A 72089-nucleotide genomic window follows, 5' to 3' on the forward strand; every position below is an offset into this window, starting at 1 on the left:
ATCCTAAACTCATACCTAAGACCCAGAAAATAAAAAAAAGTGATAATATATCTTAGGGGTTTTAAGTCTGGGGCACCTGCAGTACCTACATGAAGGCAACAAGTAAGCCTAGAAATCCACTGAAATTGTTAAAGAAATTATTTAATTGCCATTTACAGGTCAGTCAGTCACCTGTGGGGAACCCCCCCCCCCAAAAAAAAAAAAAACCACACCAGAAAAAGAAAAAGATAAAGAAGCAGTGAAGCAGTACATAGCAAAAGGCAAGAAAATGCAAAATCACAGAATTAAAGTGTCACTCTCCCATGCTACAGGGACCAGGCAATTCTTTTTACTTTTAGAAAAAGAGGAGTTCAAAGGTCAGCTGGTATTAAATCAGAACACTAATGATCTTACTGCTTATTCCAAGGGGTCCGATGACTGGGCAAGAGGCCAGGGCATCTAAGCCAGTAAAACATCTCAATTAGCTGCAAACTCATTGCCAAGTTACTCAGACACATAATATGGCACCCCCTAATTTCTTCTTGATCTCATTCAGTCAAATACCTTTTGGAATTCAATAAATGGGACTAGACGGAGGCAACTAGAGGCAAGAAATGATGGTAGACAATTTTTCTTTTCTAAGGAGGAAGAGGGCTTTCCTCTACATAGATGTATAGACTTCCTTTCCAAAGGATGTACACTCAGTATCATGAAGCCTACCTTCTGACTGCTATGTCCCTGGAAAAGATGGTGCAGCATAACACTTTCACACCACTGCATTTACTGTCAAGGAAGCTAAAGACTAAGCAGGGATACAAGATTGGAGAAGAGGATCTCAAGATGACATCAGATTCATGCTTTCACTTAAAGGCAGAATGACACAGAGAGACCATCCACATTCACTGTTTTCTAATTGATCTGTCCAAAAACACCAATTACATTTTTAGCTGTCTTGTTCCAGTGCTTTGCTCTCTGTATCATTGCAAAGGCCTGTTTGCTATTTAATCTAACACTTGCTCACTAAAAGTTAAGCTGATTATTTCTTCTATTTTTCTTGAGGTTATGGAACCAATTGATCTCCAATCAATCCTTTCCAATTTATTTATGTTTAAAACTATTAGGGAAAATATTTTTTTGGATGACAGAAATGCAACATGCCTTGATTTGTTTTGTTTTAGATTCTTTAAAGGTTGATAATCTTGTAAAACATATTTACAGTAATTTTTCAATTGTTAAAATGATTTTAGAAAATTATAATGGAACTATTTCATCATTTCCTAAGCAGAATATGTAAAATAGAAATTGATGAAATGAAATGCTTCAGCATTTTCCCCATTGTCAAAATTTTTTTTTGAATTATAACAAAAGTTTCATATCACATTGGCCTCCACAAAACTATGTACTGCTCATTCTCCTGGGTATCTTCCTAGCTTGTATTGAATATCTGATGATTATCTTTAAGTACTTTCTTAGATCAGTTTTACATATATCTTATAGTAACTTATTATAAGCCATATGTTTCAAATTTTCTCATAGGAAATCAAAAGGGAATGTCAAAAGCCTTACTAAAGTCAAGATATCTCGTGTCTCTAATTTATTTATCTGGTGAGGCACTCCCTTTCGAAGAAGGAAATTAAACTAATTAACATGATATGGTCTTGACAAATTTAAGTCTGCTGTTTCCCTCATCTTCAAGCATTTGCAAACTGATTGTTTAATTACATGTTTCAGTATCTTGCTAGTTACTAACATTAGGCTGACTGCTATAATTCTCAGGTCTTTATTCTTCCTTTTTACATATAAGACCTAAACTTGCTTTCTTAAGTCTTCTTGAATGTTACCTGCATTGTAATTCAGTCCTCATTCACAGACCTTGCTGAAGGATTTCAGATCATTTAAAATGAGTCTTTGTAATCAGATTTGTTATATGGAAAACTGTACTGGATAGTCATAGTCTTGTGTATTGAGGAAGTGGCTTGACTCGCCTTTGGATAGATGATACAAAAAAGGTGTTTTTGATGTAGGTTTACTTATTTATTTGAAGGGAACCCTTGGACCAATTATATTTGCTCTTTTTGAAACAGAAAGCAAAGTATCATAGAGGCCATCTGTATATTAGCCTTAATCTCAGCCCCAGCCTCTTTGTATGAATGACCTCACAGGTGCTTTTTTTGTTCTTTTTGTTTATGGGCAAAGAGTTTTTGAAATTGATTTTTTGGTTCTATATAACAATTAATTCTTTTTGCTGTTGCATTTCCTCTGTGCCAAGTTTTCTCTTTTCCCCAGATGATAATTTCATTTTTTTATTCAGTTTTGAGGATGTGGAGCCTTCTCTTAAAAATTTTTCTCTATTTGGAGGCAAGTTACAAATTTTTTTCTGCATCTGTGTCTATCTCATTTAAAGGAATCTCTACTGAATTTGTCTTCTGCATTTGTCCTTAAATTCTCCTGTCTCTTTAATTATTCCTGTAACTTTTCCATTTGAAGTAAGGATGTACTGTTCAAGGTAATAAAAAGATTTTTTTATTGTAGGCCTACTTTTGTTTATATATTCATTTAATTTAAATGCACTAATCTTTACATCTGAGGATATTTCTCATTAGTTCCTTTTTTATAAAGGTCTTGCTGCTTGATTAAAATTAACTTTAAGACAGTACCTTCTTGTCACCGATCCTTGACTACTGAGAAAAGAAGCAGTATTTTTTCCTTACCTTAAAAGCATGTTCATTTAAAAGTTTTCATCTATAATCAGCAGTCATATAGACTCTTCCTGACATCTAGGTTCTTATTCTTTCCTTTCTTACTAATTACAAGCTGTACATTACCTAGAAATCAACCAACATCTTGCCAGTCACCCGTCCTCTCTTTTCTTTCCCAAACCCTCAATTCTTGCATTTCTCTGTGCATGTGTGGCCAGCAATGGGTCTGTCTGGGAGCCATCTGGCATTGGCTCTGTTGGACATAGTAGAAGCTTCTAGAAGCTTCCTACAGAAACACACGCATGTGCATGTGAAATGCATACAGACATATACATGCTCACACACATCTTTCTTTCCAAATACACACCTAAGTGTGTGAGGTGATCACTTATAGTGGGATTGTTCCCTTTCCAGTAGGAAAGCTTCTCCTCGTAATCGCTGGAGTACACTGAAGTTGAACATGCAGTGGGAGAATAGAGCCAAGAACTTTTTGGGTCATTTGGTTTTGCAGGAGTACTCCTTCCATGTGGGCTAGTACCCAATGACTGGCTACATAAATGCAGGGAAAATTTTTTGAAGTAGAGATAAATGAAAACTATTACATTGATAACAAGACCATAATTCCATTTTTATCCAGACCCTCACCTCCATTTGCTAAAGAAATGCAGGGCTATTTAAGCTGTAGAGTTTGGGTTTGGTGGCGCTGGTATTTACAATAAGGTGGAGGTTTGAGTGGAACTGCAATTCCCTTTGAAAACTCATTTCTACTCAGAGCTCATATACAGTGCTGAAAAACATTATTTCCTTTCAAGAAAGTTCATCTGTCAACCAAAAATGGTAAACAGTATTGCTTGTTACTAAGTAGAGTTAAGAAAACATGCAGTAACCAGTATTCATAAAGCAGTCCATACTAGGTAAATCTATAGGAGATGAGCAGTGTCTTGACTTGTTTCAGCTTCAGAGTGATTTTGTTCACTGTTTTAAGTGGGCTGTTATAAGTACATCTAATGGACTTATGAGTTTATTTAGTCCCAAAATGTATAGAGAGATGAAAAAAGGCAGACTGCTTTGTAATACAAAATGCACATTACTGTTTCTAGCTAGCATGCATTATAAGACCTTTTCAAATATTTTGCAATTGTTTTATGTCTTTCTATTCCCAGTCTATGCCATCAATTAAGTCTGTGTAAGTAAATGAAATCATGTTAGTGTGAAGTAGTAAGAACTGTATCTGAAGCCAAGACTTTTCTTGGCCTTTGAAGCTGTGTATGTACAAAACTGTTCCTTCATGTGCATATGGCTATAGATTTGACTGACTCCAACACCTGAGCAAACATATGGTATTGTGTGTGTGTGTATTACCTTGGCAAATGTTTGAATGCCAGCTCTCCCACTTGAGTACTGGTGGTGTTGAATAGCAGGTCAAGTGTGGGTGCAAGTGTTTGCACTGCTGGATATGGGGTGTATTTGTTAGTGCAACTTTGCAAGAACAGAAAGGAACTGCCAGGCTGAAAATGGGGTCCACGGGGCTAAATGACAATGGTTACATTGCTGTGGACATTTGAATTCACTGTGGAACTCTCCAACGTACCTTGAGTCATTGTGTATCTGCACCTAAATTTATCTTGTTGACACCAAATTTGAGTTCCAGGAAGTCATAGCCTAGGTCCCTGGAAGGCTAGGCAGTGAGCAAGGAGAAGTTTCCTACATTTAGCTCTCAGACACTTTCTGCATGAACAAGATTCATGCTGAAAATTCCATGTAGAAAAAAAAAAAACACCACAAAACCAGCAAACCAACCAACAAAAAAAATCACCACCACATGTCTTTTCTCAGCTCTTCACCTGCCTCACACACCATCATGAATTCCCAAAGTTGCTTCCAGAAAGTTTCCAGAGCTTATCTTTGTCTTTTCCTCTCTATTCAGTGTTTTGTGATTTTCTCTCCTCATTTAGCTGCTCAGAACCATTTTTAACAGTGTACAGAGCAATTGTAAAAAAAGGAAAAGTTTTTCCAAAGGAAAAAAAAACAGATTAGAGTTGGCTACTGGGCAGAGTTTTATGTAAAAACTGTATTTAATAATAAGGCTTGAGCTAGCAATAATTTGTGATTTCACTGGAGGAACCTTTAAAATGGATGCGTTGATGAGATGTGTAAGTCAGGACACACTGAAGGGCATTGCCAGACTCAGTATGTGGTGCCTGGAGAAAGTTAACAAAAGAAACTCAATTACTGTAAGTCTAAGTGAATAATACACCATGATTTCCTTACAAATAAGGGAACTGAGGAAAGAGAGAATATTACAGAAACTTACCCTGCGTGACAACGGTGACCTTAGGAGGTGTAGATGACATCCTTGTAGACACAGGCAGTGACAGTACTAAGAAAAGTTTCTGTGTTTGGAAAGCAATCTAGAAACAAATTTACTGAATGGAAAACACTGTACTCTAAGACAAAATTATACATTTGTGTCAGACCTACTCAGGCTTCTGAAAATACCTAACACATTAGGACCCTGCTTGGAAAAACATCATCTACCATAATTCTGTGAGTCTGCACTGCTGCCTTATCTCACTTGCACTGACAGCTTTTTGCTGTCCTGTCCTGACTGGGGTCACTGTGATCCCATCATTTTATGTGGGAGGAGGTGTCTCTGCCCAGTGTTGATGGGGTAGTTTTTGTCTTTTTAGGTCTGCCATGTTGTCGTCGATAAAACCTCTTTTTCTAAACCCACTTAGTCCTTTCTCTGCCTCCCGCCTCTTTGTGTGTGTGCCCTCTGCACTTTCTGTATGAATTCCTATCTTCCCTGTTGAAGGGCTAATATGCCATGAAGTACAATATCAAATGCTAGGTAAGCCCAGCCTACAGCATTTCTTCACCTGTGGAAAGGAAAGTAGATATCTAAAAAGATCCAAAAATGGAGCAGCGTGTATAGGAGTAAACAGCTCTTTGACAGGATGAGAAAGGTCATTGTGCAGTGACAGGGGGCATCTACGTATATTGTGACTCCCAGCAAGTGTGTTTTAGCTTTTATTAAAGTATTTTGTATTTTAAAATATTTTGTAAGCTTATAGACTAAAGTTATTTACTGTGTGATTCTCACTTGCAAGTAATTCATAGGTTTCCAAATAATTCACTGAAATACAAACACATCCCAACTCTTACTTCTCCATGTTGTTTAAGAAAAATGCTTTAACAAAAACTCTTATCAGTATCATAATTACATTTTATGCAGCTTAAAATACACGTAAACTAGAACACTGTAATAACTTCTTCCAGACAGAAAACTAAAGGTCTGTAAATAATTAACTCAAAAGTGATCTAACATACTTAGTATTAAGCCAGTAGGAAAGAGAATATATTTATACACATTTATTAAAAAAAAAAAAATCAAGCACTTTTTTGACTGAATAATAGTCAAACACATACAATTTGGACATAAGTTTTCTAAACTTGTATCTAAATGAATTTTCACCAACTGCATTTTAAACTCCTAATGCTGAAGAAAATCTATCACATCTACCTGAAAAGTGTTGATTTTGTAAGATTTACATCTTCCTGTTGAATTAACTTTAAATCTGGTACTTATTGAACACAAACGGCTTTCTGCCAAACCTCAGCCAATTTGGTGACATCAGCAGACGTGACAAATCCCATAACTATATCATCTCTATCCCTCTTCTATATTTTTATAAGAATCTGTTATAAGTAATGGCAATATGCTTTTTGTTTGAGCCAATTTTAACACTTGAACTTTAAATAACTAAGATAGCAGGAATTTTTGTTTGGTTTCAAATTCATGATCTCTTTACTATTCTTTTGCCTACTAACTGGTAAAGAATGAAGCAGATGTGTATTTATGAGACTATTTCTTCTCAGAACAAGTTAAGGACTGGCTTCCAAAAGTTACAATCTGCTTTGGTTTCTTGTCTAGACGCATTTTTAAATTGGAAAAGAGAAAAGGAATGTTTGTTTTTTATATTATGTCAATGTTTTGATTAGTGCTGTATTAAATTAAAAAAAGCCCAAACAACCAAACAAACCACCAACAGAAACCCACCTGCTTGAGGCAAGCAAAGCTGTGTTCTGCAATACAAGAATTTTATCTCTCATTGCAACAATCTGATCTTCATGTGAGGTTCACACGCTGCTGACTGACTCTGATCCTGTCAGATCTGTCCTGATGAAACTAATCAGAAGGGAGTGGCTGATGTTTTTGTCAAAGTATATACAAAAAGGCAACAATCTCCCTTCCATGGAAGAAGAATTTTACTGGAGAAAATTTGATATCCAGATTTCTCCTGAAAATTTTTTCCATATGCAGTGCTTCTCAAATAATTTCCATTGTCTTTCTTCACATTTAGAAAGGAGTTCAGTTCAGGCTGTTTTCCTGGACGTGGTGTTTTGCTTCAACTGATACTTGAAAAAACAAACAAGAAAAATGCAGTGAAGCATGATGAGAAAATCTCCAAAGACTTAGAACATAGGTTCCAAAAGTATGGTCCAGATGTGAATTGTCACAGACATATAGACCTTAACGGAACTACACTGATACATGCCAGCTTAAGGTCTAACCCAGAGTGTTCATGGGAATACTTGAATGTGTGAAACTGGGCGTCCAGTCGAGTATAAATTAACTTTCTTGGACAAACCAGATCACATTCATTTGGAAAGGAGCCCCCACCAGTTGGCATTGATTTTAAAAGCATTTTTAAAGCACCTTTTATAGGGCCTGATTCAAACCCAATGAAGTCAGTGGAACAGCTTCCCTTAATGGGTTTGGAATCAGGCGCATCATGAAAACTATTTCACCATATGTTTCAATGTTGTTTAAGCTCACTTACCCCGTTTGAAGAATTTTTTACTCAGCTACCCACAGCTTGAGATTCTCAGTTCCTTGGACATTTTTGGTTAATTCCATTCGTGTTTAGAAGAAGCCGGAATGGGAAGAATTCAGAGAACTTTTTAGGCTAGGAAAACCAGTAAGCATTGTGGGGTTGGCTTGAGTTATGAAGGAATGGCCTTTTTTGCAATGCTAATCTAATTATGATTGCCCAGACTTTAATACAAAGTACAGTATTATGGATGTGCCAGAAAAAAGGAAAACTTTGAAAATATTTTTTTCCAAATGTATTTAATTTTGAAAGAGGAAATAAAAAAGAACCCAGAACCTACATTCTGCAAGATCATACGAAATCATCTAAGATCATTATTGGTCTTCGTGGTAGCTGATAAGCCGCATTTATCACAGGATTATTATCCTTCAAAATCATAATAATGCACACTAGAAATATGGTTGTCATTATTCTTAATGCTCTTACTGTAATAGTGACAGCCATTTGAGGGGACTATTCCAACAAGATCAGTATGATCCTGTGGGGAAGCAGACATCCTTGTATATAAACTTCTAAGCATCATTCTGTCTTTAACAGTTTAAAATCTGTGAACTGATGAACCTCTAAAAAGAAAAACTGGTTATTACTAGAAAGAGCAAATATGAATAAATAAGAAAAATGTGTGTACAAAATTCATGTCTGGAATTTGTTTTTCTGTGTTACAAGGCATTAGTTAGTCTAAAGCTAAAAATAAAGACAAGCTGAAAAGAATCCTAATAGTGTGGTTTCTTTTGAACTGCAAATTGACGCAGACATTTTATGGGGGGGAAAAAATGAGGCTAGCCATCTACCAGCATGAAACAGTGAATGTATGCTGCAAGTGGTATATGAAGCCCTTTACATTGGCAATAACTTCCATATTCAGTAGAGGCAGATTTAAAATGCAGTTGATTCATGTTAGGTTTTGCTGTCAGGTCATTGCAATTGTAGAGGCATGTCCATGGAGTTATGCACAAGGAACATCTTATTGTGAAATGGGGAACAAGGTCTGTGGTAATAAAAATATTTATACACACACACACAAACAGTTTCCTAAAAATCCCAGACAAGCTTCCCCCATCCTCTACTGCAACAGACAGTTGAATAATAACAAAAAAAAGAAAAAACAAGTGGTTAAAGGAAGTATTGTACCTATTGGCTAGTCTCCTAGGGTTTAGAGGGTTTTATCTTCCTTTATTTAAAAAAAAAAAGTTTAAAGACAATTTTTAAACCAAATAATGTTTGTACTATGTTGCCACATATGCTGGACTGTTGAAAACAGCATGGACTTCTAGAAAATGGTACTTTCTTCAATTTATTTTGTCTGTCAAGGAAGCTTCGTGGTTCTTCACAAAAATATTTCAACATCTAACCATATTCCTCTTGAAGAAAGTATTTGCATCACATTGTGCATCATTGCACACATGTTTAATTGTGTTAATTTGTGCAAACATGCACGTGGTAAGATTTCTGAAGCACTTCTGTACCTAATGGGCATTTACAATCTCTTAGATACCTTCATCCTTTGTAGCCTACAGCTGCGTTATCACACTACCTTCCCAAGGCAACTGTGTCCCTGTTTCCCTTTAGGAAATCATCGTTCTCAACTGCACCACATTTTTGAAAGCCCTATAAGGTGTTTCAGGAAAATTAAACTAATTAGTTTAAGCAACAGGTCTTTGCTAATCCAACTCATTTGGTTAAAACGGCTTAGGAAGCAACCTGCATGTGGAAATGAGGGGGTGGTAACTTCCAACAGAGTATGCTCATGGGCACTGGAGGTAGTTACCTGTCTCAGCCCTTACGGTAAAGCCAACAGAAGCTGTCTGAGCATAGCCTATCTTAACAAATTCACCCAAAGGTGTCCTCCCAACACAGATGAAACTGAATTAATGCTTACATCTACTGGGAAAACACATAACTATAGGGACAACTTGGTAGACATTAGCCTATTGTCTTGCTCTGGTTTATGTTGTAGCTAGAAGTCAACTTGATATGATACAGCCCAGCAAAAGCACATATGGAATGAAATGTGACATGTAATAAACAAAGTATTTTAAATGAGACTTTTTATATCCCTAAAGAAATAGAAGAAACAGTCACACACTGCTAGTTAGCTTGTAAAAGTAGACACAATGGCTTGTTTTGTAGGAAATTTCAATTCATGCTCATAAATCAAATAACAACGTAAGCTGTTCTGATTCTAGTTTGTGGAAAATGTTTAATTGCTTATTTATTTGATTTGTTATACTAAAATGTATTTTTATAACTTGTATTCTTACATCTCATGTCCACAGAGAACTGATAGATGTTTCCCAAAGACATTTTTTAGAATGACTTGGGATCAGTCCAGTGCTCTGATGTCACTGGAACAAAAACAGGACTCTCTGTCTGGATTTATTAGAAGGGGAGAAGGCTCTCTTTAGTTTTCTCTGTTTTATTGCATCTTTCTTGACATTAAAATCCAGTACTGAGTACAGACTATGCCAGATGTAAAGTCTTTCTTTAAAATAGCATGCCAATTACTGACACATAATGTCATATAAATTGTTGTAAACTATTAGATAAAATGCTCTGATAAAAACAGGCTCATTAAGTACTTACTCCTCAATTTCATTTCTCCTTTTAAACCACCACATTAAAATTATGAAAGGTAATATATTTATTATATATAACATATGTTTGCATAGTAAAATAGCAAGTTATAAACTTAACTCTCCTTATTACTGGTTGTCAAATAAATTTTCTGATAAAGACAGACTTTTAGCAGCTCCTGTAGGATTCATTGCAAGATTGCACACTTGCTTTTTAGTATGCTTGCAAGATATAGTCGGACAGATGTCACAGATCTCTTCCCAAAACAACAATTTTTTTCTTTCCCTAAACATCTTATTTTTATCTTTAAGCTGTAAATCTCCAACACAAACTTGTAAACTACATCTCTGGCTACAGCACTTCACATCTCATCTCATATGTCTCATTCTGTTAGGTAACATTAACTTGCTTTGTATTATCCCCCACCATAGTGCTGCTAGAGATTGCTTTTGCACATACTGGAGAACATAGCCTTATTTACTCTCCTCAGTACTTAAGGCTAAAATGTCCGTATTATTTAGCTTAGTAAAATTTAGACTCAATGCTCAAATATGGTATGAGAATAATTATGCTTATTGATCTGCAGTAGCAATCATAAAACCTTATACTCAAGTAAACTCTTATATCTTATTTAATTCTTCCGTTCAAGGTCAAAATACTTTTATGCTTGTTAAGTACACAGAACAAAACAAAAATTATTTGAAGTAGGCCTCTCCAAAACATAGTTTGTTTCTGTTTGTAAATCCATTATTTCAAGAATCCTCAGTATAAGCAACAGATATCTTCATATAGTTGACATCAGGCAAAAGATTGGTTGAATCTCAGATGTTAGAGAGAGAAATATACTTTAGGCAGTCAAATTAGGTATAGAAACTTTTGGCGTAATTACAGAAGGATTTGGGGGCTTTTTTGAGATTTCTGAAACAGTATTTATGAATGAGAATGCACAAAATATGGATATACCTTTTAGTTAATAGCTGTTATACGTTCTTTTAACTTCTAAACGCTTCTGCACAAACAGGAATCAGATCAAGGTGAATGTCCGGTAATTTAAAAAAAAAAAAAAAAGCAAGCAAATCATCACAACAAAAACCATCCTGATAATAAATCATCTATTTTTTTAGCTTTTTGGAACTTTTAGAATTTTTTTGGAAATGTTGGCAAGCCATATGACACAGTTTCTCCACCACGTGTGATTGCATTGGCAGATCTAATTTTGTGCAACATGTCATACTCAGGGCACTGTAATCTCTGTATTCTCTCAAGCCAACAGTTAAGAGCATGAATTTTTAGTTTACCTGTGCTCAGACAGTTTGCTTTAGAACTCTCTGAAAAGTGTGGAGAGAATTAGTAGCTCTGGTGAATTGTTTGCTACTGTTTAGACAGTAAATATGATCACAGATCATAGGTAATGTTCCTACAGCTACAGGAGTGAAAGACATTTCATGTAAATGGAGGACAACGAAATCTGGGAAGAAATGCGATAACCTTTAGTTTAATCAGATTAGAAATACCTGGGAGCAGCTGTATGAATCACAGTTCTACATTAGTTTCCTGAATTCTTACACAACAAATACAACATTAGCATATAAGAACATTTAGGAGGAAAAAATTACTCCATTCCTAGTGTACTGTAAGCTTGAAAAAACTATAAATCCCAGGGTTTATTAGATAATATTTTTACAATACATATAATGAAGAAATTTGCATCTTAGGTTAAATAAGGAAAGAGTAAAACTATGGTATGAGAAAGAAGTTGCTTATTTAATATAGTAAAACAAAGGCTAAAAAGGGACGTGACTCTTCTTCATAAAATATGAACAGCTCAATAGTAGAGAGGGAAAAACAATGCTGGCACAGGAATAAATACAAGAAAACTGACCATTTAGTAATTAAAGTTGAAAATTGGAAGTCTGTTTCTAGCTTTCTCTGTAAAAACCCAAAAAAATGTACAATAGGGGTAATTGTAACTGATTTTGAGGGAAAGAAAAGGATAAATTTAAGTTCAATTTAAGATTTACATTATTGTGCTGGGGAATACTGACTCAAGATACTGAATATTGTGGAGAAAAATATAGAGGATTTCAATCAGGAAAGCATATTTTGATCCCCTTTCCATTTGAAATGAAAGTACTCCATATAAAAGTCATTGTTTCATGTTCAAGTGTTTCATAGACATACTAGATAATTGCATTTAGTTTTGCAGTAGATAGTTTGCTTCCTACGGTTAGAATAAAATTATGTTATTACAAAAATTTCCTGCCTAAAATGGTCATAAAACTCCACTCCACCATTGGGCTTACTAAGGCTGAGCAATTTTAACCAAAAGAGAAGAAGGTTTGGGGCTGGATTTTTTATTTAAGTTCTTGTATTTGCCTGGAGCTAAGTAAGCATATTTGACTCATCCTTTCAGAAGCACACACACCCCCAAAAAAAGTGGAGACATTATTTCAGCTATCACTACTTAATGAATAGTAGCTTGTTACTACTGTGAACTACAGAATTACTGTGAACCAGTAATTCTGACATTAAGCATTTGGATTTTGAAGTAACCAGAGACCTTCCTTCCACAGAATTCAATAGAAACCTTTTAGTTAGGCGTATACTAACAAGTCAAAAGTATGCTAACAAGTTTTAAAAGCAAGCAATAAAGAGAATAGTATAGTTTATTTATATCCATTCCCCCTTTTCTCTCTCTCTCAACTAGGAGACAGGCAAATGTGTATTTGTTTCCCAGTGCTGCAACACAAATTTTTTCCTTTAAAAAAACCCAAGTGGGACTGGAGGTCCACATTGGTTAGGGCAGAGGACTCAGTATCAGATTTCCCTTTTTACCATTTCATGTTTAATTACACCCTCTACTTCTTTTAGCTCTCTTTGGGATAGAAACGAAAAAAGTTTGCAGCATCTTAATAATTGAAATTGAGGAATCACACTACCCTGTCTCCCTGCCAAGATGTGGTTGTCCCACAGGGACTAGTCAGAGTTTTCTGAGGATAAGATGAAAGCCTCCAAGGAGTGGGGTGCAGTGTGCATTCACCCAGGAACATTATTGCAGGACTGAATTGTTCTTTTCCTATACTCTGTACGACTTCTCACGTTTGAGAGTGCACTATGTCTTCAGACTTGTCATTTAAATTTGACTGCAGTATCCTTTAGAAAGGGCTATGTTTTATGTTTTACAGACTGCTATGAGGCTTGATTAACAAATAGTCTAGGAGGTTCCTGGAGTGTGTGGAAGATAACTTATTCCTGACACAGCTGGTGAGTGAGCCAGCTAGGGAAGGCACCCTGCTGAATGTGTTGTTTGTGAAAAGAACTCGTGGGTTATGTGATGGCTGGAGGCCATCTTGGGCACAGTGATCATGAAAGGATAGTTTTTGATTCTCGGGGAAGTAAGGAGAGGGGTCAGCAGAGCTGCTGGTTTGGATTCCTGAAGGGCGGGCTTTGGCCTGTTTAGAAGCCTGTTTGACAGTCCCTTGGGAGTTGGTCCTGAAGGGCAAAGGGGGGCAGGAAGCTTGGACACTCTTCAAGAAGGAAATCTTAAAGGAGCAGGCTGTCCCCATGTGCCAAAAGACAAACCAACAGAGAAGACTGGCCGGCTGAACAGAGAGGTTCGGCTTTAACTGAGCTAAAAAAGGATAGTTTATGACCTTTGGAAGACGGGGCAGGCAACTCAGGAGGACTACAAGGATGTCTTGAGGTTATGCAGGAAAAAAATTAGAATGTCCAAAGCCCAACTAGAACTCAGTCTGGCTTTTGCTGTAAAAGGTAACTAAAAATGTTTCTAGAAATACATTAGCAACAAAAAGAGGGCTAAGGAGAATCTCCATCCTTTATTGGATGCAGGGAGGGAACACAGCGACAAAGGCTGAGGAAAAGGCTGAGGTGCTTAATGCCTTCTTTGCCTCGGCCTTTAATAGTAAGACTGGTTGTTTTCCAGGTAGTCAGCCCCCTGAGCTGGAAGACGGGGACAAGGAGCAGAATGAAGCCCCATAATCACAGGGGAAATGGTCAGTGATCTGCTACCCAATTTAGACACACAGAAGTTTATAGGGCTGGATGGGATCCACCCAAGGGTACTGAGGGAGATCGTGGAAGTGCTCAGTGAGCCACTTCTCATCATTTACCAGCAGTCCCGACTAACCTGGGGCATTCCAGTTAACTGGTAGTTAGCAAGTGTGATGCCCATCTACAAGGAGGACCAGGAGGAGGATCTGGGGAACTACAGGCCTGCCAGCCGGACCTTGGTGCTGGGAAAGGTTATGGAGCAGATCACCTTGAGTGCCATCATGTGGCACATGCAGGAGAACCAGGGGATCAGGCCCAGCCAGCATGGGTTTATGAAAGGCAGGTCCTGCTTGACAAACCTGATCTTCTATGACAAGGTGACCCACTTAGTGGGTGAAGGAAAGGCTGTACATGTTGTTCATGTAGACTTTAGTAAAGCCTTTGACACCGTTTCCCACAGCATTCTCCTGGAGAAACTGGCTGCTCATGGTTTGGACGGGTGTACTCCATACTGTGTAAAAAAGCTGGCTGGATGGCTGAGCCCAAAGAGTGGTGGTGAATGGATTTCAATCCAGTTGGTGACCCGTCACAAGTGGTGTTCCCCAGGGCTCAGTACTGGAGTCAGCCCTGTTTAAACAGGATCCTGTTTAAATTTATTTAAACTGTTTAATCTATCTTTGCTAATGACCTGGATGAGGGGATTGAGTGCACCCTCACTAAGTCTGCAGATGATGTCAAGTTGTGGGCAGAGTGAGGATCTGCTTGAGGGCAGGAAGGCTCTGCAGAGGGATCTGGACAGGCTGGACCAATGGGCCAAGGCCAGTTGTATGAGGTTCAACAGGGCTGAGTGCTGGGCCCTGCACCTGGGTCACAACAACCACACACAGCGCTACAGGCTTGGGGAAGGGTGGCTGGAAAGCTGCCCAGAAGAAAAGGACCTGGGCATGCTGGTTGATTCAGCCGGCTGATTGTGAGCCCACAGTTTGCCCAGGTGGCCAAGAAGGCCAATAGCATCCTGGATTGTATACAAAACAGTGTGGCCAGCAGGACTAGGGCAGTGATCATTCCCCTGTACTTGGCACTGGTGAGGCCGCACCTCAGATACTGTGTTCAGTTTCAGGCCTCTCACTGCAAGACAGACATTGAGGTGCTGAAGCGTGTCCAGAGAAGGGCAATGAAGCTGGTGAAGGGTCTAGAGAACAAGTCTGATGAGGAGCAGCTGAGGGAACTGGGACTGTTTAGTCTGGAGAAAAAGAGGCTGAGGGGAGACCTTGTTGATTTCTATAACTACCTGAAAGGAGGTTGTAGACAGGTGAGTGTTGGTCTCTTTTCCCAAGTAATAAGTGATAGGACAGGAGGAGATGGCCTCAGGTTGCACCAGGGGAGATTTAGATTGAATATTAGGAAAAAATTCTTCACTGAAATGGTTGTCAAGCATTGGAACAGGGTGTCCGGAGAAGTGCTGGAGTCACCATTCCTGAAGGTATTTGAAAAATATGCAGATGTGGCACTTAGGGACATGGTTTAGTGGTGGACAAGATAGTGTTAGGTTAACAGTTGGACTTGACAATCTTAAAGATCTTTTCCAACCTAAACGAATCTATGATTGTATGATCTTCGTCTGTTCCCAATATTGTATGAAAATGATTTACACATTGGTTCTAGAGTGGCATATTGCCTGAGTTATTCATGTCAGCTAGGCAAGTATTAGACCCCATGGATTTTCATAGCTTCTGCTGCATATTATTGGTCTTACAAAAAACAGTGTGCTTAAGGCCTCACACTTCTTAATGCATGTGAAAAGATTAACTTGATAAGAAGCTGAATAGAAAACAAAAAATCTGAAGATGATAAAAGGAAACTGTACTCTCTTCATCTGAATAGAAGACACATTAAAAGCATGTGGTCTGCTTAACATTACAAAACACTAAACAAACTTTCAGGTGATAGGATTTAATTAAAACAGGCAGTCAATTCCCACGTAATTTGGATTTGTATGTCATGATTTCTCTTTATTTTCTAAGTTTTGAACTGAGTATGTATCCAGGGTAATGAGACTAATAGTTAAATCCTTTTCACTTTCTTGTTTTTGTTTAGGGGGGTTTTTTTTGGAGTTCACCACAAGAATAGTTGAAAATTGCCAGTTAGAAAAAACAGAACAAACAGACAGCAGAAGGGGAGGGAACTTCTACTGATTCTCCAAAGTTTCTGTTGCGTCCTTGAGAAAGACATGGGAAGCAGCTTGGTAAAACGAGGCAGCAAGTCTCATCCTAACTACCCATCTTTTTCTTTGATCCAGCTGCATAGATCCATAGCACTGATACTCCAGGATATTACATTTGCTTAGCTGGGATTCCTGAAAAATATTTTTTGGAATTTCAGGCTTACAGAATGCAGTACAATTTTTGCTCTGCCCTCCTTTTTCCTTCACCTTTCAGAAGTAAAAAAGCTCCACTTGGGAAAATGTATTCACTCTTGTCTTCTTTTTGGGAACTACTTAGAAGAGAAAAGAAAAATCAATTAGTCAGTAAAGTAAGAAAAGCATTTTTGGTGTACTGGTCCTTTAAGAAGTTTGGGAATCTGAACTTTTCAAAAGGAGTATACCTTCAGGAAACAGAAATAAACTTTCTTTAAAATTCATTCTCTTAGAGCATTATTTGTCACCCTCTTAAATGTAGATAGAACATTTTCCAAAACTGTTTAATAGCAAGCATTGATTTTTCTTAAGCATCAAGAGTATGTACTCTCAGCATATTCTCTGAAGCCAATAAATACCAGCTGATCAGCCTCGAATTCTTTCAGGAAGTTTAAAACAGCTGCACTGCAAAACGAAGTGAGAAAAGCAGAAACAGGCTTTGGCAAGCCCGGATTTGTTCATAATGAAACAAAGTAAAGGTTCTAAATTATTTCAGTGCTGGTAACCTGCAAACTGTAACTCCAGCTATTCACCCCTGTGAGTGAATAGCACACAAGAATGACCCAGCAGACTAATTCAGCTGCAATTGGGACACAAAAAAATGATGCCTTCATCAAAGTTATTTGCAAAATAAGAGTTCAGATACCTTGCAGACTTAAAATATGTCAGATCCTCTTGAACCATTTTCAAACTCAGAAAACTAGAAGAAAATTAATCCCCAACAGAAATTAAAGTGTGCTTATTTAATTAGGCTAATATGAGAGAGAAAAGGTATTAATAGCACTTGGAGACATTGTACTAGCAAGAAACATTTCATCCTAGGTATTGTTTTTTGAATCAACAATACTCGTGGTGTGATCTTTCAGTGAGCAGCTTGTAAACACCTGATGTGCTGTTGGGTTTGCCTTTGTAGGCAGCCAGCCATTATCTTCAGTGTCCTCATTCCATTTCTAGGCATATTCAGTTAGCCAACCTTATTTGATGGTTTATTTCTTTTGACAGTGACAATTGATAATTATTTGTCATTTAAGAACAGCTTACAGATTTAGTAAAATGTTGTACTGTTGACTTGAATATTAGCTGTGGCTTTGGCACCTTCATTTTGCCTCGATTGATTTCTGTCAGCATACACAGACAGCCTTATTTCAGAAACGTAATGGAGAGAGAATGGCTTTTATTTTGTTAAATTTCAGTTTCAGATCCAACTTCTGCAATAGCTCTTTGAGAGAAAAAGAGGACATAACCTTATTTGATGTTCAGAGGAATAAAAGCCTACCAGATTCTTACAATTGTGGAAATAGACAAGTATTTGTCATAACTCCAGCTCATTTCTTTGATCTTATTGAATAAAGTTCAAGATTCATTTCTCACACAGCTAGTGTGTACAAGAAATTTAGTACCAAGCATTGGCCAAAATGGCAAATAACCAAATTAAGTTTTTTTTAATCTCCTGAGTTAACTAACTGATTTTCTTATAGACTAGATTCCAAATGTGGATTGCATAGCCTTTCCACCAAAGAAAATTGTGATTAGCCCATTCATGATTTCATGCCAGTCTGAAAGTGGTATGTCATGTCAAAATGCCAATAACATCTCATGGTTTATTTCAAGAAAGAAGTAGATGAAAAATGCTACTGACCAGCACTTAACACTACTATTCCGATATACACTGCGTCCAGTTTCTTCAGGTCATGTATTACAACACCTATCTCCCCAGTGCAAATGTACTCTTCTGTTTAGGTTGTTTGCACATGAAAGAACTTTGAAAAATTTTTTATTCTCTTTTTTTACAAAACTAATGCTCCAGAACGTATCAAGTGAAATGGTCCCAAGTGAATATTATCATTCAAGCAAACCTGGGCAGACTCTCATAGGTATGTTTCTTGGCACTTTCTGATCTCCTCCCAAAAATATTCCTGCTCCGATTGAGGCTCTTGGTGAAATGCCCTTAGAAAATTATGGGATGCAGGATAATACCTCAACCTTTGCCCAGAACTCTCCCTAGAAACATCATCATAAGAATCAAGAAGCTTGGCTTCTCAGATCTTAAACTCTGTTCGCCCTTCTCTGTTCACACTTGCTGTTATCAACTACTTTAGGCAGGATGAGATTTCTGGAGACCAGAAGTTCTTAAGTACTGTTTCCTTGTGCTCCCTTACGTACACCCTCTAAGAATTAGAGACTTCTATCCCCAGTAGGGATTGGTTCCCCATAGACCAGTTCAGGGGGGCACATGGTTAGAAGCCACTTGGAGAAGAATCAGTGGAGGCAGGTCACAACATGTGAGGGTAGAAGTGATCCCAGAGATGGAGCAGGGTGAGAAATATTCACAAGACAATGCTGAAGTTAAGAAAAGAGAAAGCTTGTGATTACTGGGAGCCTTTTAAGATCTCAGTGTTTCAGGACTTGTTCACAACAGCATATTTGAACAGGATAGTTTCCTCATATGAAGGAGCTTCTTATTTGCTCCACAGCTAGAGCCATCTAGCCGTAACTTTGTGCTTTGCCTCTGACTCAGACACCTCTTTCTAGTTATAACTCTTCATTTCATACCCAGGACCCCTACATCAACACTTTTTCCTAAGCTTTGTATCTCACTCTTCTATTCCACAGGGGGAGACTCCCCCATGTAATTCCCCCTATGTAAGAATGGTTGACATGCATTTGGTTTCTTGACAAAACAAGAGAATTTGAAAATTTCCTATTAGGTATAAGAAATTGGCCTTAGCACAGTTACTGACTTCTATTTGGATGAAAAGAAATGAATAAAAATCCTAGCTGCTTGAAGACAATATGGCCTGCCAACACTTCTACTAAATCAACTATATATACAGCTGATTTTTATTGATAACAAGGTGAGTTCTATATGATACCAGATGGATATTAATCTGTTTTGGGGTTGTTTTTGGTTTTGGGGGTTTTTTTTGTTTGTTTGTTGTTTTTTTTTTAATTAAAAAATAGTCAGCACCTATAGGCATTTAGCTGGATGAGAATATCTCTTAAAAAGGTTATACCTCGGTATGCAGGAGATACAGATTTTGACCCTGTATTTCTAGTGCACAGCCCAGGGAGCCCAGACAGTTAGCTACAGACATAATGACTTGTAGCTAGCAGATCTAGGTTATACTAAACTCCTCACAATCTTTGATCTAGGAAGCATGGTGGGGTAGGTAGAAGCAGAGATAAGAGTTTGCCAATATGCATCGTTTGCATTTCCAAACTGGTGCCTGTTGCCTGGGAGACATTCTCATGTATTCTTAAGGTTATGCAGAGATTTTGACAGCTGTAAAGGACTGTAGAACTAATCTTTGTGGCAAAAATCTTCAGGAAGAAAGCCACTCAAGCCACTGAGTCCTTAAATCAATATCATTGACAGTAGAAATCAAAAGTAATAGAAATATGCAAGGAGATTAGAAAAAAATCTCCAAATTAAACTTTTAAAAATCATCTCTGGGTAGGACAGTAATGTCATTGCCAACTTTAGCCCAATGAAAATAAAAGTTAATAAAGTTAAGAGCTTTCTGGTTCTTTTTTTTTTTTTTCCAAAAAATTTAGTTAGTATATAGTAGTTTGGTTAGTACATATGGCCAGTCATTTCCAATGATGAAACTGCCAGGACAATTTGATAATTTCTGAAGGACCCATCACATTTCTTTGTGATCTGCCTTTGCAAATCACTAGCAGAGTAGCTACTGTAGATGACAACAACCTGACTTACAATAGGCCTTCACAGAAAACAATCAGTGAAGTGCATGCTCAGTTACCTATATTTCTGCCTCTTAAGGAGTTCTTTTCAGTATACAAGTTATCTAATATGACTGATTCAAGCTTTAAAAAATTCAGAACATATATTTCTTTCTGCCAGATGGTTTACTGCAGCAAAATTCCCAGCCATCAGTCTTCAAGTGATCACCATCAACTTCTCGGGGGGAAAAACAAACAAACAAACAAACAAACAAAAAACCACTAAAAAAAATCAGAATTGTTAATCATTTCATAGTATCATCTTGAAAAGAAAGGAAGTCAAACCTTACAGTCTTAATAACTCTGAGACATAGATAGCTTATCAGTAACATATCCAGAAACTTGTAGCATCAAGTATTAGATACAAGAATATTTTACAGCATTTTAAGTTGTATCACATCTTACCTTGGTTACATGTTTGGGTTGTCTTTCTCTATTTTCTTTGCCCTTTCACAGAATTTAATATGTTCACTATAATTTATAATAGATGATTACTAGTGTCTAAATGTTAACAGTTAGTAAACTTGCACCTTTGTGATACCTATATTGCACACAATATAAGGTTGATACTAGGGGCACTTATAACACAAAAAAAAATCAAGAAAAAGAAGAATGTACTGTACAGTCTCCCTCTCCTCCCAACATACTTCTGCTTTAAATAAAAAAGAAACATTTACACAGGGATATTTTGTAAATATAGGAAAGACCTCTTGTCTGGTAGAACTGATATTGCCAATAGTTAAAAGCTTCTGAATGCATAGGACTGAGACATCTGAATACTGTGATGTTTACCGGACTAGTTTTCCTTTGCAAAGTCATTATGGAATGCAGTGTGGTAAAGCTTCATTCTGGGGAATGTAAAATTCATGAACATTGTCCACACAAGTAGAGCCATGGTGGGCTCTAGTGCACAGAGGACAAGAGGTCAGCTTGGGCCTGGTTAAGCTCAGGAATAAGACCCAGGAGAACCATCTTCCCTTCTCCTCCTTTACTCTGTACATAAGGTCCTCCCCTTTTCTAGGCAAGGAGATCAGCAGGAGTTCTCTCAGCAGCAGTAGCAGGAGGAGCCAGGACATGACACAGTATTGCCTTGTTGCTATTTGTTTGCATCATGTTCAGACTAGAGCCAGATGGTACACAGCCAGACCATGATGTTGCCATCAGTGCTTTCTGACAGCTGGGTCTCCAGGCCCCATCCCAGTGGTGCTCTGGGTGGGTCCTTTCCTGCACCCTTGTCACAGGGCTGAGTTAGACCTTGGAATTACTGAAAGAAGTGGAAAAAACCCAGTCAGCTTCAGATGAGGTGCCCCAGTTTTACTGTGAATGTGAAACTGAGTACACCTCAGGTTAGCCCCCTAAGAACCAGGTGTCTTCTGAGCTAGCTGTCAGCATAAAAGAAAGCACCAGAAGGTGATTTACTGCACGTGAAGAACATTTCTAAAATGTGTGGAATGGGTCACCCTCTGAAGATGCTCTTTTCTCTCTTTGTCTCTCTCCTTGGACTACAGAAAAAGGTTAGCCAATAGAGTAAGCATTTAACACATACAGGGTCATTGATAGGTACAATATAACCCACCCTAACAACATCCTTGCATTCACAAGATGACTGATGGAAACAGGGTTCATCCATTAACCAAAGCTACCTCTGAGGAGGCAGTTTTCTATTGAGCTGCTCCTTTTGTGCTCCATTTTATTTTATTTTATAGGAAGTAGCAGTTCGAGTGAATATCTTGTACTATTTCTGCTCTCATTCCCTATAGCAAGACATGTCTAAATTGTAAAGAATTGAGTATGCGATTAACTTATTACAATTTCCCTGAGAATAAGAAAGAAATTACTTTGATAGGAATCAAATGTATTTTCAGTAGGCTCATGTATTTTGGCCATTCACTATGTGTGCACATCGTTTTTTGCTGCCTCGTGACCTTTCTGACATCAAAGACTCTTTTGTTGTTCAGCCACATTAGCAATTCCGAAACTTATGTCTTGAGCGCAGGTTCCTATTGTTCATCAGGGCTCTGTATTATACATTCCTCTGTAGAAAAAAGCCCGCAGTCAAATCTCTTGTGGGAACAAAATGTGTGTCTTAATTTTTACTGAGACAATGCATAGGCAACTGTTCTTAAAACTGTAATTATTAGCCCTGAACAAGCATCCATTGAAGACATCTACATTGTTGGTACCCTGGTGAGATCACTTGGAAAGCCAGTGGTTAGTGGTGTACAACAATATGCTAAAATGCCCAGAGGAATTAGGACGCTTCCTTAGCGTTGCCTGTAAACTTTTCTTATTGGCTTGCCTTTTCTTGTATATGCCACTCATAATTAACTACAGCAAAAGAGAGCTCAGCAAGAAAAGGCAATCTGAAAGCCTCTATTCTTTTCTCGAAGTGTATGAAGGCTTATTTTGTACTTCCAGTTGGCCAGCATTTCCTTTTTGTTTGCAGAATAATGATATGATTGTCTCAAATAATAGAAGAGCTTCTAGGGAAGCCCAAAGATGGTACAAATTTGCACTCATCATTGCTGTAGCAGCTTCCAGACTGGTAAGGATTCACTGCCCTTTCTGCCTAAAAGTGAGAACCATGTATGATCACAGCATTAATTATTGGATATTTCAGTGGCTGTCCGCTGTGATGAAAAAAACTTTATTAGGAGCTTTGTATCTTTTTGGCAACAAAATAGCCAGTAAGTGGTATCATCCATATAATGCCATCTATGTTAGTATCCTGCATTCCTTTGTCTATAGGAAAGTAATTTCTTCCTTCACCTGTTGGAGACAATTTGTTGCTTCCAGTTTTCTTAAGAACTGTATTGGGGAAGTTTCTGTCCAGCTTCTGCACCAGGTAGAGTGTTTGTCATGGTAGATATTGTCTAGAAGAATCACGTATGCAACAAGTAAAATATATTAAAAGAAGCAAAAGACTATGCAAGTGACAAGTATGCAGATCAAAAGCTCTTCCACAGAATTTATGAGCCCTAAGAGTAAGGCTGAGTAAAAGGCCTGCACATGGTTGATCTTCCATGTGAGCCTTCAGAAACTGGTTAAACTCAAATGTCTTGCACTGGCCTGAGAAGGAATCCACTGTCCGTAAACAAATGTTAGACTTATGACTGAGACTTGGACTTGCAGGAAAGTGTATTTTCCCAGCTGTGATTTGCTTTTTAAATGTTGATGTCAAGTTGCCTTTAAAAAAAGGACAAGCACTCCCATAGGCACAAGCATAAAGACTACATCGCTTTCCTCTTAACCACATCTTCACTGGATTGTCTACTTGTTTGGTCTGGACTGTTACATCAGTGCCTTGTCCTCAATGCCAAATGCATCAAGGTTGAACAAAAGTCCACTGAAGTCAGTAGAAATCAGTCCAGTAACTTTAGTGAGTGCTGGATGAGGCTGTTAACTTACAGGTCATTGCCAAGATGAACTGAAGAGGTGCCTGCTGCCAGTAATATACTGACTTCCTAAAGGCTTGTACATTTGTTAAAAAAAATAAATAATATGAATCGTTCTGTTTCTGAAGTGGTACACAAAGAAACAGAGAGAATCTTTCTGACCGAAAGGAAAACCCCTAAATACCAATTATTGTAAATGAGAAGTTATTGTTTGAAGGATAGCATTTCTGTGATTAGACTGACGCCTTGCCTTCCTGTCCTCCTAGAATGTATATGCTTGCCAAATGTGTAAAATGCTCATTCAAAGCTATTTTTGAAGTTAAACAAACCAAAGGTGTTTGTAAATCTGCAAGCAGTTCCACCTCTTGTACCCCAAAGTCAGCCTAACCAAGGTTATTCAAACTGACTTTCAAATGACTGTTTCTGGGTTAAGACCTCTTTCTGCTAATTTTTAGCAGTTCAGGATAATTATTTTGGCAGAAGTTATAAACCAGTGGAAACAGACTTTTTGTAGTGGCAAAATGACAAACATCTCACAAGACTGACAGTAAGCAATGCTTAAATGCTGTCTGTTCCAGGGATGAAAAAGCTTCTTCTTATCTTTGGGTTTACAAAATGAGCTTGCATTATCTTGATTTTCTCCTCAATGAATCAGTCATATGTTTTACAACAGGTCATTAAAGGTAAAGGGAAACTGTTTAGTGAATTGTTAACATGTACAAAATCTTTGTTTTGCTTAAATAAGGTTCCCACATAAAGGATGTTTGGAGTCACTGTTTAGCAAAAGGAAAACAACATTAGACTTAAAAGCCACCAGGACACCCACAGCACAAGAGAAGACTGCACTGATTAAATGTATATTGTATGCAGTAGCTCTATTTGGCAAAGACAGAGCTCCCAGAACCTAAATAATGTTCAAGAGCAATAAGGCTTTTTTCCAGGTCAAAGGTTGAAAAGATTTTTCCTTGCACAACTTAAACAGCACTTGTTAAATTGTTTTTGCCATCTATTTCTCACCAGCTATCACCAACGAGCAATCATATCATCTTGGTTTATCTGCTGGCCTAGACTGCCAGGTAATTCCTTTCAATTAAACCTCTTGGAGAAATGAAGAGAATGGATGAATTATTTTAAACAAGTTCCCAAACATGTTTCTATCCTTTCTCCACATAGGCCAAAGGTGTTGTCTTCCTTGTCCTCTCAAATAAATCATGTAAGGAATGGTTATAAATCAGAATGTTAAATCTGAGGATGCAGCATTATGGACATCTGCCTTTCACCTCTTTCCTCTGCACTAGTGATGCTGTAGGAGAAAAGACACTGACAGAAGGAAGTTTCCTTCCTATCCATCACTGCAGGCGAATCTCATGCCTGCACATGCTGCCTAGCTGCCTGCTAGACTCTGCTATTGCCCTGAATTGTATTCTGTTCTTAAACTGCCAAACCTTCCTGTCTGCTTTAGTTGCACGTTTCCCCTCAAAGCATTTTGTTCGACTTGTTCTCTGCTGCCTGAGATGTCAAAGCTTTATTGACTAGTAGTTATTCAGTATTCATCAGTGTTTCTCACCTTCCCAGATGCACGCTGGGGTCAGGGCACTCCTTAGACATAATGACTTGGCACCAGAATTGCATATTCATCACTCAGAGAAACATTACAAAGCAGCATATCTACGGGCACTCCAAAGGTGTCAAAAGTTCCCTGGGTAGTCAGTGAAAATAAGGGCTGTCCCGCAGTGCAGGTGAGACCCTATGCATGTGTTTAAGATGAAGTTGCTTTTGTTTGGCAGTGCTCCAGTCTGAATGCAGACAGTGGACAGGGCACAACTGGAGAAAAGATCATCAGGGGCATCAGCGTACCAGCTTCCATGAAACTAGGGAGGTGGATGGGTGGATAATGAGCTTCAGCTTCCCACTTAGCCTTGCAGACACTCAAGCCATAACATAATCCCTCAGCCATAACATTTTGTGGTGCAGCACCATGGGAAATGCAGCTGTGAGTGTAGGTGCATGTGTTTCTGTACCTCTGTGAATGGTGTACATATTCCTTTCTGCCTTATTGTCAGTATCCCAGCTTAAAAACAGTGCAATACCCTCTTATGAAAGCCTTCAGTGTCTACTTCTGAATCTGAGATCATACAAACCTTCCATAATTGTGGACATAGTTGTATTGCAGCCATTTTTTCGGAATTCACCATGTCTGGACAAAGTTTCTCATAATTTCTTCTGCACTCAATTGTGATGTCAGGGGAAACCAGATCCTGTGTTGTGTCAATAACATTTGGGCCTACGCCAGTCCTTGAAAGACAGTTGTAATCTTCAGTCTGGGTATACAAGAAACTCTAACACTCAGGTGTTTCATTCTTCATTATTAGCTCCTTGCTTTTTATTAATTTAGCACTATAACCCCGACTGTGTTGGAATGAAGTCAGGGCTGGCTTAAATAATAAAAACTACAGAAAAAGAGTACATAGTTGTGCACTTTGGAAAAGGTATGAAAAGAGAGATTAGATATACTGAATTTTTAGCATTGTTCCTCAAATGAGAATAATTTAACAAATTAATTGGATCTTGAATGTGTTTAAGTACATCATGAAGAAATAGAGATCTGCTCACCAGTGAGGTTACCATTTACTGTTCATTCTTCCACACTGCTTCACCCTTCAATAACAGTGCTTGATCTGCACTTGTGTGAGGCTTTTGGTTTATATGCTCATCAGCATGAATGAAAGTCACAGAGTACCATGAGCACATCTTGATGGTCTTAACACTGGAAAGATATTTTTTGAAATATTAGTTGCTGATTAAGTCAGAGTAAGCTGAAACATACAAATCCTAAAAGCATGCATCCCAATCAAAACATCAAGTTGCTCAAAGCTGAGTTATCATAGGTATCTTCTAAAATCAGTCAAACCTGTGATCAGCTGCTGGTGCCTTCAGATGTCCTCTAATGCTCTGCTCAGGACTATGGGGAACATAAAATGAAGGGTCACCGCAGGAATCCTTTTTCTTTACCTTTGAATCTAACTTCAGTGTTCAGAAGCTGAAATGCACTTTCATCTTCTGTCTGGTACAGTCATGCCACCTTCCTTAAGATTTATAGGAAGGTGACCTTGTTCACAAACACCTGAACCCATTCCTCCTTACCTTTGTAGCTATGCATGTTCATAGTTCTAAAAAGTCAGGGGGACCATATGGTTGCTGTAGTCTAACCTCTTACATAATACAGGCCATAGAATAATTTACCTTGGCATTTTACATAGGTCCAGTAAACTGTGGCAGAACTACAGCATATATTTTAGACATCTGTCTCAATTTAAAGATGTCAAGCGGCTAAATGATCCTCTCTGTCTTTTGATAAGTAGTTCTGAAATTTAATTTTGTTCAGCTTTCAAAAACTGTGCCTTATTTCTAGCTTGAATTGCTTTAGTTGCAGCTCCTAGTCACAGACCTTCCTACATGCTTATCTGATAAGGAGCCCTTTATTATCATAGACATGTTTCCCAGCAGGTGTTTCTAGATCCCACTCAGCTGAAGTCGCTATACTCTGGTCTTCAAGCATCAGTTAACAGTTATTTGAAAATAAACTGATTAAGTCAGTTAGTGCGATTTTCACGCTTACACCGATTAAGACACAAACTAATAAATGTTTGTTAGCTCCACAGAGGACAATGAAAGAGCTCCAGAGCTAATTCAGAAATACCTTTTCTTGCTGTTTGCACTCTGGTCCTGAAATAATGCTGGAGCTGTTCTGCTAACTGCTGCCTCTAGAGGTTTCTGGTTATGTCCCGTTCAAGATCCACAGCCATGCATGGCTTCACTTTATTTTTTTTTTCATTGTCTTCTTAGAGATAATGCATTTGTACCCATTGTATTTGTGTTACTAGAATATTTAATTTATTAGTGATGAAACTGAGAGGGTCAAAAGATCAGGCTGGGTAAGAGAGCACATCTCCACTAATACCAGCTTGATTGAGCCAGCCCTAAATCTGGACCAAACAGGTTGTCAGCTTGACAACTCTTTAATGCCGTTGCTCCATGGAAGTACAGACTTCCTGATCTTCGGCTATTTGCCTGGGACAGAGAAAAGACAGCTGACAAGCTGAGCATGAGGATGTTGGCTGCAGGATACATAAACTGTGTCTGTCTCTATAAAGCTGTGGATCTGTTTCTCATTGCAAACCATTTCTAGACAAATACCATTACCAATAAGCACCAGTTTGCACCCAAAACACACACCTACTTTATTATATCTTGTCGCTTATCCTGAGATAGAGCATACAGTGCTGATCAAATACATCCACGGAGTAATACATTATCCCAACACTGCCCTATTAAACGGATTTTCTTTTCTACACTATCCATGGGTTTAGATGCAAATATGAATTTCATAAATAAAAGTACATTTCCTGCACAGAAAGGCAGTATTTCTACATGTCTGGAACACTTCTTCCTGTGAATAGGCACATCTTCATTATTTAAAAAAAATAATAATAAAATGCTTTCTGTATATCAGCTGTAGATAACGTCGTATTGTTAAGGAAAAGATAATAAGACATAACCCCCTCACTTTTTCAGGAAAACGCTGTACATTTTGAACATGGTTAGTCATGAACCAGCACAGAGCATTAATGTATATTTCCCTTCCCTGCCTGCTTTGAGGCAGTGCTTGGAAAAAATTACAATAAACCAGATTAGAACTGTGAAATTGCATTGCCACTTTTATATGCTGTCATTGCTTTGGTGGATGAATAGCTATGAAGATAAATGTAGCTATACCACGTACCTCTGTTCCCTCCTCCACCCTACCACCCACAATCAAGTTCTGATTCAGATGCAGCCTGACTGCTCCGGGGCTGTCCAGGAAATTGCCACCCAGAGATTTCCATAGCATTCACAGTCAACATCACCAAAGCAGGAGATAAAGGTTTCTTTAGAGGGAGTGCCTTGAACTGCTCTTTTTATTTAGTCAGTAATAGATTCCTTAAGCCTGTTCGCGATCTGTCATCTCATCATTATCAAAGTTTTTGGCATTATACCCATTCTTTCTTTACTTATGTATAGTCAATGTATGTGTACATATACACATAGCATTTCTTACAGTGAAAAAACGCTGCAAAAGTGAAGGTTCATTTTAAGACAAACTTGTAGAAGTAGTGCCATGTAACACCCTCATGAGGATTTCTGCAGCTGCCTCACAATATCTGCATCACGTGCTACAGGAACCCCTCTATACTGCCTGTTACTGTATGAGACACTGGACACTGAGGCCCTTCTTTGTAATTCACTTCTCAATAGATACGAAAAACTTGTTAGGAAATGACTGAAAGGCGAGTGGATGAGGGGTGACTCTAGAACTTAGTTTAGTAATTAGTTGTTATTCTTTCTATGCTTATGACAAGAAAAGTTTACTTTTCCAGAGACTGTACCGTGCTGTGTCCAAACATTGTAAACATTGTACAGTCATAACACTTCTAGATGATCTTCCTTTAGCAAGAGATAGCTATCAGGCTGCTCAGTCATTGGCTGTATTGTACAGCCAGGTAGAAAACTTGGCTAGAGACAGAAGTGATCACTTCCAAATGCAAAAAGAAAGAAGACAACAGAAGAACAAACCTGCAAAACCCAGAAATGCCAGCCTGAGGAGAAAGGGAGGAATCAGTGGGGTTAAAATAAGGATACCATGCAGGAGCCAAACTGAATCATACATGCTTTTGGGAGCTGACCTTATGTTACTGTATTCCTTAAGTTGGCTGAGAGGTGAAGTTTTAGGTAGAAGAGTTTGGAAAGTTGCTATGAAGCACACAAGCTCCATGCAGCAACTATGGAGATAACACTAGGTGATAAGGGTGGGGAAGAGGCATCAGGAAACTATAGCAATGCCATAGCTGTGACCTCTTTGCTGAGCAGCTTCCGAGCAGGTAGACTTATGCTCCTGCTTCCAGTGTTAAACGAGAAACTTGGTACCTCTTATGCTCCTCAGAGGAACAGAGACATGCTCATTGAGAAAGACATTTTGAATCTTTTCATTCTAGTCACAAACTGGTTCCCTAGTGCTCCCAGGGGAGTGGAAGGGGTAGGGAACAAGCAGCACCTTCCCTGTTCCCTGCCCTTGCAGGCCAGAGGTGGAAGCAATAAGGATGAAGACTGGAATATGTCTCATACAGTTAGCTAGTATTAAGCACTTTTATTTTACCGCTCAGATAATGATTTCCTGGTTTAGATAAAACAAGGTGGGATTTCCTTCATTTCACTCAGATTTGTTAAAGAAGACTCTTTGACAGTGCTAGGACTGGTTGTTTAGAGACATATGTAAAGCCACTCTTCTGGAATGCTGCTGAATATTAGGGTACCTCTGTTTCTAGAAGTGTCAGAAGGCACAAACAAGGGAACAAAAGTAGTTCAAGTCCTTGACATTACTGAGAACTTATGTGCTCCTTGCACTGGACTGCTAGGCAGCCAAGACAAGCTGCAGCAGAGAGATGAGCAGAGGCAAGAGCAGACAATGACATTGGCTCGTTCAAGAACATGTATACTTGCCATGAGGCTTTCCCAGGTCTCAGACATGGAGTGCTCTGTGCTCACACAAAAGTGAATTCTTTCCTGTCCTACACATGGCAGCAGAGGCAACAATCTGTGGAGCATCTGCTACTGGATTTGTGACCTCATGTTAAGAGGGATGTCTGGTACAAATGCAATGGTGGTGGCTGAGGAGCACTGAGAAAGCTAATGGCTTTTAAATTCCATCCCTAGCATTTGCCAAAACCCAGACTGTGGGCCTTCTGGTCCTGTGGGGAGCCCCCCAGCTTCAGTGCCAGAAGCAGGGAGGCAGGCAGCTTCTGACAGCTCTTCCCCCAGGAAGCTGTAGGATGACCCTGAGGAGCTGTCACTGTAATGATAAACAGTAATGATAAACTTAATCCCTGTTCTTCTAATATTAACATTTATAAATAACAGACATGCTCCTACTTAAATATTAATTTCCTGCATTATTAATTATTTCAAAATCCTTGTCATATATTGTTTCCTTTGCAATGTGGTGGGGGGTTGGTCTGGAGAGGTTGTGGCAATAGAAGTTTCTGGTGTTTATCTTTTATTCTGAATTCAACTAGACTTCCTTTTCTCCCATATTTCAATTAAAAAGAGAAAACCAACCAACCAAACACCTGGACCCTGCTACTACTGGAGAAAGGGATGTCATGCACTTCTAGTCTCTGACCCTATTAAGGCCAAGGCGTAAGGTGGCCCTGGATTTCTATCATGACAGTACTTACACTAGGTCTTTTGGTTTCAGTCACAGTTAGAAAGAAGAAAGAAGGAAAATTACATTTGTAATCTCAAAATCATTTTCAAATAAATTATTTGACAAGTCTTGAGTATGAATAATACAACTTCTCATCACTGTGAAATTATATAGTATAAATAGGCATTTTTAACTAATCCAGTACTCCTTAATGCATTCATTTTAATGTCTTTATTGCCTGCAATTATCTATAAAAAACATCACTTTCCCTTCTTTATGGTGTTCACATCATATATAAACTGTTTGACAGTTCATGGTTTATAGTTTTGCTAAAAACCCTAAACAGAATTTACGCAGAGATCCAATACACCAGCAAATGTACTCTGTTCTCCATGCTTAAATATATAAAACCCACAATTATGCTTCCTAAGTGCCTAAGTGCCTCAATCCAGAATAGCTGCTTTTCTATATTACTTCATACCACTCTTGAGTGGCAGGAAAATGAAAAACTGTCAGTGTATCTGCCCCAAACAACCAACAGGTGGCAGCACTCCGTGAAACCCAGGTTTGACTTGCCCTATAACCTGTATAACTACAGTACGGCAGGCAGCAAGTAGGAAATGCAAGGGAAACAGAGCGGTCAGCTGTAGAGTAAGCCAGGACATGCATCATTTCATCAGTCGTTCTCCCTGTTTGTCATGGGGGCCCGAGAAACACAGCAGTGGTGGAAAGTTCGTGACCAAACGGGGAGAACAAGGAGGTTCGTGACAATTGGGTTTCTTCCTGACCCGTTGTCTATCGGTGGCAGAAACATTTGCTGAGGTCCTAGCACTGTTCCCTTGCATTTGAAATCATTAAGAAAAATATTGTCACCATGAGGAAAGGTATTAAGATAAGGTGCATAGTGAACACATTCCAAACTTATTAATCATAATTTTTTTTTTAAAATTGCCACAGAAATTTTCGCACATGTTGTAGGAGATCAAATTGCCTACAGTATTCTTTCCTTCCTCTCTTAAATGTTGGAGTAGAAGTTAACTCCCCCTAATTCTCCTCAATCTTCATACACTACTGCCTGTCACTGCAAGCTACAAATTATTAGGTACTTTGTCTTGGTTTGCCAAGGTGTTAATGGCTATGCACAGAGACATTATTGGATGTCGAGTGCTTCGGGTTCTTTGGGAAGAGAGTTACTCTGTGGAGAACAGAGTGTTAATGCATTTGAAATCAATCTTGAAGAAGTCATGACCTGATATAATGGCACATTTTACGTATTTTGGTCTCCAGAAATCTTTGGCTTTTAAAGCTTCCTTATAAATGTCCAGGAATTCTCTGATACTGCTGATCACCGCTGGAGCTAGGCTGAAATATTTTTGCTTGCACGACTAGCATGGAGGCATTCACAAAAGCTAAATTTTCTTTCCACTTAAATGGCTATGCTTATCTTGCTTGTTCAGTAGGTTGCTTCCACTCTGTTTTTTGCAGTACATATTAGGGCAATTACTCTGCTTGGCTTTATATTTTTTTCCATATGTTCCTTCACTGCCAAAAGGTGGGTGGTTATAAATTAGCATGCAGTAAGTATCATGTTGCAAAATCCTAGCAGAGATAAAGCACCTGTCATTTGTACCAAGTCAGCTCTGTAAAATCGCTGTTATAGTCCTTGCTTATGTTTGACTCAGTCAGTCTCCATGACAGCAAAATTACAAAGGCGTATCTCCACTAGGATGCTAAAGCAGGGAAGGTTACTCTCCTGTAACAAGAACCATGGTGTGGAAATTAAATCTCGACTGTTAAACACGTGAAGGATCCCATGGATGAAAGTCCTCATCTTTCCTTTCCTCTCCCGCCTTTCCTAGCCACCCTGTCAGGAGCACACTTGACAGCTTTCTCTCCCCCAGCCCACTCTTTCTGCACCAGGGGTCTTTCCATCTTACTTAGACACGAGCATTAGTAGCTTTAGTGAACAATTTAGGGAACGCTAAAGGAGACAGATGGCTGTTTCAGACAAGGCCAAATTGAATTATTAGGCTTACCTGCATTGAAAAAGATGCAACTTCTGGGATGTTGCAAAAAAATTCCCTCATTTATGTGTATTTATCATAGATAGTTCTTTGCCATTACAGTAGGATCTGCCTTATACAATCCATTAGTTTTACCAGGAAAACGTTCCTTTCACCCCACTTGTGAGCAAAGATCTCATAGCAGAGACCACTCTTTAAGAGACCGTCCTTCCACTTAGAAATCGCTGTTTAAATAAAGCAGAATACAGCTGGAAACACTTTGTGGGGAACTGTTTTGTGTGATACTAGTAAGATCTTTGATTATCACAGGCTGCTGGGGGTCTGCTGTTAGGTGTCTTCTGCAAGGCAGACTCTGAGCAGCACTGCATCCTTAATTCCATGTCAGACACCTTCTGGACTTGCCTCAGACTTCACACGTACATAGGCTCAGGGAAGTCCAGGAAGACTTGCCAGCTTTACAACTCAGCATATAAGCCAAGGACAAGCCGATTTGCTATAAGAGGAAAGTGCCGACCCTCACATGCTGAGGAACAGGGAAAAAAGGAAAAAAAAAAGACATTTTAGACAGGATGGAGGAAGAGGCACCTTCAGAGGAATGAAGTTAAGCTTCAGAGCATAGCTGCTTGGAGAACAGCAGAGCCATTCCCTGGCAGGCTGCAGCACTTGTTCTCCCAAGGCAGCAGCGGACGCCAATACGAGCTGGCTCTCCCGTGCAGTCTCTCCTGATGTTACCACTGGATCTTTTATAGACTGCTCTGGAGTGATGGCTACCCCCACACATTCCTCCTCCCCAGCTTTCTCTATAGTCTCCACCTTCAACCCGTAGACCTGCTGAATTTAAATTGCACGTGACACTGTGACCTGAGGTGAAATAATACATTTGATGTGCATTATCTAAAGTCCTGATTTATTTACTTTGGAGTAGGTGGGGGAAGGAGAGGTATTTGAGGGAACCTGAAAAGTTCAAGAAAGTGCTTGAGGATTAATATGCTGCTGGACAGGATAAAAGGAATTTTGCCAATGAAAACACAATCAGGCCAAGTGCAAATGAATGCTGAGATTGGGTTGGGAGGAGCTGCATGGGCAGAGAAAGGATTTGGGGAGTTGGATTAGCTCAGGGGGTCAGGAAAAAATATAGGAATGACTGGAAGCAGAGCAACGGGAAAGGAGGAACGTGTTGACCCACGTGTCAATGAATCGGCTGTTGGCAGCACATAAATGTTAAGGAGCAGCTTGCAGCCTATGACTATTTGTAGCCTGATTCCTAAACCAAAGAAATCCAGAGGAGCACTGGATACCAGACTACACCTCTGAGCCATAAAAGCCTTTCACTTGCACTAAGGAAAATAGATTATTGATGCTGGCAAGGACATGTACTCTAAAAACAGACAGGAAGATTGCAGCCTAATCCAAATCCAAACAGAAGCAAGTTGTCCAAAGCCAGATTCCTTTTATAGTCCCTTAATTTCACTACAAAACTGCTTTCCTTTAAGTTTTAAATTGTGTAGTATCTGAGCCAATCTAGCTAACCCTTTATTACAAGAGAAGTCTGTGCAGGGGTGGACCCATTAAAAACTCAAAAGACTAATGGCTTGCAGGACTCATGGTAAAATCTTGGCCCCACTGAAGGCAGTAGGAGGTTTGCCAAGGACTTCAGTGAGACCAGGATTTTACTTCAGGTCTTTACAAGCAGCAGCGCTGCTCATTTAGAAGCACAAAACCATGACTGTGAATTTCCTGAGGTCCAATCACCAACTCTTGCTGGTGCTTCCGACATCAGATGGCTTCACTTTGAAACCCAAAAGGAAGAAGCTGAGAAGTGAAGCCATATACTCACACTAAAAGCCGATTTCTTTTACGTGATCTATTTGTGATGTTTAATTCCAGTGAGAAGAAGAAAATCAAAACTTGGATGTTTTTCTTTTTCCCCTTCCTTTCATTCCCGGAAACCAACCTCCTTCCCCATGAGGACAGTATAAAAAGCCTTCACTAGAAATGACGCGGCAGAGGGCTGCCAGCCCAGCTGGGGGTGCGCATGATGTGATGTGGCTGGAGGGCCAGCCAGGAAGCACACTCACCTCGGGCTGCTCAGGGGCCACCACCGAGCAGATGACCAGCCGCTAACACAGCCCCATCGGCCGGACGTGTCACCAGGGTGGCACGATAATTGAGAACAGCGGGCCTCCTGCCTGCAGCCTGCTGGTGTTAGTGCTTGGGAGTGTGTGATCATGATCAATAATGCTTCATGGGAATCTTTTAAAGCGCTCCCAGCCACCTCACTGCAGTAAAGGATTTGTCAGCCTTTCCATAAACCCCAGTTTTGAAGAGTTTATAGCTCAGCTTGTTTTCATTACCTTGAGGTGAAAGTTGCCATATAAAATTTCAGACTAGAAACGCTTTTTTTCCCTTGCTAATACAAAATATCGTTTAAAACAAATTTTTGTCTCCAAATTTAGAGTCTTGGTAAGAGCTATGTTGTTCCCTGATTGTTTTGGGTGTGCTGCTCAGAACTTCAGCATGAGAATCTGTTCAATTTAAGGATTAACAAAAAAATGGCAAGCTCTTTGCTGAATTTTTAAACCACTGACTAATACGTCTAGAACTGCCGAGCTATTCTGCTCGCTCCCAAGAAATGCTGTAAGTCTGCATCAGGGACTTCTGTGGAAGAAGAACAGATGATGCTCCTCTGCCTCGTCCCCTTCCAGCAGCTGGAACTATGACTTTGTGGTGCTTTACTGTCTTAAGGAGTGGAATTGCAGCTTATATAAAGTTGTTGTAGCTCCATTCACTATGAACTGCTTTGCGTCTTCTCTCTGTTAAACAGTTGCTGTGCTGCAACCCAGAAATAACTGAACTTTCAGTAACAGACGTGACTTTTCCTGTTACATGCATGAGTCACATTCCAGTTACCTGTACTTGCAGAGCACAGTGTGAGAAGAAAACTAAGGCTACCTTTCCAAACTCAGCTGACACCAGATGCCTGTGCCTCACACAGACAGGCAAAACATTTCTCATCACCTGAACAGTAATATCTGACCCCTGCATTGCAGAGAGCTTCCCTCACTGCTGAACTGGAACCTCGCCCCACACTGTGCGGTGGGATCCCACCTCTGCTGCTTTCTGACCTCACCAGCAGCCACAGCCTGAAATCTCTGCCTCTCCTGGTGAGGGGAGAGCTGTGAGGGTGGCATGTCCCAGGCCTGCAAGCCCAACACTGCTATTTCCAAACATCTATATCCAAAACAATAATTTAAAAACCCAGAGGGGAATGATATACCTGTGCATACCACCTTCACCTATCTATGGTTGCAAGGATTAATAAATTCATTTCCTTGGTTAATTTCACAAAGTTAATGTCACACAATGGTCTTACAAAACAGGGAGTAGAACATTGCAGTCTAATATCTTTGGGGACTGACCCAGGGGGACCAGAAGTGTTGCCCTGTAGATGAGTTCGTCCACCAAAGCCAAGTGGATTTATAATTGCTTGATCTCCAGTCTCTGAAAAGTCTGCTTTATCCACATGTCATATGACCATGTTACTCTTGGTGGAATTAATATATTCTAGATGTTTTCTTAATGAGAAGGTATATTTCACTTTTATTGGCATGTTTTATGCCTAGGATAATTTCATCTTAACAAATGGATTTTTGCTGGTGTAAGAAAGCTTGTGAAAATCAAAAGGGAAAAAAAAAGAGTTGTTTTTTTTCTAAGAAGTGCCAGCTTTATAAGTGGATGGTGAACAGGTTACTGGTGGGGGCTTTTTGGGGTGAATGGAAATAATAAGAAAGATTTGGGGAGGGGGAACAGATGGAGGGAGTCTTTAAAAAAGTTAATAAAAATAGTAATAATTTTGCCATTACCACAGGACCTGAAAGTGTATTGCCAGCTATAGGATACCAAGCAGAGATACAGCAGTTCTCAGTCTCGTTTCTTAAGGAAATGAGGCTTATATGATTGTGTGACTGTGTATATATAAATCACATGTCTCTGTGCACCAAAGTGGTTTAGTCTGTCAGTTTTCCCTTTGCCTTATATCATTTTTAATTCTTTTTAATTTAATTGAATCAGGAGAGCAATAGAGGCTTCAAAGTCAAAATATTTCTGCAAGAGTCATGAAACCTTGAAGTCTGGCAGGAAAAACAAAACAACAACAACAAAAAAAGAAACCCCAAAACTGTTAGCACTTCCACTGGTGCAATGATCCTGTAAAAACTCAGCTGCTTTCGAATACCAGAAAATCCACAAATGGTGATAGACAGTGAGAGCACTTCAACAGCTGGAAAGGTTTTACTCAAAGCTGTTATGTTATTAGACACTAGAAAGGCTATTGCAAACTAAAATGCATAGGCTCTCAGACTACATGCATTGACAGGCAAAAGTGATGTGCGTGTACTCTGACTCCAAAATTTCCTACAAGTTTTCAGTCTCATATATCTTGTAATTGTCACAGGATGCTGGCAAATAGAATCGACAGAAAGCTAAGCCCAAGCTGAAAGAAAGATACATAGGCCCTTACTGAAAGGATTTCCTTGGCGTTAATTTCATTCTGTAGCCAATAGACCAGGCTCCCTTTTCATTTATTTTAAATTGGGCCATTTGGAAAGCTATAAATTCTCCTTAGGAAGTAGATTTTCCTCTAGTATTATCCTATTCAAAGACTGTATTTCTTGGGACTTTCCTTTAAGTAAATCTCACGGAAAGTGAGTCACCTATTAAAATGATAAAAGACATTTGCAAATGCCTTCCCCAATCCCAGAGCCACAGGTAGAATGAGAATATATCTTAAGCAACTCTCCAAAGGAGGCAAGAAGGCAAGCTTCTGTTTGTTTCATACATTGCCAAGCTACAACAGGATCATGCAGAAAAAGACAACAGTAAACAATTCCCACATTTCTTCTTCGTGGTAGAACAATTTTCAGTTGTCCGACATTCCTAACTAAAAACTTTACATCCATTGCTATGTTATTTATTGCCTCAGTCATCTGCTCTGTGGGGTGCACAGTGGGCAGGAGATCGAGTCTTTTGTTTTGTTTTCTACTCTAATGGGAAGGCATGTGATGCTGCGGAGTTCCCAGCTTGCCTGTGTCAGGAGGAAGGGTGCAGAGTCCATGCTGCCTCTTGCAGGGCCCGTGGCTTTGTACATGGCTGTCTGAGGAGTATCAACCACCTTGACACTCTGCCAGCAAAGGGAGAAGCCAGCTTTGCTGAATGAAAGAGGGAAGCTCATGTATTCCAAATGAACAGCAATTTAGACTTTTTATGTACACAACCCCTGCCTTCTTTGTGTTGTCAAGAATAGCAAACAAAGTGCTAATGATAATGAGCAAATCCATCTAGTGTCAGTTCCAGCACCCTCAAACGCAGATCCTCGGATTAATCTAGGCCTCTGCCAAGTGCTTTGACTGGCATAGATATTAGAATTTATTTTCTGTGTTGATAAACAGCCAAAGCAGTATTCCTGTCCTTCTGTAGCTGATGGGAATCCCTCTGTAAGCTCTTGTCTCGGTATTTCCACTGAAAATACCACAAGATTCCTGCCCAGCTTGAAAAATAGAAGAGTAAGGGGAAGCAAAATTGTGTCTTAAGTTTATCTCCTTGCAGTTATTTCAGAGATTTTATGAGCACTAATAGCAGGCACGCTGAGAACAAGGAAACCACTCACTCTGCAGCATTTCTGCTGCTAATGAAACTAAGAAGAAACCTTCGTGGTGCTTACGACCTCACACCAAATCCCAAATGTTAAATGACTGTATGTTGTTAAGCTTCCACTCATGAAAACTTTAAAAAAAAAAAAAAAAAAAAAAAAGCTTTACAGTTTTTTCTGCATGGCAGCAAGCCTGGACATTTTTGTTTCGGATCCACCATAAATATTTGACTTTCAAGTCACCCATATTCATGATTCATTTTGTTAACAGGCCAGTAGGCACACTCTGGCAGAGGACTTGCCATGTGCCAATTATGTGGAAATATGGACACATTGGAAACTTCCCTTTTTGACCATCTACTATTCTTTCTTATCAAATTGTAAAAACACAGGAGATGACTTAGGGACAGATTGTTCCTGGCCCATAAAAGCTGGAGTAAGAGCAGGGAGTTTTCTGGCTGATCAGTAAATGCAGCTCTTGTAAAAGACTAAAAACTCTTGGGACACCTGGCACCTTATAATGTGTATTTTGAGCTGACACTACAACCACGGAGGCCAGGAGGAGATGGGCTGCTCATTTCATCAGGAATATGATCACTCCCCACACAAGGGAAAAAAGTGCAGAAGGAGATGAACAAAACCAGTGACAGCATTAGTCCTTTACAAGTCACTAATACCCAGGCTTTGAAGTGATGTACTGTGAACTGTTAGGTATGATCAATATGAGAGAATATGGTGGCAGGGCTTCAAAGCCAACAGCGGACCAAGCATAGTATGCATCTGCCGGTGCTGACGTTGAAGAAAAAGAAAGAGACAAAAGGATGCAAGGCCTTATCCATATTTAAAAGTCAGCACTGGAGCAGCATGAACACCAAGAAGAACAGCTGAGAGCAGCTGGAGAACTTAATTTCTCTTGACTACACTTGGTTTTGTACTTCAACGTGCCTTAGTGTGATCTGAGCCCTTTCCTGGAGCACAGTGAAAGCAGGAGTGGAAAGGAGAGATGCTGAAGAATGAGAGTTGTGTGTTGTGGGAAGATGTCAAGTTTTAAAAAAGGAAGTGGATGAAGGAGGAGAAACATGACAAGTTACCTTCTGTGAGTGTCTGGGATTATCTTCCTGACCAAAAAGAGGAAGCTGAATTCAGAACAAGGGGGTTTTGCTCCACAGAGAGCTGCTAACAAGCTTTAAGCCTGTCCCTCCACAAGATATTTTATATGCCAGCTGTGAAATATCACAAACACTTGTCAAATGTTTAACAATCTGGTCCTGCTATGTTTATCTCTTTCAAACAATACCTTTTCAAGGGCCTGGTTCTGAGAAGAAATTGTACGGAGAATGGGGACGGTAGGAAAAGCAGCTTGTCAGAAAAGAAACAGCTTTTATGGGAATCCTAAAATTTCTGTGGACTCTATTCTTCCCCTGATATACAGATGTCATTCCCTGGCAGGTGGAGTCAGCAGCAGGGAGTGCTCTCTAAACACTGCTTAAATGAGGAAATGCTTAATTTTCCAAGCTCAGTTGTGGCAGCAAACTGCTGGGGAAGTTAATTGGTGAGTCTGGATACATCTAAGACATGGAGAGCCTGCAATCACCTCCTGGTGTTCAGCTCCCAGCAAACAGCCGTGTTGAGCAGGAAAAGGAAAGACAACCTACCACAGCCTCATGTCACAGCTAGTATCTTTCCCAAAAAATACTTCAATGCTTGTTTTTTCTGAGTGGCCAATGGTACTGTATATGGCAAATATACAATTTTATTTGGCCTCAGCTGTGCAACGGAAGAGGCATCAGAATTGCTTTCTCCAGGCAGTGAACCACTGGGGAGTCCCTCATTACCTTTAACTCTGAAATTGTCATTCAGAAAATTACAGGCCATGCTATAGCTCCTCAGAAACTCAGCGTTACTTTTGTTTGCCTTGCTTTGATATGCTTGTTTTTTCTTCTGTCATCTTTTCCTCTGCCAGAACTTCCTTTCTGTATCCCGATTGTTCCAGTGCAGTTTATGCAGTGGAAGGTGAGAATGTATTAGACCAAAATTTTGGATGACTTAAACCCCTTTGGACACTTTCCACACACACTTCATGTATGCTCCCACCAGCACATCCCTGTCCTGGGTGGAGCCATGCCACAGCCTAATCTCTGAGTAACAAAGGCATAGACATTTGCAGAGAGTAGTATTCAAAATAAGAATCATTACCCAGCTATTGTGTGTTAACCCTGGCAGGTAGCTAAGCTCCCCCACCCAGTGGGATGGAGGAGAGAATCAGAAAAGTGAAAATGAGAAAACCAGGGTCAAGATAAACACAGTTTAATAAGTAAAAAAGACAAAACAAAACAAAGAAAAATAAAAGATGAAAAGCAATTGCTCACCAACGACTGACTGATGCCCAGACAGTCCCCACTCGACGGCATCCCTTGGCAAACTCCCCCCACCCCCCTCCCAATTTTGTTGCTGAGCACGATGTTACATGGAAGAGAATATCCCTTTGGGGTCAGCTGTCTAGGTTGTGTCTCCCCCCAGACTCTTGCCCAGCACCAGCCCACTTGCTTGCAGCAATGTGAGAAACAGAGAAGACCTTGGCACTGTGCAAGTGCTGTTCAGCAACAACTAAGAATCAGTGTGTTATCAATGCCGGTTTGGTCACAATTCCAAAACATAGCATCATATAGACTGCCATGAAGTCTATACCAGCTGAGTCCGGTACACCAGCTTATATGGAACCAGTAGCTAGTTACTCCTATGACCCACATATTCAAAGCAATGTACAATCCCCTTCACTCAAGGGGACTGATACCATCAAAAGACATTTAATTAAAATTTGTCCTTTCCATTTATATTTGCTGCTCTAATAAAGAATATGACTTTTTCCTACAGTTTTAAAATCCTCTCTTATATACTTAGGCCACCAGGACCTCAGCCGCACTGTTCCTTTACTTACCGTCTATGAATTGACAGACTGGACTAAAGGTCCTGCAAGCATGCAAGCTCTGCACAGCTTCATCTGGATGTATTTGGACTGAATGAAAGCATGGCAATTCCCTGTATTAGCATGTTTATAGTTCTCTCTCATCTCTTTCCTAGAAGATAAGGAAGCTGTTACTGGGGCCCTTGGGCATTATCTGTAGCAGTCTGGGATTAGGAAGAAGCTAGAAGACTCTCCTGGAGCAAGTGCTGGAGGTTTCTGCCCTGTGAGTCCCTGCATCTGGGAGAGCAGGAGCTGGGGAGGCCCACATCCAGCTCATTAACTGTAAAGATCTGGTCTTAGAGTGGGAAAGAAAAAGATGTTCACAGCCTGAGAGTAGGAAAAGGAGGTGGCATGGCTCAGGGGAGCTTTGCTAAAACCCTTTCCTGGCATGGGAGATTGCATGTTTTCAAGATAGATACCAGCAATGCTCCAGCATCCAAACAACCAGCCTGAAGGGAAAGAGGAAGTTTCAGAGAAAAAAATGTGTCTAAAATAGGGAAAATAGTATGTCCATACTGAGCCACAAAAGGCCCTTCATCAGTAATACTGGAGAATAAGTAGGGGTACCCATGGTGCCTCTGCCTAGTGCTGTCACTGGCACATAAATGTTTTCAGGAGCCACCATCACCAGCAGCGGTGCAGGTTTGCTCTGTAATAGGCAGCTCCCTGCCTTCTGCGAGGCCAGATGCCATTTGTGAACCTTGAGATACACCATTGCTGTGAGGAAAAATTAATCCTTCATCTCATGGCATGCAATCTCAGCCAAGCCTTGGCATGCATGAGGAAAAGTTGCCAAGGAGGGACACAGGGGCCGGGGGGCTGCATTTCCCAGTAGTGTCCCTTTTTGAGTAAAACGAACCATCTTGCTTGAGAACAGAAAATTTGGTGTGGAAGAGTTAGAAGGGGTAAACTGAAGACCAAAGTACTACATACAGTTTCGTGTAAGTAATGCCAGATGACTCATGGAAAACTTAATAATCACCTCACTTCAGTTTCAAAACAATGTAAAAATGATTTTAGTCCCATGTCTGCACTTGCTTCCTTCCCCCTCACTCCAACAACTTCACAAAGTCCTGTCTGATGGCATGGTACAGCCTGGCCGAAGGGTAAAGTTTCTCTGTGCCCAGTGCTCAGGGCCAGAAGGTCTTAGGCAAACACCAATTTGAAGTTAATACAACACACCCCGCTGAGAATCCCTTCAGACAGATCAGTCTTGTTCATTTTGTATTAGTCTACAGGTAAGTCTGGAGATGGGATTAACTTTTTTTTTTTTAATCCATTTTTTTTGGGCACATTTATCGCACGCAGCCAAAATTCACAGAAAAGCAGTCATGAGTTCACATGCCTATCACTACATACTTGTACCATGTCCAGTACAGAGGAGGACTGGTCCTAATGAGGTTATCCAACTGTTACTATACTACAGAGAAGAATCAGGAAAGCCAAATCATTCAACAGACCAATTTCAGTGGAGTCATTTCTGATTTATACAGGCAATCAAAATCAGCAGGTACTTAATCTTTGTTTTATCTGGAAAAAGACTAGCTCTTAGTTCTACTTCATCAGCTCACCCTCATCCAGCACCCAGAGTCAGCTTTAAATGTATCAGAGGAAAGCGAACAGCAGCGGAGGGGGAAGTAAATGTTACAAAGATCCCAAAAGCCCCTGCATCTCCCCGCAGGTTCTTTACAGCCTCATAGGTGCACATGCCTGAAGATGCATTTGGTCTCAGTTACGTTTTTAAAGTACTTTTTATGTGTAGGCGCCAAAAAATTCAGCCTGCTCATCTGGATTCCTGAATTTGTACCAAATCTGCCCAGCTCTTTTAAGTGAAATTTAAGGGAAAACCTTTTATTCTGCCAGTCTCAAAACAAGTGTTCCTATGTTAAAGTTCTAGATAACATTTTAGCCGAAACTTAGTATTTATTTCATTAGAAAATGAAGACCTAAAAATCATTTGAGAACAAATACGTCTTTCTTTGGAAAAAGAAATATTTTGAGAGATCTGACTTTCTTTAATAATTTGGCTTGGTGCAAAACCCATATATAAGCAAAAATTGGGGTCTGGATCCATCAAAACCAAACTGTTTGTTCTGATCCCTTTGTGTTGTAAGGTTATCATCTCTTAAAATGTCCAGAGTTCAACTCACAGTTCTGCAACACAGGAGGAGACCCTGCTCCCCCTGGTACCCATCTGCTCTGTTCATCCCCACCTTTCCCGCTCCCCTCTTCCAAGCAACCATCTCTAGCACTTGTCTGCCTGCTGAGGACGCTAATTCATCTCACTAAAATGGCCTAAAAAAAAAAAAGAAATAGGTAAGAAAAACAGACCCTTCACTTTCCCAAAAGAAAAACGAGACTTTTTTTTTTTCTTCTTCTTCTTCTTCTTCTTTTTGCCAAGGATTAAGTTTGCCTCTGTCCTGGGCAGAGGGATGCCAGCGCTGGCTGCAGGGGTTGCTGGCTGGTGGCTAAGGAAGGAGCAGGGAAGGAGGCGTGCGGAGCGAAGTGCGGAGAGCAAGACTTCCCCCTTTTGGCAGCAACAAGCTGTTAGTTCAGCTCACAGTTGCAACTTTAATCCAAACAAAAGCTGTTTTTCACGCAGTTCTGCCTTACCGTGTCACACGAAACTTTCTGCCTTTTATCTTTGCATCTGTAGCAAAGGAATTGAAATTATCTGTTTAGGTAAGTTAGCATTTCAGTCCTGAAATATAATTTTGTACCCGTATCTTACCTTTTATGTTTCTTTATACATCTAAAAAGGGACCATTCTGAACAACAGTAATGATGGCTGTACGTAGTCTATATTCCTAAGCACAAAATAATGTGGAAGTTCAGCTAAGTACATCTTTAAAACATTTTCTGAAGAGTTCCTGAAAAACATCAAAGGGATATTCACATTTGTTCCCTTCTATAAAGACAAATATAAATCTATAGCTAGACATCTACGTATGCAGACACTCAGGGTGATGCGAGTAGCTACACACTGGGAGACAATCTCTCTGTTTCTGGCCTGACCTTTTCAATACTGTGTATGTTAAAGCAGAAAGGAGACTAATTGCTGTAAACCAGAAGCTGTAGTAATTACTTTAATTCAGAAGTTACCAACCTTTGGAGAAGAGAAGCACAAGAACAGAATCATGTTTAAAGGCAGCCCATTTTGCTTTGTCCTTCAACGCAGCCCCATTCAAAATACTGTGGAATTTATGAGTCTACTAAAAGTGAGGTCTCATAATGTGCACAGCGTGTTGCCAGTTAACTTGAATGAGCTTCTCCTCTGCTTTCTGGCTGATTACTATAATACTGTGCTTAAAAAGGGGCCCTTCCTTCTAAACCGCGTGGATAATGATGGAGTATAAAACCAGGCCATAAGCTGTCCAGGTAGGTTTGCGCAGCGTACCTAAATATCAGTCTTCAAAAACGTGATCTGGTGCCCCTTGAAGTGAGTTGGAGCAATGACTTTCTGCAGTGCTCTGGATCCAGGCCTGCGACGGCATGCCTCTTTGTAAGCCTTCCAGTGCTTCCTGGTTCAGTTCAAGGGAGAAATGTTAGCTTGCTTGTGGGACTGCAGGGCTTTGATGTGTGCTTCCAGATGGAACCAGAAGCGCCGAGGCACGTAGAGAAAACAAAACTGAACTTTTACAATCTGCAGGAAAGATGCCTAAGAAAAATAGAAGCATGTTCCTACTTGCCGGCCACTGTTTTGGTGACAACACTGTAACATTAAACAACAACAAAAAAAACACCAATAAAACACAGGAGAGAAAATAAGAATTGTATATTTATTTATTTATTTATTTAATCTTTCTGACTTGAGTTCTCTCAAAGACATACACAAGGCTTCTTCTGATCTCGGTGGTACGGGATTTCACTCTAAAAGTTCAAACCACAAACAATGAAGCTATTACTCCTATGATTCATCTGACCCTCCAGAAGAAAAAAAGTACCCTGCTCCTATAGCTGCAACACTTACTGTACTTAATTATGAACTGACATGCAGTTCTGGAATATCCAACATGTTTTATATGCGGACTAGCTCTGTAGCACTAACATATTGAAAGCACTCAGCTGTAAAAGTTATTTTAAAAATAATTTATAGTCTTGTACATGTTGGTCTTTATTTCTGCTATGGTGTTTAAAGCTGTAGAGCTCTGTATTCTCTTTTCAATTGATTCTTCAGTATTAGTTTCAATTACAGTATCTTACATTAATCCACATTTATAAGTATGCAAAACTCTAGTTTGAGAAATGTATTTGTTCTCAATATCCTTTCATTGCACTCAACCCATAAGTACTGAAATGATTCTTCTGGCAATTAGAGCTATTCAAACCCTTCATGACATAGCAGCCCTAGCATTCTAAACTTCTTATGCAAGCACTCTGACATTTCGTTTGACACTGCCAGAAAATTGGAAAAAAATGACATTTATAGGAAAAAGATTGCTTGATGCTTGGCAGCTATGAAACAGGGTTTTTCCACCCTCCTTTAGGTCACCAAGAATGAATTCCAGTCCCCACTGTGGTATGAATCCTGTGTTTTTTTAATAACCTGTGTGGCATATACTGGTCTCCATTTATAGAGAAGAAATACAAAAAGAGTGTTTCATCTGAGAAGTCCTACCTTTCACCATGAGCTTAGCCCTGAAAGGGTCAGGACATAGCTTTGGGACTCAGGACAGATCGGGGCTGCTGGCTCCGGGTCTATGAGTGGCATGGCCACCAACTACCGTTGCTTCCCACTGTGTCCTGGATGCAGACCTACAACCAGGCCAAGTGCTTCCCATAGTGGAATGAATGCCCTTTGCATATTTACAGAAGTACTCAATTTTCCCCTCATTTCTAGCTGCCACAGCTGCAAAAGAAGCAGTCCACTTCAGGAGGTCCCCCAGTCAGTGGTTCTGATTCCTAGGAGCTTCCCAGGTTTCCCCCCCAGCTGATTTACCACCACTGTCCCCAGAATATGTCACCAAGGGCTGAAGAGACCCATCTTTCCTTTCCCTGCTACAGCCCTGTCAGAGAAATGGGATTTCACCAGAGAGTTTGACTACAATCACCCCTTCTCCTATTAACCATATCACCAGCAGAAAGCCAAAGATGAGATGAGGACTGAGCCTGCCCTGACTCTCCAGGGTGCCTTGTCCTCTGCCTCAGATCTGAGACAGCTGAAGGAGGACCAGCTGCAATAATGTGGTACCAAACCCCATGTCCCATAGCTGCATTAGCATGGTGGTATACCTAGGTGATAAACCACACCTGTCCTCACCACACAGCTCTCTGCACACCTCTGACTGGACATATCCTACCATATGTATGGGAAGAGGGGGGGCACTGAAGATGTGGTGTGGTGGGTCGACCCTGGCTGAATGCCAGGTACCCACCAAAGCTGCTCTATCACTCTCCTCCTCACCCAGACAGGGGAGAGAAAATATAACGAAGGGCTCTTGCGTTGAGATAAGGACAGGGGCATCACTCAGCAATTATTGTCACATGCAAAACAGACTCAGCATGGGGAAATTAGTTTAATTTATTACCATTCAAATCAGAAAAAAACCCTCCTGTCTTCCCTGGCTTAACTTAATTCCTGATTTCTCTGCCTCCTTCCCCCGAGTGGCACAGGGGGACAGGGAATGAGGGGTTACGGTCAGTTCATCGCATGTTATTGCTGTCACTCCTCACACTCTTCCCCTGCTCCAGCATAGGGTCCCTCCCATGGGAGACTTCTTCATGAACTTCTTCAATGCAAATCTTTCCCACAGGCTGCAGTCTTCACCAACTGCTCCAGCGTGGGTCCCTTCCATGGGATGCAGTCCTTCAGGCACACACTGCGCCAGCATGAGTCTCCTGCAGGGTCACAAGTCCTGCCAGCAAACCTGCTTCAGCACAGCCTTTCCACGGGGTCACAGCCTCCTTGGGGCATCCACCTGCTCCGGCGTGGGGTCCTCCACAGGCTGCAGGTGGGTATCTGCTCCAGCGTTACCCCCCGTGGGCTGCAGGGGCACAGCCTGCTTCACCATGGGCTTCACCAGGGGCTGCAGGGGAATCTCTGCTGCGGTGCCTGGGGCACCTCCTGCCTCCTTCTGCACTGACCTGGGTGTCTGCAGAGTTGTTGCTCTCACATGTTCTCACTCCTCTCTTCCCCTGGCACGGGGTTTTTTTTATTCCCCCCCCCCCCTTTCTTAATATGCTATCCCAGAGGCGCTGCCACTGTTGCTGATGGGCTCAGCCTTGGCCAGTGGTGGGTCCATCCTGGAGCCAGCTGGCATTGGCTCCATTGGACATGGAGGAAGTTTCTTGCATCTTTTCACAGAAGCCATCCCCTGTAGCCCCCAGCTACCAAAACCTTGACGTGCAAACCCACTACAGATGGATGTCAACTCTGATGTGTCTGGTCTCAGGACAGGATTGTTCATTGTCCAGCACTGCTGAGCTTTGTGGTCAGGGTTTTTTTCTTCAGTTTTTTTTCTCTTTATTACAAACTCTTATTCTCCTGGTAAATACCAGTTTTTCATAAACTATGGGCTATTTGAACAATATTTTCTTAGAGGTACTTCACTTCTGAATAGCTGATGGGGCAAGAGGATCTGATGTGATGTGCAGCAAGTCATTTGACAACTAAATCTCAAGCAGTCAGCATTTGAAAGAAATCCACAAATCCACTAGGCTCTTAGGAACCTAAAGAAACAGACATGTTAGGATCTGGAAGCAGGATACTTTAAAACATTATCCAAGTTTCAGGACCAAGTCTTACTTATTTAGTGAATTATGTGCTCTAAGTCCCACAGCTCAGACTTACTAAATCTTGGTACAGAGACACTCATCTTTGAATTAATTTTAAAGCAGTTTAGAAGTATAATTCTTCCTTATCACCTGCCTACATAAGCAAATAGACCAGCAGAATTATAGCGGTATAACAAAACACTACAACTATGTCAACATAAGTTCCTATAGGGAACCTATGGCAGAATGAAGTTACTTTACTTGCCATATAAATAATTCTTTTCCAAACAAAAATATTCAGTTTCTGTCAAGGAATCTGTATATTAAAAAATCTCCAACCTGTTCCCCTCTCTGAGATGCAGGTTTACACAGTGTGACTTTTAAAATCACATTTATTCAAATGGTTAAATTTTTTCAGGCCCACATAAGTAATAGTCCCTTCATTTGGAATAACAGCCATATTTAGGGACTTTTTATTTAGTTTCTTGATTATTTTTTTGGGGGTGGGGTGGGGGTAAGAAACTCTAATATACATTCTTTCATAAAACCGAATATCGTACTTTTTTCCTTCCAAATACTTTAAACCTGGCTTTTTTGCTTTTGTTTACTGCATGCCACAGTGACTGTAATGACATGAGTGATGATAATATTATTAAATTAACTTACTTTAGCATTGTTACTGTCACTTTAAGCTATATGTCCATAATTGGCTGCTTAATTATTGTGCCTTATAACTGATCTATCACAGAGATGCAAAAATACAAATACTACACATGGCAGTGACAGAAGTTAATTAGGTTTTTTTCTAGATTATTTTTGTTTGCATCAGTCTGTATTTATAACAGCATTCTCTAAGCTCTATGTTATATACCAGGGGGATGTATTTATGATTAAACTCAGAAAGACACTCTAAAAGGCACAAACAATTGTCAGCTTTGCCAGCACATCATTATTATACCACTCAGTATGCTTAATCTTTCCTCTGTTTCATGCAAGCAAAATTCACCATCGGTGGAGGAAAAGTACATGGCCAAGGCATGACTTAAATCCCAATTAGATTCAGATCATACCCCACATAACTGTAGAATTTCAGGTATGTATATTTCTGTGATGTCTATGTCTTAGTTTCAGCTTGTAAATGAAGGATGTTGGAGAAGATTTTACTTTTGCCCTGCCCTGCCTTGACATGGTAGGTTAATTTGAGTGGAGCTACTTGTTCTGCCAGCGGTTGGGTGCTTTCCATATTCAAGCTGCCTTAATTACAGCTAGCTGTAGATGAATACACAATATATGAGAATTATACATGCAGACACAGTTAAAAAAGTGTTATAAATCAACCGCTGAAAAAACAAGCAAAACCAGAATAAATATGCAGCAATGCTAAAACATGCATGTATACGTGACAAATCAGAAAAACACAAAACTTACCACTATGTCCCTTAACTAATAAGCTACTAGAGCAAAACGTTGATGGTATTATCTGACATCTATGTAATATACAAGAAGCCTAAAGAAATTTCAAGTGAAAATAAAATTCAGACCATTCTTTCATTATTATTTCTTTCTTTCTTTCCTCTGAGAAGATAGATCAGACCATATTGTTAAAATTGAAATCAAAAAATTTGACCACAATTATCTTAAATATGTTACTTATTAATACGTGAAGCTCTCTGTACATATTGTCTCTAGAAATGCTCTTTTCAGATCTGGAAGGAAGCTTTGCCTTCCAGCTCCCTGCAGCCCTTCTTGGGAGGCATGAGCTTTTTACTTGTCCTAGCAAGCTGGATGATATTTATCCATTCCAGTTATACCAGCTAGTTGGTGCCACCCTTGATGAGCTGCAAAGACTGTGAGAAAGAGTACAAAGCGGTACGGATATGCAAGGCACGGAGTAAGCTGATAGTGGTTTTGTCTGCTTATGCACAGACTTATGAGTGTTTTATTCCTCCACATGGGCATCTGCCAAGACTCAGCCCTCATTCGGGGGTTTTCAGCACACAGAATCAAACTAGTCTAAAGGACTGTGTAGGAATAATTGCACTGCCATATCTTTCATGTTTGTGGAAGCAAAAAGGCCAGATGAAGCCAACTTCTGATTCATCTGACTGCCAGGATCTCTCAAAGCCTCACCCTTTTGCTCACAGAATTCTGGCTAGTGATTCATTGAAGTTAATACTATTAATGCTCATAAACACATTTTGGGAATGCTGACAGCTTTCTTCTGGAATGGTGGTTTGTGAACAGTCTCCTTCCCATTCCCTACACCAGCAGTGATGCAATCAGGGTAGGACCAGGCGGTGTCATATGCTGGAAACCTAATATGCATTGCAAATTGTAACATCCGCAAATGGGTGAGGAACCTTTTTGCCTCAGCTTGTGGACCCTTGGGAGCTTCCTGCTTTTGCTTTATGAAAACCAGCTAGCAATGAGGAACACACACATACCTTTTTTTTTTCTTTAGGTTAGCTTTTAGTGAGCTCAGATGAAAACCAAATGAACAGTCAAAAAATCAATTTTTTCCCATCACATAAAAAACTGTGGTTTATCCAGCTTTTGTCCTTGAGACTGAAGATCCAGGTATTAGATGTAGTAGGTGAAAGAATCCCACTGTGGTATTTTCAGTGGTCTCTATTTGCAAGAATATATACAGGGATGTGTTCAAATCTAGCAGGAGTTCCCAAAGGTATTGATTCAATACCTAAAACTATTTAAGCTAATAATTTCCAATTATTTCAGCAGCGTTAGGTATCTAAAACCCTTCGAGGGTGGAAAGTCTAGAACCAAATGAGGAAGCGCTTTTGGCCATACCCATAGCTACACTGCCCTTCCCAACAGTGCTTTTGGCCTCTTTCCCCTCCTGGTACAAGGAAGGCAAATGCTCCTTAATTCTTTCTCCAGGGAAACAGTGACACTCCGTGCAATACTGCACCAACCAGCCTATTCAACATGCACAAAGAGGAAAGACTTTTGGGTGCACTGTGAATGGATAGAAATGAGACTGAAAGCCTCTAAGCCTCTTTAGTTTCCCATCCCTACATGGGTCAGGCACAATACACTGTAGCCCACAGATTTCTTAGTATATATTCACTGTTCACACACCCACAGTCAGTATTTGTGCATTAAGTTGTAACTGGATAACTTTCACTTTGTGAATGAAATTGAAACTCACTTATTTTTGATTAGAACTACAGGTATAAGACTTTTTTTCCAACATTGAAACATTCAGAAGAGTACAAATTATGCTAACAACAGAGTAACTTTCCAGTACCTTATGGAAGAGAAAATGTTATGTCTTTGCAGAAATAAAGACAAAAGAGCAGAGCAGCTGTTTCATACATAAGGCATTATGAATTAGGTCAGGGCCACTGAATGATGATGACATGATATTTAGTGAGGCAGCAATTTCAAAACAAAATTTTGGAACAATAAATATGAACCTGCATTATGGTATTTTAAAGCAACTTATTTGTCTTACTTTTTTGAAGATACCTAAGGTTAGCCACTTTTAAAAAGATACATGTTCAACAGTTCAGAAATCAAATATGTTTGGGGCATCTTTTAACTTCTAAAACTCTGGTCATTTTTATACCTAAAATAAATCATTTGGTTTTCAGAGGCAGTAGCACAAGTCAGTTAATGAATTTGATTACTTCAAAGGTTAATTACTTTAAAATTAATTAAATCCCATTAATACAAAATTGAATAAATAAAAGTGGACATAGGTTTTAAGCCAAAGCAGTTATGTTTGGAAATGTTGATGACATTGTAAACTACACTGGTTGTTACAACATGGAACAAACGAAAAACCATGGATTTGATCCTGTACATAAACCTACAGACTTCAGAGATTAATTTAGTTACATAATTGCAAATGATAGGATCTTCAGGTCTGTTTTTCAAAACATAGGGAGGGAGAGAGGGAGTACCTATTCGTCTCTAAGATGCAAATAGGTAGCAACAGAGGGTTTTTTTTTAATTTCAGTCAAGGGAAATTAAGTATCTAATGTTCTTTGTGTTCATAACTGCCTAGAAAATCTTATTAAACATTAGTCATTTGGCCATTGTTGTTTATTTCCTTGGAGACAGCATCAGACCTAAGGTACAATTGAAATCAATGACAAAACCTTCATCAACTTCCAGGAAAAACAGTTCAGGCCTACACTGAGGTAATGAGGTTTTTTATTTAAAAAAAAAAAAAACAAACAAAACCCCCAAAAAACCCCTACAAAAAAAACCCACCAAACACAATACTTTTCAAAGCCTTGAAAAAGTAGACCTCTAGGAGCTTTAGGAACTTCTGTCTTTTCACTAATTTTTTAACAGGTGATTCAATTCACATACATTTTAGTTTTGAAGAAGAGTGGTAACTGAGTAATTGCTAAAAGAGTCACAACAATAAATGGCATGTATGGGGACCTTCATTTGAGAGAAGGATTCTGTGGCAAAAATAACTGCAGGAATTATCTTGGGTTTGTGGTTGGGGGACATTAATGTATTTTTGTCCCTGACAGCATAGGAAGAAGTGTAGTGATGAAATTCTCTGATGAAACCTGCTGAGGACAGACAACAATTTGGGAAACACCAGGGAAGCAAACAGGAAGAACTTGTGGACCTGACATTGCGACAGGATGAAGTTTGACAGAGGAAGTTGTGGGAGCCACCACCATGAACTTATCCTGTAATGAGGAGCTCATCAACCGGAAACAAGCACTGAGATGAAAAGATCTGGGTCTACAGGTTGATGGCAAGATGACAATGAACTTGCAGAGTGATGCGTCCATTAAAAAAAAGATGTGATATTAAGACATACAAGGGTATTACCTTGCACCCTTCCCTTGTAAAGTACTGGTGCAGTGTGAAATACAGCATTCAGTTGTGTATTCAAGAACTATAAGCATGAATAGAACCAGCATAGTGAAGGGATAATCAGACTGATGAAAAATAAAGGTGATTAAAGGAATATTGCATTTTCAGGTTAAATAAATCTAGGTCCCAGACAGAATAGGACATTTCTTAATAGACACCATTGAGAAAAGAACAAGCCATGAATAAATTTAGGATGGGGATTAGAAGATATCTTATCCTTACAGGAGTAGGTTCTTAGAAACGCTTGTTTTAAGAGTAGTCATTTATAAATTTGTGCAAGGATTGTATGACAGAGACACAAGTAACAACAATTCATTGACACAGAATGTTCCTGTCTTGGGACTTTGTGTGGCTCAGTTTTAAAACTATGATTACAACAACTGCTGGGGAAAAATAATAATAATTTAAAAAAAGAAAGAAACCCAAACCCCTCTGTAAATAAAGGGTAAAACTCACTGAGCCGCCTACAACTGTCCTCTAGCAATGGATATTTTTACTGCTTAAAATAGAAACATTTCCTTCACATTGTAGATAAGGATTTGTATGAATAATAATTTGATAATAATTTCAAGCAAGGCATATAGATTAGCATAAATTTAGAAAATCATTTAGGTTTCAACACAGCACCACCTATTGGAATAAAAATAGTAGCCGTGAGTCTGAAACACTGCTAACACAGCTGGAGTCAACTATGATTAATTTATAGACTTAAAGTTTGGAGAGCTCTGAAACTCACCCTGCCTTGCATGCTATCCCTGCTAATATAAATTTGATGGTAAATATGCTATTATTTTTTTATTTTATTAGAAAGGAAGATTTTACCACAGCGTAGATAAGGTAAAGATTTGCTTTGAGCCATTAGACATAACTTGGCACAAAGCAAACATATTTACATAGCGTTAAAGGAGATAAGAATATATTTCCTACTAAGAGAGCATTGTGCATGGGATTTTTAATGAGCTGCAGGTAGATACAGATAAGTGATAAAAAAGTACATGCCTGGCCTATCATTAGAGAATATTTTAGCCACTTTAAAATACACTCTGCTTAGACTAACCACCACATTACTACCGTTTCAAACAAGGCATGCAGGTGTAAAACTGGAACAGCATAGGACTTTCTTCTTGTTAATGAGGAGGTTATAACATGTTGCAGTTCAGAGTTTCAGGTGAGCAGGGAGTGCAGGCATTGAACAACAGCCAGCGAGCAAGATGGGACATGTGCGGTTCAAAGCCATGTTCTCAGGGGTTTACCTCCCTTGAGTCCCCTCCATCCCAGATGTGAAATAGAACTCCTGCAACTTTTTATTCCCAGGAATTATTTCTGCTCACAGCTTTAGAAAGCAAGTTACAGTGAAAACAGCTGCTTTGCATGGCCATTACACTGGCAAGGTTTGAAACACCACTGCTCTGGTCCCCAGCTTCCCATGGCTGATTTCCCACACAGCCAGTGTGTGCAGAGCAACCCAGAGAGGAGTGCTGTAAGATGCATGGAGCAAAACAATAAAGGGCCCTGAAATGCTAGGAGGTAAAAACATGCTAGTATTCCTCTGGAGGTAACGGCTTACCCTCAGCTGGCCAGGGGTGCTCAGGAAGCTTGTCTGGCCCCAGCTTTCCCAGTGATGGAAGGCTAAACTCTGCTGAGCTGGCGTGTGGCCTCAGGACAGCAGCCTGCCCTGTCAGGGATACACACTGATGCTTGTGTCAGGTGAGGAAAGTAGTAGCTCTGCATCAGGCACCCAAAGGGCAGCAGTGGTGGCCACGCAGCGTTGTCATGGGGCACAGGGCATGCACTGACGCCAAGCAGAGGCAAGTGACTGGCCCCTCCCTCCCTCCATAAAATAACCACCTTTTTTCTGTCCACAAGAGTTCCAGGACAGATGCCACTTAAAATAAGTACTGGCAGAGGTGGGTGTACAACAGCAAGTGACAGCTGGTCAAAGAGACATTTACTGCTGGCCAAAGCACCCCTCAGGATTCCCAGCCACAGACCTGGGCTTGCCCAGGTACTGGGGTACCAACTCCCCTTCCTCCTCAGTGCACCCTCAGCTGGGTGAGCTGACTTTAGACAGGATTAGTCCCACGTGACATTAACCACCTCATGGTTGTCCTGTGTTGCTTGACAGTTAGGACAGCTCTGGAAGCACCGGGGCAAGACCTGTGTCTGCAGGGGAAGGCTGATGCTGGAGCTGCTTACAGAAAATAAGAAAAATCATCATCTGCATGCATTCCCCTCTTTCTTGGGCTAACCTCAAGTTAGCTGAGTCCCAACCTAGAAACATGCTAATCTTATAATTGTTACTCTGAATATACTTAGATTATTAATTATTTTGTAAAAAATAAAGGGTGGTACATGCACTACTATAACAGAAGGTAAGTCATAAAAAGTTAAAGGCACCACACTTCCATTTAGCAAGCACTTCAGGTAAGACTTCTTTTGAAATTCATGAACGTGAAAACAGCAGTGTTAAGAACAAAAGCAACACTCCTACATTTCAGTAGTACCACTGTACTATAGACGATGGATATAAAGTTATGATTCACAGTAATTAGGTAATACTGGTGCATGATTTATAATGCAAATTTACAATTTTTTTTTGTTTAGTGTTTGAATTTTGACATTTGAAAGTCTTGCACTTTATTTACAGTCAAAAAGCCACAAAGCTTTACATTCTGTAAATGTTTTTGTTCTTATTTAGTTGTTTGAAATCCTCGCTTGCCCTGTGGCCTCACCCCCAGACAGAGTTTATACAACCAGAAGGAGATTTCAAGCATGTGATTCTTTTTTAAAAGAGACAGGAGCTAAGCACAAAGTTAATAACATTTGGGGTTTCAGAGCACAAGGTTCAAAGTGGTCTTATTTTTGATATCTCAGTCATCAGCTTCTCATAGTTTTCTGCAGGATATGAGCTGAAAAGAAGAATCTGGAGATACTTTTTTTAAAAAAGAAGTTATAATCTTTTAAAATATTGGGGGAGAGGTGGACTGTCATCTTTTTTTAAATCCTTTCAGTATTTCTTTATACTCACAAACCTATGCCCCTTTCTCCCTTTTCCACCATATAAACAGCAATATGTTTCCAAATGGCCACCAAGAGCTTTCAAGGAAAATATTTTTCTGACTGTGATTCTTCTGCTGTCCACAATTAGCATGGATAAGTGTTTGTTCACTTGAGTTTCACTGTATAAGCAAATAAAACAAAAAGGAAGTTTGGAAATATATTTTCATGTATAAATAATAAGCATAATCACCTTTTTGATTGCACTTTCATTGGTTAGATGTGACTTAGACCTGTTTTTCAAACTTCCATTCATTGCATCTCCAAGCATTTCCATGTTCTTCTGCATATCTTAGGATTAACGTCTTATCTATATCAGTGCATTTGCACTAACTCAGACTAAAAATAAACCTTCTCCCTTGTTTTTTTTTTATTCCCCTTATAACTTTTCCAAGGTATCCGAAATACATATTCCCCCGAAATCATTACTTTGCCATTTGCTATAGTATAACATCTAGAGTGAAACTGTGTGTCTGCTTCATTTTTGCAGTTAGTGATTTCAGCAGAAGACATAGACCGAGTTTCAGCTCACTCTTCTGGACAGACACATAGCTTATGCTACAATATGTATGACAAATGTAACAGGATTTTTACATCTCTGTACAGACCATTCATTTGTTGCTGTGTATTGATCTGACAAAATTATAAAAAGAAAAGAATAATGTCTAGGGACCCCTGAAAATCTTTTTCTGCAATGTTAAAGCACTATGTTATATGCTGTTAACTGTGAACTGATTGAATAAAGAAAACATCTGCGTGCTTGCACCCTGGCAACTAAGACTTGCTCTTTCATCCTCCTGCTCTGAAGAACCACTATGTTTTGAGATATTTTTACACTAAGCTGGATTCTTATTCAGAAGTACTTTTCCAAATTTTTTTCTCTTCAGCCGATAGAAAAACAACCCATGCTTTTGACCCCTGATTTCTATCTGTAGCGTTTTGAGGCTAACCCCATGAATTCAGGCAAAGTCACCCAACTAGAAGTAATACCCAACTTTCAAATGGGCTGAGAATCTGCTGCTCCTACATTATTGAGATTTGCAAGTACTCAGAATTTTTACAAATTGACCATCTACAGTAAAAGCCATGGGCGGTCCAAGATAAAAAATTGCCACAGGTCCTTCCTTTGAAAGACCCAACAAATCACTAACAATTTCTAAATTCCACCCATTGCACTTTCTAGGGGAGAAGCAGCAGGGGGGCAGTGAACAGTTGATTCTCCAGCTGCAACAACTTCTATTCACATCAGCAAGGAAATCCTGGCTATGGGATGTTTTTCTGTCTTACTATCATAGCACCGATAGTGTTGCTTAAAGACTTTTCCAGTGCTGTAAGAAATCACTGCAGCATTAGGGCTGTTAACTTTATTTCTGAGCTTCCAGTTACTTTTGAAATGTTATCACTAGAATTACATTCACTTGCGAACTGACTGTGTTTACAGGGAATTATGTATGTATCATTGAAACAGGTGCCCAGAGACACTGGAGTTTTCATCTTCAGAAATGTTCACCACTCAGCTAGCCAAGGCCCTGAGGAATCCCACGCAGCTCTGAAGCTGACCCTGCTCTGAGCAAGGGCTGGGACCAGATGCCCTACAGACAGACCCTGCAGACAGAATAGATTACTCAATGATTCTGTTGTTCACTGTCATGGTAGCAAACTTCGTGCAGGTGCTTCCTTTTTCTGCCATGTATTTGATATTTTCTCATTACGGTATTGCCAAATCCCGGTGTAATGAGATTTCAATGCTTTTTAGTATTGTAAGCAGGTACAGGAAATAGAGAGGGTCATTTGTTAAGAAGCAAGTCACATCATCCCTAATTAACTTTGCATACTATTTACCTGCTAATCTGTTTTAAGTGTTTTAAAATACAAACAAAATGTGAATTAAAATAAATAAAGTACTAAACAGAGCTATTTATACCCTTCTTCAGATCTGAAAGCATAAGTATGAGTTGTCATAATAGTTTTGTATTGGACAAATTAACCATTGACATTGCTTAGCTTTTACTACAGTGGGTAATTGCCAAAGTTTATTTCTAGGCCCAGTGTTTTTGGCTGGAATATAGTCTAATAGAGACTGAAACCTCCTGCACAGTGCAATGAACAAGACATGGGAATCAAAAGCTTTGGTTTATTGATACATCTGGCACTGAGTAAGTTCATTCTTAAACCAGACTGGGGCCCAATTTGAGGTTTACTATAGCCAGGAGGAAGCTTTATATTGAATTCAGTCTCAGTAGTCACAATGTGGGTCCTGTGACTTAGGCTTAGGATCAGGAATGACTGGTGAGATCTCATCTCAGTTCTGATTATGACTCTCTCTAGCCTTGTGCAAGCGGTTATGCCCCGTTTTCATCTTTCAGATAATACTCAGGGCTAGATGCAACCTCAGTGAGGATGGGGAACAGGGTTGCATTAGAAGAACAGCCACCCCTACTCATGCGCCGTGCATTACGTGCTGCAGAGATGGTGCCAATTAGGTGGTGAGGAGGGAGAGCCTTTTCTCCCCAGGTAAGTTTTCTAATTAAATACTCACTGATTTGCCTCAGAGGGCTCTCATGAACATTAATCATTTACTGCCATCATTGTTGTTGTATTAATTGCTGTTGATGACAACATTATTGTAATAATGCCTGCAGCAAGGTTTTCTAATTCATGGAAATGGGAAAACGATGCTCAGCTCCTACCTGTAGCTGCAGGATTGTTTCTTGTTTGGTAGCCGGATTTAAACACCTTCATTACGCTAATGTCTCAGAGACTTATAATTCCACCTGTCTTGCAGACAGGGAGGCATTTGTGTTTTGCTTTGGGGTGGGTTGGTTTTGGTTGTTGCTTTCGTAAGAACTCAGTATTAATAAAATTCACCCTGCAGGTCAGGAAGTCCTCCTGCAGGCAGATGGAATTTGAAGACTATCAAGAAACACCATACAAAACTGTCTGTATCTGGCAGTGATGCTGATCATGGTGGGAGAAGAAGATCCTGTTTATATTTTCCTTGCTGCAAGGGTATAAATTATGGTTTCTTCGCACCTCTTACAGGAGGTCTATGTTTATAAATGCATAAACCATCTGTTTAGTGTTTACAAATGAAACACCTGCTTTTTTATAGTACTGTTTAATATCTAGTTCCAAAAAAGCCTGTGAGGTCCGATGAAGCAGGACAGGCTGTTGCTTGATTCCTTGCAAGAAATGCAAAATAATCATGTAATGAAAGAAAATGCCTGCAAATGCAGACTGCATTTTCCTGTTTCAGTTAATTCCTATATTCCAGTACATAACTGCACCTTTGAAATTAAAACTTAGCAATCGCTTCAATTTTTGCATGTCTTGTATCAATTTGTGTGAGGTATCTTCATTGAGAAATAATTGGCACAACTGTATGAAAAAGAAAATTAGTTTTACAAATAAGTAAATACATAATGTACTGTGGATATATCATGTGAATGTCAAGCTGACATATCTGCTTTTTCATTTACAGGAAATATCTCCAAGTCATTGTTTATGCTAGCAAATCCTTTCCAGCACTAAGGTGGCTACTAGCTTTCCATATAAGATGCTGTTTGGCTTGGAAAGGCGATTTGGCCTCACAATTGGCAGAGATACTCAGAAAGCCGAAAAGACTGTTTCTCCAGACTTCGAAGGAAAGTAGTTAGTAGTTTCTGAGTATCCTCAGTCAGGATAGCTGGACATTTTACAAAATCTCACAGAGTATCTATTAACATCATTAAATGCCTAAATACATTCTTCAGACTGGCCTTAAATCAACAAATAGATTGCGTTGCAAAAGGATTTTAAGCTTTTTCTTCAGACTGACACCAGCCATGAGAATTCTGGCACGTTCCTAGATTTGTTCCATTGGATTCTTTGTGTAACTGTAATTCTAGTTTGAACAGGTGCTGTCAAAGCTTATGCTGTTTTATGAGGAACATTTTGGTCAGCTCCACTGAAAATTCATGACTCACCAAGAGTCTGTCAATATTTTGGTATGTTTTGCTGTGTGATGGAATGGAAACTAACCTCTTCATCAGTGAGTACATCCTGCAAACATACAACAAAACAAAATGAAAAAGCCCATTTGATTTGAGAATCCAAAGTAAATTTTTCTTAGCTTGTTATTACTTTATTCCAGGCAACGTAACAAAAATGTGTCATCATCCCAGCTGCACCAGGACTTTATTAATAAATGTCTGTAACTGTCTGATGGTGCATGCAAGGAGATTGGTTCGGTTCCTGCTGAAGTCAGAAAGAGTTTTGCTACTGACTACAACAAAGTATCTTATCCTTGAGTGAACTTAGTGAATGTGTCATTTCCATGAATAGCATACAACATGTTTTATTATGCTTATTAGGTTTACTAACATTTGATTATTGGTCACTTAAAACTTAACATGTTTGACATAGCGATACATTTTCTCCCCTGAATTATGTACCTTGTGCAGCCCCAGTAATGGAAATGGGATAAATATTGGCACATTAGGGACAACTAAGGATTCATCTGGCAAAGAGGATTCCTCTGCTGGTATAAGGGAAAAATAGCTAATTCATATGTCTCACAAACATAACACCGAGGACAAGATGATACACAGCCAAAATGCAGGAGGTTCCACTGATTTTTAGCTTTTAAATGGCCCTGAGAAGTATTGCCAGGCAGTAGAGAGCAGTGCTTCGGGGTCTGCACCTCAGAATCATGGCTGCAGCAAGAGGAAGCAGAAAGCTATGAAGTTATCTGTCTTTGGCTGAGTGTTTGGTTCCTGAGTTTGACCACCAGTATATCAAATTATCAGTTCTTCACTGTATTAATAGCAAATGACTTTTGAACTAATTCCTTCAATGTTTTGTACAACCATGTGTCTCTGACTTCCCAGGGAACATCCCCTGGTTTTCTATGCAACAGTGGGTGAGGGCATTCTCTAATCCTTTCCTGAGGAACTACAGGAAAGTTTGTCTCTGGCACACAGAGAGAAAGCACTTGAGGACTGGAACTACTCAAATGTTTTAACCTGAGTGTTGAAATAAGAAAGGCTAAAGGGGAAGGAATGCCAATAACTCACCGTTTCATTGAAGACCTTGGTCTTAGGGGCTGTAAGCTACAGTCCCTGTGTGACATGCTCCTCATTAGTGTCTTCTTCCACTCAACACCTTTTAGTCCCTGAGTGCTTTCCCCTGGCTCATCACAGCTGCCTGTGGCCACTTAAAGCAGCAGTGCTCTGTCCTCCCGTGGCTTACAGCTCCTTCTAATCACTCAGTACTAGTGAGTGCTGTAACGGTGACAGTGGCTCTGAGCAGTGGGAGGAGGCTGTTCAGAGCAGGAAGGTGATGAAGAACAGCAGGTACCACAGTGGCAGTGTGGGAACAAGTACAGGCTCCTCTGCCCCTCTTCATGTTCCCCTGTGCGTGACACTGCTCACAGGGCTTCTGAGAGCTCCCCTACACCCTGGTGCTTTGAGACAATCTCAGCATTGGAGAAGCTGGTCTGCTGAGAGAGGGGGAACTTTCTCCTTTCTGTTCTTACTCATTTGTAACTGTGAGGAAATTCTTATTCTCAGGAAACTGTGTTTCCCACTTAAGAAAGTACATGGATATGGGTCAACCACACTGACATGGCCACTGTGATTTAGGAAAACAAAGAGGAAACATTGGCCCCTGGAGCACTGGTCCACCTTGCTGACACATGCCATGGGAGTCCCCATGCAGCCCCTGCAACAGTATCCTTGTATCCAGAGTTTTCAGGGTGAGGAGACGAGCTCCTACCAGTTCATACACTGTCAGCTATCAATATAACTGAAAGTACTTTGCAGAGAACTGCAACAGATGAAATTCAATATAAATGTGTTAGGAGGTACAGAATAACACCGCTACAAAGCCTAATCTCCTTCAACCACCTCGCCTGTGCAGCACAACCAGATCCTTGGCCTCCATTTTACTCTCCCATTACAGAAGCCTCCTCACACTCATGAACATGTGTTTCTAATCAGAAAATGCTCAAGGAAAGACCACCTGCCTACAAAGGATACTTTTTTCCCAGTCCCAGTGGGCGTCTTACAGACAGGTTTTAGTATACAGCAAAAATGAGCAGAGCAAAAAGCTGAAAGGACAGCTTTCTTTTAATGAAAGCCTACAGTGTTACCCAAAATTTTTGTAACAAAGCTAGGAGAGAAGACATTTCTTAATTATTATTCCTGCTGAAGATACCATGAATAAATAACTTTATGGGAGAAAGCCGTAAAAAGAAACTTGCCTTTTGCTTTTTAGTTTACTTTGGCTTGTCTAATCACTTTTTAAGGAAGAAGTGTCTGAATGTACTCAAACAGGGAAATAAAAGTTCCTTATGCCTCCTGGTTTTCAAATGAGAGTTTTCTGAGCCATCACTAAACAGTGGGCAGTTAAAAACTCAATGCTGTTTTTCCTAGAGCTCTTTAAACATAAACCACAGAGACTGTTAGATGATGGAGGTAATCGCCTTTGTGGCTTATTACATTGACATCAGGTCAGCCAGATGTTAAAAGTGTCTAAACTGGGGAACTTGAAGAGTAGGAGTCAAAATCCCTTGCATTTGAGGCTTGATCAAAAAGGGACTTGGTTTAATGTTTTCTGTTGACTTGAGTGGACACTGGGTCAATCTGATCTGCTTTAATACTTTCAATTTCACACAGTCATGCCTTTAAGAATAATGTGAATGCAGCCTGAGAGTGGTGGAAGTTTTACTTAGCTGCACCATCAGTGTAAAAAAAGAGCTGGAAGCCACTTGGACTCAGCAAGGACTTGGCACTGTAAGTTTAATAGCAATAACTAACTAACTAACTAGATAGACAGATAAACAAACAAACAAATAAAACCACTAAGAAAAGACGTTGTAGTCTATAGAAAAAAAAACTCTAACAATTTAGTGATGGTTGGGATCAATGACACAATGCTGTGCCTATAGCACCGTTAACCAGCATAGGTGAGCACATGGGAAAACAGCCCCTTCTCTTAAAGCGGTTCTTGTTGGCTGTAGGTTCTTTTATTCCAGCAGAAACTGGGGATGAAGATTTCTTCCAGTCCAAAGGGGATCTAAGTACCTCATCATCCAAAGACAAGAGAGGACTCTACAGCCTGAGCCGGTGCTAGGCAGCTGCAGACGACTCTTAGGCAACGTGCCATATGAGAGGCCAGCGAGAGACTTAGCCGCAAGCCCTTAGGCTGCTGCTGCCAGACATCAGCCGGGAAGTTGATGGCTTAGTATCCTCCAGCTGCCACGCACATCATGTGTGCGTCCAGAGGTGGCTGTGGGTCATGTACTAGAGCCAAGTGCGTGTAGGAGGAGGGCAAGCAGTGACATTATGGTCAGGCCGCCAGCAATGAGGGGGCTGTTGCAAGTAGTGGCTTGTTCTCACACACATACAACATGCACACATGTACACTCTTGGAAGCTAAATTGCTTTCCAACAGCTCTGCTATGTAGTTGGTATGAAATCTACGGCTTAGATAAATACCCTGCTCTATGTGCAGAACTTCACTGTTTTTGCAGTAATGTTACTTTATGCATTTCTTGCCCATGGGGAGTCTATTAAGAGGTCAAGTCCTAGGGACAGAAGATAAAAAAGAAAGCTGAGCACAACCATGAAATCAACAAGTCCTAGTGTTCTGCTGCCTTTTTAATGAAGAGAAAAAACACTAAAAAAAGAAAGTGTTACATCTTTAAAAGTCTTTAAAGGCCTAGACCATTATTCATTTTCCAAACTGATATCTACTCTACACTTCTCTCTTCTCAAAAGTTAAGCACATATCCTTCTTCTAGGAAGCTTTTTATCCACAACCAGCTTCTTCATTCCTTTCTACTATGCTTGCAGGCCTGAGATCAATGGAATAACAACAAAAAAAGCTCCAAAACCAACAATAAACCTACTCCAGTGCCTGTCTGTGTGCTTCCATCCAACCACTCTGAGATGGAATTTAAGTAGATGCTTGGTGGTTCTTGTGAGCCATGTAGTGACCACCAGAGTCCTCAAGCATTTCTGATCCAGCTCTTAGACATGCAGGAAAATGCAAACAAGTAACACACATACAAACATGCGTGCTTCCTAATCCCCCGCACAGTATGGATGAGCAGATCAAGCAATCCTTTATAAATGGAAAATGACATGTACTTAATGATGTGCAAAATCTTAAGTGGCTTAAAGGTTTGTTTAGGACCACCAGAGACTTGCTGTTTGTCCAGGCCTTATCTGAGCAAACCAGATCTCTTGTCTTCAAGAAAACAGAGCTCAAAAAGTAAGGGTAACTGTCTATTCATACTACTTCATGTTGGACCTGGCCACTTTATTTCAGACATAGATGAGGAGAAGAACTCCTACAGAATAAACAAGACAAAAGGAAGAGATGGAAAATATCTCTACTCCAAATACTCTGAGTAGCCCAGATGACACCATTTTGAGCACTTAAATTCATCCAGCCACTTTTTATTTACATCACTGATGTATAATTCTAAATAACTACATTTGCATTTGTTTTAGGATAATAGCTGAAATCTACTGCTAGGGACTGGAAATGTTGGTATAAACAAGGCCCTGAGTCCAGTTCTCTGTCTTTGGCATGATACTTATGGCTTTGAGTTTTGCAGTGTTTACTGGAATCACAGTGCCCTAATGCTCCTCCACGCTGGCTGGATTAAGTAAAAGTGGGTTTTAATCTCATCCTCTGCATTTCAGAAAAAATCAGACAGATCTCCTAGCCTCCCATTGATTGCATCCTTTATGTCTTCTTTGCAAGCTGTAATACGTGGTCAGCTGCAGTTGGGTAATACAGATGAAAGCAAATAAATTTAAACTTGAGATTTGATATTCTTGACCTGTGTATGGTCAATACCTGTCTCTGCTTTTCACCAAGAGTTATGGTGACATCTGTGTGCATTTCTGACCATGCAGTACCATCTCCGTTCAGCCACTTAATACAGACCCAAGCCAAGGACTTATGCAAGGATTAGCAGGCCATGCTTTTAACAATGGTACTGCAATTTTACTTTTTCCTTGCTGGATATAGTGATGGTTGTGTCACACTATATATCCACTCCCAGCATTTCTTTCGGTTCTTTGCTCCTAAATCTCCCAAATTCATTTCACTTGGAATTTTTTAAAATTAATTACCCTAACTTAGGAGATAACATGATCTTCCCTCAGAAAGGGGAGCCATCTTCAAGGTTTCTTCAGGAAGCCTTTCTTATTTGGAAAGCCTTCATCAGCACATCACCATCTAGCTCAGGTATTTCACAAATAGCATAGGTACTCCAAATTCCCATATTGTTGTGGTAACAGCAGTTGTTCACTGCACTCTAACAAATGTTTTGAAGGCTTCAGTCAAAGCCCACTGCTACAGACAGATGGCTGTGATGGCTGGCACTGACTTTCACTAGCAAAACCCGCAAGTGGTTTGTGATCTGTCCAAATGGTAAAGACACTTCCCATGCAATTATTGAGGCACTTTTAAGTCCAAAGATAACAGTTAGACTTTCTGTCTCCAACCGGCAGTAACTCTATCCTGCCAGTTGATTACTCCTCAGTGGCTGTCACATTATGGGTCAGAACTATCCCTTCTCTTACATTACAGATAAATTGTTGCTCAAAACAAATAAGCTGTATGGAGGGCCTGGGAAGCTCCAAAACACTCGGTTCTGTTTCCCAGTACCAGGCATGTCTCCTGTTCTTAGCAAGCAATGTAAATTGAAACTGCTAAAGCACAATAACTAAAAGTGGTGATAAAAGTTAAAGGAATGTACACAGGTTTGAGATGTCAAGTTCAGGAAATCCAGATCATTTCACTGTTCATTCTATGTCCTTCACAAGATGGACTCCCTTTTTGCCTGTTCTGCTGCCATCCAGATCCATATTTGTAGTCTAAGTGTGTAGGTTTTTTACAGGAGGCCTCAATGCTTATGTGTTTTAAGTATCCTAATTGGCTTACCAGCATTACCTCTGCGTGAGGTAAGGATATGAACAAGACTTGCTAAATCACCTTTTAGAAAATTCTGGAAGATGATTACAGTTCACCTGTCAACTTACTACATCGATAGAAACAAACCTTTGTGAATGTCTAACACATCTTTTTCTTACAAGCACCTTCCAACTAACTCCATTGGCACGTCCTCTGTCTGTACAAATACAGTAATTATCTAACATGGAGAGATTAGTCACTAGCTTTTATATAGCCCCTTCAGATGTGGGTAGTTTTGTCTGGCTTAATGATAGAGGAGGTTCATTCAGAATATTACAATGGTGAAATGATGTTGGCCTGTCATCTAGACTCTCTAATTTCACTTCTGGTTTTTCTCTGAGGATGTTAGGAACCCATTTTGTACTCATGTGTTTTGGCTGAGATATAAATCTTGGTCTTTACAACTCATTAACCCCTTTCAGCAACAGCATTATGCACATCTTCAATGTGTGGTAAAATCTCATTTGAAGGTTTGCCCCAGTTTCAATTACATTTCTTGCAGGTAACATTCTGCCCAAGAAATTTATGTCGGTCCCTTGGACACAAGGACTAGATAAGACTCTGGTCTTTTTTTTCTTTAGGGTTTTATTTTATTATATACTTTAGGGTTTATATTTTAGCATTTACTTTATTTAGCTTTTTTATCAGTACTACAGTTGTGACCAGGATCATCCATGCTGTGCAGGATTGATATATGTACTCCATGTATACTGATACGTAAATGTGTAACTGAAGTCTTTGTCTTCATATCTTGTGTATCTAATTATTCATATGTATCACTAGTTGGCAAGATTCTGCTTTTTTTCCTTTCAGGAATATATACCTTTCCCCCAGATAAGTAAGTTCTCTACTCTTTCTTCTTCCTACTGTCTTTTGGATTCTACCTCATTGATTTGATAAGATGATTGATGGACTGGTTTGCGTTTTCTGGCTGAATGCCTATTCTTGAAACATTTCTGACATGAGGCCACTTAAAATATACATACTCACCTACAGTGAGATAGGTCTTCCAGAGCAGAAAAATCCTTTGTGAGCTTGAGACTCAGCATGCTTTGAATTTTGTTTACTAAGCCAGTTTGTTTTCTCCTCTGGCCTAAGCACAAGTCTTGCAATATTCCTCACTGCTGCTTCCATTGTTAATACTAATTCCATTATTTTAGGCCATGCTAAATTCACTCCTGCCTTAAATTTGAAAGCTGTCATTATTCATACAAAGCAATCTGTCCATAGTGTATCTTTTGAGACATTTCCAGAAAAGCAATACATAAACTTTGTTGCATACACAGCTATAGATTCCCTTTGCATCCTGATAGAAGTTTGAAATGTGAACGATCTGACAGTAACTCCACATAAGTGGTATGTAGCCTTCTGTTAAGAGTTTTATGGATCTTCAAAAGGCTGTCTCATTGGTTCTGAGGCTGTAAGCAACAATATAAGTGGATGGAGACTTTGCTACTAAATAATTCTGAGGCAATAATTTGCTACACATATCTACCATGTCCATCACAAGAAATTAGTGACTGCATCTTGAAATAAAATTATAATTTTCACTGGCTGCACTGAGTCCCTTAATTTGTCATAAATATTAATGGTTTTCAAGTGTTCCTTGTCAGCAGTGTTGATAACTTTCTACCAGAATAGTGCAAGCTGGAAACAGCTGCCTAACTTAACTATGGCAGGACTGGAATGGAAGCACTACCACTTAATCACAGTGAGTAAGATTTCGTATCTTCTGCCTGTTGAATTCTGAAGTGAGGCTCTTTGTGGGGCAGATGAGTTGTTTATGAGAAAAACAAACAAACTTGCACAGTAGTCTTCCATCCTAATTTGGATTAAAACATATGTCCATAGATTATGAAAGTTACAAACAGCATGATTTCAAAAATTAGGTGTATAAGAAGGGTTCAAATAGTAGTTCTGTTTCACATTCTCATTTGTACCAGAGATATTCTTTTAGGTGTTTCAAATCCAAAACAATTATCTGCAGGCAACTATAAAAAATGAAATAGTAATTTATGTCCATCTTTGTGTGCATTTGAAGATGGCTGTCCACTGCTGTGTGGAAATTGGATCACTGATCAGCTGACAATATTTTATTGCTTCTTCACTACTCTAACTTCTTTCAAGGTCAAAGACCCCTGGAGCAGAGGATATAACCTCTAAAGTTATTTAAATATTTCTCTACCATCACTTCTTTCATTCAAATTTGCACAAAACTGGGATGGTGATGTTAATATGCGTGGGCTAGTGGCACTTACAGGCCTCGTGTTTATTAACAACAATATGTCAAGAACATACTCAAAATGAAATAGACAATCCATGTTAGTCACCTACCTTGACTAATCAACACATTTCCATCCCCAGTCCCCAAACTGGACTTTGGCAGGTTATACACATATAAGTCAAAATCTATGACTCAGAAATTTTGCCTTACCTTGTAGGTCTTCTTTAGGATTTAAACCTCTCCTCTTTGTCCAGCTAGAAGCATCTCAGTCCTGTAAGGCCAAGTAAGTGTGTTGCATATTCATCCTCCTTCTCTTGTGCAATGTCAAGCCAAGAGTCACAAGGATGTGCCATAGTAACTGCACAAATACCATGGGAAGGGGCAATGCTTCTTTTTAAGAAGGAGGCATCCAACCAGATTGGCAGCAAAGCAGTTAGTGAAGTGGTATAAAGACGCTTAGGCAGGTATGAGGTGGGACAGAAATATTTGTGCAGATAAAACAGACAGGGTGAGGGAAAGTTTTGCTCAAGGTTAGTTTCCAAGGATTTGGTAGAATAGGAATAAATGACTGGGCCTAGACAATATGGATTAACTGTGTTGCCAGCCAGAGAACAGGGCACATATGCAGGGGGAATAAGTGAAAGAAACTACTCTAGAAGGGCTAAGAACTGATGGTACAGGAAGATACATGTCAAGCAGACAGCTCCATATTCTGTTTTAGCCACCTACAAGTGAGGTACTGCCATAACTCTTTTTTTTTAATCTTGACTTTTCTTAGGACTGCCTAGCTAGGAGGTACAATTATTCAGCCAGGAAACAGAAACAATAGCATGTAACTTAGGTATTAAATCACATCTAAAAACCTCACACCCTTACGCCATTATTTGCCAAAGTGATCAACCTATTGAATGAAAGCAAAACATTTAAAAGCATCAGCACATAAATTTATATGTGATTTGAAAACATTTTCAGTTTAATGATAGACGGCAAGAAAGAATTATTCATTCAGTTCACTATTTTTTTACTAATCAAAATAACCATCAACAGAAAGCCTACTATGATGAGCTGGAAGTGTATGGGATATTTCACATTTCCCTTCTTCTGTTGCATAACATCTAAAGGAAATTAAACCCTCTCCATGTGACATTCAAAAAAAGAACCAACCAAATGATTTGTGTTTATTAACATACCATATACTGCAAATAATCTACAAAACCTCCAAAATTGTGCAAGTCTTTTTTTGTGCAAAAGACTCTAAAATTGTGTAAGTTTTCCAAGCCTTTCGGACTTGAAATCAGAAAGATTTTTGTTTAACTATATTAATGGATGAGGAGAAACTTAACTTGAATGTCTTATCATTATATATGCTGCTAGAACCAGATTACGACTTCAAAAAAGATTTAGGTAAATTTTATCTTTTTCAGTATAATCACGAAATTCCTATACAGAACATGACCATTATTTTTCCCTCAGAAATTGTCACGACATTTCTCCTTGGTCTTTTGTGTTTAGGAGCCAAAAATCATTCAGGTTTACCATTTAGCATTTGAAAAATAATTTGAACAGTATGGATGTAATCTGTTACCTAGGTCTATCAGACAAATTGCCAGGTAGTGTAGAAAGACAGATGTTCCTTTTTTGCTTAGCTTTTATGTTCACTAAACCTTTTATGTTCGTTCTAAAATAATATGGCAATGTCACAAATGACCACCTTGCAGTCTGAAGCACAACAAATGTTCCATAACAAATAATTCAGCAGCCAAATCCCACCTCTTTTCTTGCTAGTGAATTTTGCATTAATAGAAAATGTTTATAATTTTTAATTAAACAGGAAAATTGTTTTGCAATATTCTGTGGTTTATTCAAGAGCATCTGGTTTCATTACCCAAGACTGGAGAACTGAACTGCTTTGATTGGATGCATTAGTCACAAGATATGGGTAAGAACGCTTCCACTTGGCAAGTAATCCTCCCTATTAGTTTAAAATATGCTCTTTCAGTAAACATTCCTGAGAAAAGCTCCCCAACTAGCAATGGCCACATGAGGCCAATGTTTAAAGTCACAGGCTAGTATATTTCTGAGATGACTCCACCAGAGTCCCTGTTCAACTAATTCCTTCTCCTTTTCATTGATACACTACAGATGGCAAGAAAAAGGCACACAGCTGTGGACCACAGCAAGTTTGGCCTCTGCAGCAGAAAAAGCCTTCTCTGAACATTAAAGATGCTGTCAGTTGCAAGATTTTTTGCCACTGAGAACCAGTAATAAGGTTGAACTTGGAGTAATTAGCCTAACCACATGGCTTCCTTGTTAAATCCCCAGGTTTCACCAAGGCCAACCACATTTTGATTCTCACTCCTAGAGCAAGGCAATAAGGTATCTCAAAGATTCACTCACTCACACCTCCTAGAAAACCATTTGTGGGCTTCTGGTCTGTCTGTGTAGGCTAATCTGTGCTACAGGAACACAAACAGCAAACTTCAGGTGGGCTTGCTACTGATGGTCTTTCAGTGCCCCATGCCCATACATGTGCACAATTTCCAAAGGGACTGAACAAACAGCTGTTGCCACCTGGTTGCCACAGAGCCTGCAGATCCATCACAGATTGCTAAGGAAGGGTTATACAGGGTTCACCTTACAGATTTTTAGTGAGACCATGCTTTAGGGTGACCTTAAGTTCATATGTGATTACTGGTGTAGACAAAGAGAGTGCGATATAAAGATGACAAAACATGCTGAAGGATCTAGCCTGCTTTGGATTTGTTTTTCCCCACAATTACAGTGGTCTTAAATCTTAATGAAAAAAAGCAAGAAAGGATTATAAATGGTGGACACTGAAGAGACCTTTTTTTTAAAATTCAGTTAAGAACCAGTCTGTATCTAGCAAAGGCAAAAAATTATTGCTGGTGTTTTACACCAATTTTACCCTTTGGGATTTTTCTGTTTATTTTGTTTCTTTGGCTAAACATTTGGAGTAAAAATGCAGATGAAAATCTTGGAAGGAACTTTTAAAAACAAGAAATGTACTCCACCCTTATTACAACATCATTCTAGTTTAGCCAAACATTTTCCCTTTAACAAATGATCTGATATAGACACACATACAAAAAATCCATAAAATACCTACCTCAGCCACATCTTTTTAGATAACAAAAAGAATTAGGAGTGAAATGTGTGAATGAATGAGAGAAGGCAAGGAATGTTAAATAAATATAGGAAAGCAATATCCCGTCAGTGGATAAAACTAATACCTTGCATTATAGTCCCTTGGGTCCATGAAGAAGAATCTAAATTCAATTAAAAATCACATGGGCATCATGGTGGTTTCCCTTTGTGAGGGATAGCAGGGCTCGTGTAACTAAGCATGTGAAGAAGAGAGAAAACAGGAAGAGGGGAGGAAAAAGAAGAGTAAACAGTCCTAGCAAAATGCCACATGGTTAAACATTTTAAAAGTAAAAGTCACAGTAACCTACACCTTAACTTTCTGAGATGCTTGAGAGGAAGGTGTAAAAAGAAACTTGCAATCATTTCAGGAAGCTATCAAAGATGTGGCCTTTCTCCATGTTTAAAGCTGGATTTTATTGCTAGAATGGTGTGCTGTTCACTCAAGGTTAGCGATTTATGCTTCAAGTTTCTTTCTTAGAGCTAGACTGCTCACTGGAGTGGC

This window comes from Falco peregrinus, chromosome 7 (genome assembly GCF_023634155.1).
Source record: "Falco peregrinus isolate bFalPer1 chromosome 7, bFalPer1.pri, whole genome shotgun sequence".
In the NCBI taxonomy this organism is placed as follows: Eukaryota; Metazoa; Chordata; class Aves; order Falconiformes; family Falconidae; genus Falco; species Falco peregrinus.